The sequence below is a fragment of the Zea mays genome, chromosome 3 (genome assembly GCF_902167145.1).
Source record: "Zea mays cultivar B73 chromosome 3, Zm-B73-REFERENCE-NAM-5.0, whole genome shotgun sequence".
NCBI lineage: Eukaryota > Viridiplantae > Streptophyta > Magnoliopsida > Poales > Poaceae > Zea > Zea mays.
Window position 1 is genome coordinate 199552814 of NC_050098.1, and position 72089 is coordinate 199624902.

The 72089-nt window shown below is 44.0% G+C and overlaps 2 protein-coding genes and 1 pseudogene across 6 annotated transcripts; 1 reads left to right on the plus strand and 2 right to left on the minus strand.

Annotated features, from left to right (window-relative positions):
• Positions 1–18495: 18495 nt before the first annotated feature.
• LOC100217155 (Polynucleotidyl transferase ribonuclease H-like superfamily protein) lies at positions 18496–22255 on the minus strand. 2 transcript variants are annotated; one of them, XR_563438.3, is made up of 6 exons: positions 21915–22255; positions 20596–21155; positions 20177–20248; positions 20003–20095; positions 19645–19737; positions 18496–19495 (listed from the first exon to the last, which is right to left on the minus strand). XR_563438.3 is itself a non-coding variant. In NM_001143520.1 (6 exons), exons 1-6 carry the CDS (start codon positions 22064–22066, stop codon positions 19439–19441), a joined length of 525 nt encoding a protein of 174 aa, NP_001136992.1. In that variant the 5' UTR covers positions 22067–22091; the 3' UTR covers positions 18751–19438. The 2 variants fall into 2 exon arrangements, 1 of the variants encoding a protein (NP_001136992.1); NM_001143520.1 differs by having other exon boundaries at positions 18751–19495; positions 20596–20653; positions 21915–22091.
• A 4171-nt stretch (positions 22256–26426) lies between these two features.
• On the plus strand, positions 26427–56152 carry LOC103652468 (isopentenyl phosphate kinase). Its single transcript, XM_020551008.2, has 10 exons — positions 26427–26499; positions 26617–26862; positions 44392–44489; positions 44634–44676; positions 47168–47229; positions 47337–47393; positions 55459–55494; positions 55603–55684; positions 55908–55970; positions 56103–56152. Exons 1-10 carry the CDS (start codon positions 26427–26429, stop codon positions 56150–56152), a joined length of 810 nt encoding a protein of 269 aa, XP_020406597.2.
• LOC100304144 (Zinc finger BED domain-containing protein pseudogene) lies at positions 29900–33741 on the minus strand (annotated as a pseudogene). 3 transcript variants are annotated; one of them, NR_174133.1, is made up of 6 exons: positions 33538–33741; positions 32036–32889; positions 30976–31008; positions 30839–30908; positions 30349–30425; positions 29900–30134 (listed from the first exon to the last, which is right to left on the minus strand). The product of NR_174133.1 is annotated as a Zinc finger BED domain-containing protein pseudogene, transcript variant 2 (transcript). The 3 variants fall into 3 exon arrangements; NR_174134.1 differs by having other exon boundaries at positions 30976–31485; NR_174132.1 differs by having other exon boundaries at positions 30976–32889.
• Positions 56153–72089: the final 15937 nt, after the last annotated feature.

Genomic DNA, 72089 nt, shown 5'->3' on the forward strand with positions numbered 1-72089 from the left:
GAATTGATCTGACATGCCTCGGATAGAATCTTCCTCCGAAGCCCCTGGTCATCTCAGAAAATCTGAAGGCCTCCTCCCTTCTTTGGCGAAAATCATTGTCAGCTCGAATATATTCATCCATCTTCTGGAGCAGCTTCTCCAGCGTTTGTGGTGGCTTCCTGGCAAAATACTGCGCTGATGGCCCTGGCCGAAGAGAAGAGTACCAGGTCTGAGCAACACTTCTGACGGCCATGACGAAGGATTTTGCCATGACTGCCGTATTGCCACCGTATGAAGATATTGTTGCCTCGTAGCTCATTAGGAATTGCTTCGGGTCTGAGTGACCGTCATATATGGGAAGCTGAGGTGGCTTGTAAGTCTGTGGCCAAGGTGTAGCCTGCAATTCTGTTGAAAGAGGAGAAGCATCATCAAAAGCAAAGTTTCCATGATGGAGATTTTCATACCAGTCGTCCTCATTGCGGAAATCTTCCTGATGAAGCTCTCTGCGTGGAGGCCTTCGGGTTTGATCATCTTGAACGAAATGACGGACCTCTTCCGAAGCTTCATCTATCTGTCTCTGAAGATCAGCTAGACGAGCCATCTTTTCCTTCCTGCGCTGAACTTGTTGCTGAAGGATCTCCAAATTTTGAATTTCCTGATCAAGATCATCATCCGGAGGTGTTGGACTGACAGCCTTCCTTTTCTGGCTTCGGGCTTCTCTAAGAGAAATAACATCCTGATTGGGATCCAGCGACTGCAGTGTGCCAGCTCCTGTTGTTGAAGCCTTCTTCGGCGGCATGACGAAGGTGACGCTCGCCGAAGGTATTCAAAGCTCAAGAAATGGAAGTGAGTTCACCGGAGGTGGGCGCCAATGTTGGGGACTTGTTCTCAAATGCTAAGAGTTAAGAACAAGGCAACATAAAAAGTGTTAAGTGTTAAAGTCCTTCGTCCTTCGAAGCATTATGTCCCTTCGGGAAATAATGAGTTTCGGACGAAGGTCATAAGAGACATACCTTCGTAAACATAACAAGTAATGACGAAGGATTCATATAAAGCATGAAATATAATATAAGCATCATCATAGAATCATTTCTATTTTATTAACATGGAAAAATAGAAATGATTTCAAATTACAAATGTACCTTCGGTCCTGAGAGAAGGTAAAAAGTACAAGCGTGACGCAAAAGCAAATGCCAAGTCAGCGTGAACAGTACGGGGATACTGTTCACCTATTTATAGACACGGGACACAGCCCTTACAAAATTACATTTATGCCCTTTACATCTGACAATAACTCTATAGTAATCCATCGAGGTCCGAATAGCCTTTTCATCTTTAAGTCGGTTTCCTTTCCTGCCACCATGCCGAAGCTTTTCTGCTCACAGCTTCGGTGCTGTATCAACCTTCGTATGCTTTGAGCTTCTCCCTCTGTGATACCGATTCGAGTCCGAAGATACCTGTTTGCACATTATACTCCAGAAACACTATTAAATCATGTTTTTGAGGACCTTCGGACGCCGAAGGTCCCCAACACTAGCGAAGCTGCATGTATCAAGGGCGCAATGCTGCGGAGGAGACGTCACACGCGCTGCGGCCTGAACTGAATGCGTGCACTAGTAGGCGCGACAGCGTCCCAAAACCGCGTGGCATCTTTGCATGCTCTAACCGACCGATCACGGGCGTATCCTTTGGTGCATGAATACTCCTGCGTGCTTGCGCAAGGAAACGACACAGCAATGTACACAATTAAGTCATTAAGACACAAGAGTATGGATGCGGCTGAGATAGCGTATACGTACTCTTTTTTGCAGGAATGCAGGTGTAGGCGCGCAGCCTGTGGCCTCTTGCTCTCTCTGACCTTTTTTTTTGAAAGCAAACTACGGAGAGAGATTCACTGCCTGAAAACATATTGAAGTTTATAGAAGATGTTTGATACTTACAAAGTAGGCTCAGATATCTTCCCAAGGCTAACACGAAATACTACGAACAAAAGAAAGAGCGCACCATTAGCACAATCGCATGATAGTTTGGAAACTCAAATTTACTTCAGGATTATTTTTTTGAAAGGAAGGGACAAAAAAGGCTTCAGCTACTGAAGTGACAAATGGTCATTATTTTTTTTGAAAGGAAGGGACAAAAAGGCTTGCCGCTCCGTTCTATATTAGATGAGGAAGTAAACAAAGAGGAACAACAGACTCGAAGCAACTGAAGTGAAGAAGAAACAAGGAAAATCAAGAGAACAAGAAAGAAATCAAAAAAAGGAAAAAATAGGGCAAAAACAAAACAGCCACTAGAAAAAAACCTAACAAGGCCTCAGCTACTAGCATTGCCCATGATAGTCATAGTAACTTGGTCTACACCCCTATGCTGACCTTGAAAGATTCTGAAATTTGTTTCCAGCCATAGATTCCACCAGAATTGAATTAGCAGACCGTCGAAGTCCCTTATTATCTGTCTGCTGCAAAGACTACGCAGGTCCGTCCACCAATCGTACAAGGAAGTGCCACTAGGGAGCCCAGTCAGGAAAGGAAGGTTGGCCCGAGACAAAACTTTGTTCCACACCTCTCTACTAAAGGGGCAATCCTTGCATAAGTGCAGAATTGTTTCCGGGGCTGAGTTGCAGAGACAGCAGATAAGGGCAAATGATCATTATTTGAAAAAGACAAAAGAGAGGCGCGCGTGCAGTGTACAAGGAAGTGGTTTTGGCTGGTTCTTTTTTCTTATTTTTCTTCTTCTTCCACATACATCATACACCGATACACGCACACTAACAAATTAATGTAAAAGAGAGGCCACTGGAAGAGACATTATAATCTTCTCCCCGTTTATTAGTACGTACGTGTAATCATTTGAAACAAGTAATAGAAAAGAAAAGGGAACAAACATACTAGTTGTTTACTACCTTATACTATATACCCAATACAGAATGATAGCGTTACTCAATGAAATGATTAGGGCCTATACGACATGCTACTAGTTGTTTATGTCGTTGCATTTCTCCAAACTCGGTTACAATTTGAAACCAAGTCAACAGAGATACTTGTTTTTTTTAAAAAAAAAACTTCGTAGCTTGCTAGCTATAGTGGCCTAGTAGAGGATAGACGACCTCTCCTATTATTTAGTTGATTGGTTCACGGCGAAATTAAGCACCAATATATAATTCAGTCATATATATATACATGTACTTTATCCCAAGAAAAGATGAAGACGGTGATATCTATATATATATCTATAGCTTATTAGCAACAACGACGCATACCATGAACCAAATCCAACCATATATGATATATATGTCGTTTCTCCTACTGCCTGCCTGCAGCCCTGAACCAAGTGCAGATTCTCAAATCCCACTGCACCTGAGTCTGCTGGATCGTGCATGATGCAGAGAGTCAACATCTAGAGCATATGCTACACGCCCCTGCTGTCCCTACATCGATCGGCCGGAAGTATCCAGCACCTGGACATACGCGCTGTGCAGATCGATCAGTGTTGGTGGGACTTGTTCTCAAGTGCTATGAATTAAGAACAAGGCAACATAAAAAATGTTAATCGTTAAAGTCCTTCGTCCTCCGAAGCATTATTTCCCTTAGGATGTAATGGCTTGCGGACGAAGGTTATGAAGGACATACCTTCATATATTCATTGAACAGTGGCGAAGGACGAAATATAAAGAATATAAGAGACAACATGAACAATCATATATTATTATCGAGCATAAACAAAAACATTTGTTGAATGACAAGTGTACCTTCAATCGGAAGGAGATGACAATACAAGCGTGACGCAAAAAGCGAATGCTAAGTCAACGTGAACAGTACGGGGATACTGTTCACCTATTTATAGGCACGGGACACAGCCCATACAAAATTACATTCATGCCCTTCACATTTGATAATAATTCTATAGTAGTCTATCGAGGTCTGAATAGCCTTTTCATCTTTAAGTCGGTTCCACTCTTTGCTGTCACGCCGAAGCTTTCCTGCTCGCACCTTCGGCGCTGTATCAACCTTCGTATTATTCTGGTCTACTGCAATGCCGACTCTAGTCCGAGGATACCTGTTCACACATTGTACTCCAGAAATACTGTTAAATCCTGTTTTTGAGGACCTTCGGATGCCGAAGGTCCCCAACAGTAGCCCCTCGCAATATTAATTTGTTCGAAATAATAAATTTAGATTGCGATATGGACGAAGGCTTTACGCCGAAGGTCCGAAAAAACACCTTCCCTTTGCTAGAATAGCAACATTCACTGACAAGTGGGGTCTTTCAATTTTCAACGTATCGAGCGTATAAATACAGTCATACCGCAAACTCATTTGGCACGCTTTCTTGCCATTTGTTTCTGCTCACTCAATTTTTAGCTCTTGCACACTAAGATTTGCTGAGCTTTTAGTTTTGAAGCTTCGGCTTTGAAAACAGTTTTTTAGTGTTTCCGAAGATGTCTGAAGCTGCTAAGAAGGCTGCTGCTGAGATGAAGCTGAGTCTTGATGAAGAGAAGAACTTGGGGTTTCTTATAGCGATGTCGAAGACCAACACAGAAAAAATCACCAATGAGATTCTGGAAGGTTTGTCTGAAGATACTGGTGACAGCGACAGTTATGATGTGGACAGCGGTGGTGAAGACTCCGAAGATCGTCCCTGGCGACCGAGCCACTCAGTTTACGGTAAATCAGCTATCAAAGAGAATCATCTTGTTAACATGAGAGGAAGGTATTTCCGGGATTTGTCCGTTGTGAGGGCCGACGAAGAGGAGAAAACTTGTCCACACCCTGAAGAGAATGAAGTCGTAGTGTTCCGAAGCTTTTTGAAGGCTGGGCTGCGATTTCCCTTGAGCAGCTTCGTCGTGGAGGTGCTGAAAATTTTCGAAGTCTATCTTCACCAACTTACCCCCGAGGCAATCATAAGGTTGAATATCTTCGTATGGGCCGTGCGAAGCCAAGGTCTGAAGCCTGATGCAAAAAGTTTCTGCAATATGCACGAATTATCATACGAGACAATACCTTGGGGTAAGGAACAGTATCACAATAACTTTGGCTGCTACAATTTTGTTTCTCGGTCTGGGTCAAGCTGCCCCGTGCCAACTTTTCGGAAGAGATGGCCCAGCGGCTGGATGACAGAATGGTTCTATGTAAAAAATGATCTGAAAGCACGAGAAGATATCAAAGGTATAATTATGCGCCCTATTTGGCAAAGCTTCGGCCTTCGCAGGCCGAAGGTTGAAATGAATGAAGCTGCCGAAGAATGCCAGAGAGCCTTCGGCGTTGTCTGCTCTTTTATAGGAACAAGGGACTTAGTACAAGAGCATATCGCCTTCAGGGTGTGGCCGCTTGCGGAGAAATGGGAAATGCCACAAGAAACCATAAAAGAGGCCGACGAAGGTGAACTTATCAGGTTTAAGTACACTTTTAAGTTTGGAGATAAATTCGTTGAGCCAGATGATGACTGGTTGAAAAGCATTGAAAATTTAAGTGATGAGCTGCTTGGGACCTATTCGAAGGCCGAAGACACTGCAATGTCAGCAGCCTTCGGAGGCCGAAAAAAGAAGAGGCTGAATCGGGTATTTGATGCAATCGGGTTTGTCTACCCTGACTATTGCTATCCCATCCGAAGGCAGAAGAGAAAAAACACAACCTCTGCAATAGAAGAAACTGCAACTGCTCCTAGCGAGCCAGAACCGAAAAGAAAGAAAATAAAGGTTCTTACGCATCGGCCGCGCTATATTGAACCAGCTTCGGTGCCCGAGTTTACCGGAGAAACTTCTTCGGCCACCGAAGCTGAAAAACCAACCGAGCCAGCCTTGTTGCCAGAAGTCGCAGAAACGGCCGAAGTGCCAACAAAGATAGAATTGGAACAATCAAACATTTTGTTATCAGAAACAAAAGAGAAAGTCGAAGCGCCGTCCACAGAAAAAATGGAAGAGGTAAAAGAAGCAACTGAGGGCTCCAAAACATCAGGAGTTTTGAGTCCTGCAGCAAACGTTGAGACAACAAAAAATCAAAAAGTGCCAGCAATGACTCCGAAAAGAAAGAGGATGGCCAATGTGCTGGATGTACTGGAAACGATCAAATCTTCAAGCACACCTCCGAAGAAGGCTGCTGTCAATCCTGAAACAGCAACTGAAATTTCTGGTCCTAAAGCTCCAGAGCAAGAGATTGAAGCCGAAGCTGGGCCCTCAGAGCCCGCAAAGATAAAACCCTTGGAAAGTGAGGCAGAAAAAATAATAAAGCCAACTTTTGTTGAAGAAACCGGTGTTATTGCCCCCGAAGCATCCCCCAAAGTTCGTGATTATATTTTTCGTCATGCTTCGGGGAAAAAATTATCAGAAAAAGAAGAACAAGAGGCCCAGCATTACGCCCAAAAACTGAAATATCCAAAGGGGGCGTTAATATTCAATGGCAGTGGAGAGGAAGACTTCTTGTATTGTCTTCCCGACAGCAAGGAGATTTCTGTCTGCCGGGAGATGAGCAAGAGCTTCGGATTCCCGACTTTAGAAGACGGGCTCTCGGTGCTGTCGAAGAACGATCTGGCCGACAGCCTGGCTTACAATAGCTTAAAGGTACGACAAATGAAATCCTTGTATTTTTTCGTTCGTTTAAACCTATTGACACACACATACTTCTCTTTGCAGGGCTTGATACTTAGTAATGCCCTCAGAGCACAGAAAGATGCTGAAGACGAAGGGTGTACTATAGCCCTGAGCAACCTTCGTTCCGAAGTAATTGAACTGAGGAACGAAGGTCTCGAAAAAGATAAAATATTATACTCATTGATGAATAAAATAAAGGAAGACGAAGTTGCTTTTAAAAGTCAAGCTGAAACTCAAAAGCGCGAAATTGAAGACCTTCGGAAACAACTGGCCAGAGCCAAGGAAGAACGCATACTTGAAGAAACAAAGCGTGAACTCAGCGATCAATGGGCAGATCACCTAGAAGTGACTGTTGAAGAGCTTCGTTCGTCCAAAAAGAGATGCTATAACAAATCTATAGATTGTGTTAAGAAATTAAAGGCTAGCTTTGCCAAGGTCGGCGCATTCTCAAGTGAGGAAAACTTTTCGAGAGGCAATCCCGAAGGTGTCATCGAATGGATTGACCACGAAGCTGAAGCCTTCGAAGAAATTTTAAATAGCCGAGGAGATATATGCGCCTTCTCTGGCGCCAGAGGGATTGCCACCATCTTAGAGAAGAAGGGCTGCGAACATGTAAAAAATTTAGCTCAATCCGAAGCTGCTTTGCCCTTTGAAGACACAAGAGATCCTTCGGCTGAAGCTAGCATAATTGGTGGAAATTTTTTTACTGATATCTGGGATAATGGTGGCCGAGAAATGGCCGGAGAAATTATTCGAAGAAGTGAAAAGGGTATTCACGATGCTAGAGAAGTAGCTGAGGCTGCTGAAAAGAGCGCAGAGGCCGAAGGTCAATTAGGTACTAACTAATAGTTTTTATCGTGTTGTAATCTTAGGTTTTAAGATTTGTTTGCGATTTGTAATAGCAATGCAGTCGTATCCTGTCTTGCTTCAGATCCGACTAAAGTGTCTTCGGGCCCTCAGCCGAAGGAAGACTACGAAATTAAAAAGATGGCTGAAGATATTATGGACGAAGTCGTTAACCGGCTCCTGAATGAGGCTGCAGAAGTCGTTTTGAGAGAAGATTAAGTATTTTTGTAAAAACTTCTGAAATGTAATATAGTGTAACATGTTGTAACCCAAAATGTAATATACCTATTTTTGTTACTCAATTCTTTACGATGCATGAAACTTTACGTACCGCTTTTGAGTCTTTGACGAAAAAACACCTTCCCTTCTTTTCATGCTTCGTGAAGAAGAACTTTTCTTTGTCACAACAATATCCAATGTTCTGATGAATAATATCCAGGCTTCGTGAAAATATTTTCCGAAGCTACATTTCCGAAGATCAATGATGTATCTTTTTGTGACTATGATTTCTCTCTTTCAAAGCGTTCTTCTGTAGATTAATAATGTATCCACCACTTATGCCATGTGCAAAATGATGTATGATGCTTATGCTATGCGAGATGATGTGATGATGTTATGTTATGTGAGATGATGTTTATTCCGAAGATACATACACATCCCTGCAATAAAACACAATCTTTTATAAGCCTCCCTTAGGAGCTTCTTCGCCTTTTACTTCAGCGGAATCAGCGTTTATTTTTCGCTGTAAGCCTCCCTTAGGAGCTTCTTCGCCTTTTACTTTCAGCGGTATTCGCGTTGACTTTTCGCGCTTCGCCTTTTACTTAGGCGGTATCAGCGTTGACTTTTCGCTGTATGCTCTGCATTCCCTTTGGAACGACTTTGGAGCAGAAAACTTACACTGCGCTCCTTTTGGAACGACTTTTTGTGACTTCGGCAAACTTACTCTGCGTTCCGTAGAACGACTTTTTGTTGCTTCGAAGAATTTTCGATAGTTCGAAGGTCCTTTTATTATCACAAGCCTGTGAAGAAAACATATTTTTCTTGTAGGAATCAACGAAACTAATTACATGAAACCTAAACAATGTCCTTTATTACAGAAAATAAAACTGAATGAAAAAGATTGTTATTAAGGTAGGATATTTGTCAATAGATGTGCTTTGACTCTGGCACAGTGCTATTGACTGTACGAGCTTCGGACTGCTCTCTGAAATCCCTCTGGTGTGGAGCATACTGGCTCCCTTCTGGCTGCTGGCCTTGTTGCAACGGAGGTGGAGGCGGAGGCTGTTGCCAGGAAGCTTGAGGCTGACTCGCCGAAGCAACAGAAACTGCAGGATGGTTGCCCACATATTCTGGGATGTAGGGCGAATGATACGAAGCTGTATGCATGACCTGCTTCGGTTGAGCTTGTTGTGCTGCGGCTTCAGCTATTTCCTTTTGCTTCTGAATGGTAACATGGCACATCCTGGTAGTATGGCCCTTGTTCTCACCGCAGAATAAGCAAAAGATTCTTCTCGGTTGATCTCCAAATCTTCCTCCAAAGCCCCTGGCACCTCTGCCTCTTGGAGCTGGTGGTCGGAAGGAGCTTTGCTGTTGCCCCGAAGCCTGTGAGGAGCATTGTGGCCTTTGCTGTTGGCCTCCTCTGTCATCATTTTGTGTAGAGTTATGAATTGATCTCACGTGCCTCGGGTAGAACCTCCCTCCGAAGCCCCTGGTCATTTCAGAAAACCTGAAAGCCTCCTCCCTTCTTTGGCGAAAATCATTATCGGCCCGAATGTACTCGTCCATCTTCTGGAGAAGCTTCTCCAAAGTTTGAGGAGGCTTCCTGGCGAAGTACTGAGCTGACGGACCTGGCCGAAGCCCCTTGATCATGGCCTCGATGACAATTTCATTGGGCACCGTTGGTGCCTGTGCCCTCAAACGCAAGAACCTTCGGACATACGCCTGAAGGTATTCTTCATGATCCTGAGTGCACTGGAACAGAGCCTGAGCAGTGACCGGCTTCGTCTGAAATCCTTGAAAGCTAGTTAACAACAAGTCCTTCAGCTTCTGCCATGAAGTGATCGTTCCTGGTCGAAGGGAGGAATACCAGGTTTGAGCAACACTTCTGACAGCCATAACGAAAGATTTGGCCATGACTGAAGCATTGCCACCATACGAAGACACTGTTGCTTCGTAGCTCATCAAAAACTGCTTCGGGTCTGAGTGGCCATCGAATACGGGGAGCTGAGGCGGCTTGTAGGACGGAGGCCAAGGTGTAGCCTGCAGCTCAGCGGACAGAGGAGAAGCATCATCAAAAACAAAATTCCCATGATGGAAATTGTCATACCAGTCATCTTCGTTGGGAAAACCCTCCTGATGAAGGTCTTGATGCTGAGGCCTTCGGTGTTGCTCATCCTGAGCAAGATGACGAACTTCTTCAGAGGCTTCGTCTATCTGCCTCTGCAGTTCAGCTAGCCTGGCCATCTTTTCTTTCTTCCTCTGTACTTGTTGATGAAGCATCTTCATATCTCTGATTTCTTGATCTATCTCGTCCTCTGGTGATGTCGGACTGACAGCCTTCCTTTTCTGGCTTCGGGCCTCCCGCAGGGAGACTGTCTCCTGATTGTGGTCCAGTGGTTGCAGAACTGCAGCCCCAGTCGCTGAAGCCTTCTTCGGCGCCATAACGAAGGTTTATGATCGCCGAAGGTGTTCAAAAAACTCAGAGTGGAGGTGAGTTCACCGGAGGTGGGCGCCAATGTTGGGGACTTGTTCTCAAGTGCTATGAATTAAGAACAAGGCAACATAAAAAATGTTAATCGTTAAAGTCCTTCGTCCTCCGAAGCATTATTTCCCTTAGGATGTAATGGCTTGCGGACGAAGGTTATGAAGGACATACCTTCATATATTCATTGAACAGTGGCGAAGGACGAAATATAAAGAATATAAGAGACAACATGAACAATCATATATTATTATCGAGCATAAACAAAAACATTTGTTGAATGACAAGTGTACCTTCAATCGGAAGGAGATGACAATACAAGCGTGACGCAAAAAGCGAATGCTAAGTCAACGTGAACAGTACGGGGATACTGTTCACCTATTTATAGGCACGGGACACAGCCCATACAAAATTACATTCATGCCCTTCACATTTGATAATAATTCTATAGTAGTCTATCGAGGTCTGAATAGCCTTTTCATCTTTAAGTCGGTTCCACTCTTTGCTGTCACGCCGAAGCTTTCCTGCTCGCACCTTCGGCGCTGTATCAACCTTCGTATTATTCTGGTCTACTGCAATGCCGACTCTAGTCCGAGGATACCTGTTCACACATTGTACTCCAGAAATACTGTTAAATCCTGTTTTTGAGGACCTTCGGATGCCGAAGGTCCCCAACAATCAGTCCATGCAGTATGCATGCACCCATCGAGAGACGACCCACCAGCAACAGGAGTTGGTAAAACTAGGTTTGTTATTTAGTCTACGCATATATCATGCATGCATGAGCATGACGCTTACGTGACACCAAAATTGACGACGACCGGCCCACTGCACGGCTAGCTAGCTAGCTTGGTCGCCGGTCCGGCCGGCGCCAAGCATTGATTAATTTACTCGCGGGAGATCTGAGACAAAGATGCTCTCTGTGTACGTTTGCCGGATGCTTGCGATCGATGGCCAAACGACGACGAGGCGCGGTCCGCTGCAATTTGCGCCAAGAATATGCGTGCACTAGCTTATCTAACTAGCTAGGGGGAATCCCCAACCTCCTATAGACCGATTGATTATTGATTAGTTTAACTATGCACATCTCGTCTCGTCCTTAATGCTTGCTCAATCTATCTGGACATGAATTGCCGCTGCTGGCTGGAGGAACATAGAACAATATAAATAAGTATTGCAGCTGATCGAGCAGAGGAGGCGTTCAATTCGTGTGGGGGTTGGGTTGGCCGGCCGGAGACTGATGGAGTTGGACTAGCCAAGCGAGAGCACCTTTGTTACGTCCGGACTGATTGGTGCCGTCTGTCCCGTCACGTACGAAAGCAACCGCGGATCTGATCGGCTGTCAACTCTGGCGGAAGAGAGAGAGAGAGAGAGAGAGAGAGAGAGAGTGAGAGAGAGAGAGAGAGAACAGGGTCCCGTACGTACGTCCCGCCGAGTCCAACGGCGCGTCAAATAAGTGCAGTTTGTTTGCGGGACGAGTGCTCGGTCGGCAAGCAAGGAGCAAATGCGGGAACGAAAGGGACGGACAGATGGATAGATGCATGAATGGATGCTAGTCTCCTCGTCGATGTGCCTTTCTGGTGGTGCTGGCTTTCAATCAGCTCATGTCTTGTGCACGCGCCCGATCGATCCACCAAAGCAGTAGCAGCAGCGCGCGGCAGCCGGCAGTGGGGTATGTATGCGCAGCATCAGCTCATGTCTGCACGAATTTCGAGATGCTTTTTAGTTTGTTTTTTCTTATATCTTCTAAATAAAAGATTTAATCATCGAATTGATTTTATATCTATGTTTCTGATATTTTTGCGAATAAAATTAGACCACACGTGATGTATAAATTTGAAGATTTATTTATACAATTTTGTCTAGTACATTGTACACGTCCTGACACAGACAACCAAACAGTAGATGTATTTGACTTGAATGTACCAATACAAACAATCAAACAAAAGCCTATCACGCACGGATCTAGCATGTGCTGAAGGAGCCAAACTGCTCACCATACATCAGTAACCAATCACATGGTATGTGTCCGCGCTCTAACATGTCAACATAGATGGATTGCATATTTATGTACTACTTCCTCTGTTTCTTTTTATTAGTCGCTGGATAGTACAAAATTGCACTATCCAACGACTAATAAAAAGAAACGGAGGGAGTATATATATACTACGTACGTGCAGTGGTATTTTATTAGCTGGACACCTGCTGATTCAACGGCGGCGTGCTTAGTAGATGAGTAGATGGCTACCATTGATTAGGTTATCCCGTCTGATCAGACCCTAATGCACGCGTAGCTTGACTTGGTGGGGAGGGCTGTCGGCGACATTCATTCTTCCCTTGTGGGGCGCGCGGATCGGTCGAGTACGTCTGGTTTTGACCCTGATCGAGCATTATTTTCAGCGACATGCAGTGAGAGTTGATTTCGGGGCAGTTGAGCGAGACGGGCGCTGCAAATAGTAAATAAATAAATAAATGCTCATGCATGCATGTGTGTGTGAGTGATTTCGATGAGCTCGAAGCCCGGGAACGAAGTCGCCGTAGAATCGTAGTAGTACGTACGTACTGTAGTTGACAGGGTGTATTACTATCTTGTTTTTGGTAGCAGATCCAAGGGCTTGCTTCATCTCTTTCTCTACGACGACGACGACGACGACGACTGATCAGCTAGCTGGCGTTGCTTCTATTAAGCTGTACTCAATTAACCAGGTCGATTACCATGCATTATACTATATATGTATGATGCTAGCTGCCTAGTTTTTCACCACAAAGGTCATGGCTGGGTCCGACACAGCCCTAGTGGGATTAGTTATTGGAGCCAGTGTTACATGAAACAGCGACATGCATGATGGTAATGTTGTCAGGCGTGACTCTGCATATGTTATGTATATGTACGCTTTTGTTTGCACAGACAAGGAAAGACCCCATAGTATGTATGTTTTACTTGTCGACAGGGGAGGATCAATTCAAAACGCGTATATAATCGTCTCTTTTGGAACTTAGTGGTGGGTTGTTTCTAAGAGGTAGCAGACAGATCGAGCTAGCTCTGCTTGGTTAGTTGCTGGACTTTCAGTAAACTGGAGCAGCGCACGGCTAGCTCCATTTGATTATATTTGTAGCATAGCACGCACCATCTCAGCTTATAGAGAGAGATGCCGGTGGACTATTATGCCCCCCGGTCGACACTACTCCTGATTCTCGAGCGGGAGAGCGCATGCATGCATGTGTAGCCTAGCCTCCTCTCTAGTAAAGTAGATGAAGTCCGCGCGACGCGACGCAACCCGACCCGTAGACGGGCATAGCTACTTGCTACTTGTGTAGGCCATGTTGGGGCTGCATGCGGACCGAACCCAACAGGCCCACGAGAAAGGAGGCCGACCGAACGACCGAACCCGCGTCGCTCACTCCATCCCATGCATGCCCGGCCGGCCTCTGCTCCGCCGAGCTGTATATGTAGGTAGGTAGCCACGCGCGACGCGACGATGCCCGGCCGCGCGCTACACTACACGGCTACGCTAGCTAGCTCGTCGATCCAGCACACCGACCGACCGGTTCATCGATCACGGCGTCACCCGTTGTTGTTCATATCCACCCGTGCATCCCCCCACCCCCCCCCCCCCCCCCGGCCGTGCGCAACGTACCGACGGATCGATGGCCGCGCGTGGACGCATGGCGTGGGTCGCCGGCATCCCCGGCCTGGAGAGCGACGCCGACGCGGTCGACCAGCCGCTTCCTTGGGCACACGCTTTTCGGCGCGCGGCCGGCGAGATCTCGACACGCACGCGAGGCTCCAACGGAACACGGTCGTGTACGTGTTAGGTGTAACAGTGGGTTGGTGACCGTGATCCTTCCTTCCTGCTGCCCGATTGACCGCGCACTCGAGATCTCATCTAATGCGCCGTCAAATCCTGAGACTTTTCGAGCTCCGGCTGATGAAGCTACGGCGGCCTACTACGAGCCGAAAAGCCTGAGACGGAGCGTGGAGCGGGAGGGGACAGCACGGCTCTGTGTCCATCCGACCCGATCGACCGAGGGACACCAGCTGCCAGCGGGATGGCACGCGAACGACCATCTCGTCCTGTACCAGTACCACTCCGCTTCTAGTTGTATGCCTACTTATTGGCTCTGTGCTCCGCGTGTCATCTGACGACAAGATTGGTCCAACACGAGTCAATGGACTGTTCCCAGGAGTCGAAGCTGTCCTGGTGTGGGTGGTGACAATGACTTGGCCCTGACTCCCGAGCGAGCGAGCGAGTGATCGGCCACACGACACCGCCGGCTGCATCGGTCGGTGTCATCTCGGTTGTTTTCGCCATCACACGAGAGACACATGCTCCGGTAGAGAAACCTAATCAAAAGTTATATCCACCAGGAAATCGCACACGACGACGTACATGCATATCTTTCTTTCGTCTGCTATTCATAAAACCTTTTTTTCTTCCTTTTTTTTTAACGACAGGACTTCACGAGGTCGTCTCACATGCCCTGAGACGCGACGGTCTCCAGCTTCATTCAGGTCAGGTCCGGGCCATCGTTTCTGTTCGCACAAACTCCGTTCTCGTACTGCCAGCCGATCAGGGAACCGTGCCTTGACCATCCGGGATTGACTCGAAACTCTGCTCCAATTTGCGCCCTGGACACGCGACATCGAAGCCCGGAAACACCAATCAGCACGAACGATCTGTCGACGACTCGGAGATGGACGGCCTATCTGTTCGCCGGAACAAAATATATACTAGTAGTAAACAGACGGCTCTTTCATTTGGTCCAAAACCGCCGGCTGCTCTTCGATTCCGTGAGCCGGCGGCCGGCTTCTTCGTGTGGGAAGGCAAAGCTGCGTTTCTTGCCTTCCGTTCATTGATTCATTCCATGCTGAATCCTGATTGTCTGCGAGCTCTGCTGCATCGGCCGACTTCTTCGGCTTCAAGCTGTACCTCCAGCGCAGCGTGGCGTGGCCTACCTCCAATCTACTGATGGGACGTCATCATGTGCTCCTGACCTGCCCTTCCTTGGTCGCCAATTCTCTTCCGCTCAAAGCCACGGCGAGGCGTGCCCGTCAGCTGTGTTGACTTCGCACGGAGGAGGAACGGCAGCCAGTTGGCATTGGCATCTTTTATCGCTACCCGGCGAGGCGATGCCGTGCTGCGCTCACCACTGTTTCTGGCCTCACAACCAAGAGTTGCGTGCTGTGTGCTCTGCTCACCACTGTTTCTGCGCTGCTGGTTGCTGTGATTGTGTTTTGCCATCACAAACTTCCCCTCCTCTTCCTCTCAAACGGGAAGCCTGGCAACTGCAGTTAGCTATCTTCACAGGATTCTCTCCGTCACGTAATTTCCTCACGCGCTACCTCTCGTGGAACACAGGTACCAGAACGGGCGCCAGAACAGCAATGCGCATCCGTTACGGTGCATGGCCCAGAGAGATGAGTCCTAACACGGAGCAACCGTTCCGAACTGACCAAGCCACCTCAGGTCAGCTGTTAACAACACGACGAGCATACCAGGACATGCATACGCGACCACAAAGGGCGAGCCCGGTCTTGCCGAGAGAGGAGCTACATAATACTAGGCTCTGTTCGTTTAGTCCAGATTGGAGGCCGGAACCATTCCAACTCATCAAGCTAATACAAATTTGTGAACTATTCCAATCCGGAACCAATCCAGTAAAGCATTCTGGAAGAACCGAACGGGCACTAAAGGAAACACTCGAGCATGCGGCAGTGTTTGCCTATGGGCATTATAGTACAGAACGGGACTGGACAAAGCGACGAAACTGTCAGGCAGCATTATGGTAGGTCTCAACACTTTTAGCATGGCACAGTATGCTCTCGGCGTTTCAACATAATCAATGACGACTCCGCCCAGCTCAGCGGGCGAAAGGCCCAGAGAACAAAAGCTGTTCGCTGAAGTTGGGTCTCTCAACAGCCAGTTCCGTGACTACACAAAGCTCATGCTCATGTCGTGCCAAGATAAGCATTAGCTAGGAGTTACATTCGCATCTTGATGAATTGCGTGTGGGCAGACCTGCACGTTCTTTTTTTCACAAGGCATGGGAACATGGGAACCTAGTTCAAAAGCAAGCCCCCCCAACCCAACCCCCAAAAGTCCGTACAAATCTGACATACCTGGTCGAACAGGCAAAGGGAGCCTCTCCTTTAGAGACTTGACTGGTTTTTCATCTCGCAAGAATGGTCGGTTTTTTACCCTGACACCCACGCAACGACACTGCCCAGGGATTTCTCGGATCATGTTCCTTGTCTGATTTCTTTCAAGTATAAAGTCCCCAGGCCTAAAATCTTTAGGTTCGAGAACTTCTGGCTTCATTTTGAGGAATTTATGACTGTCTTTTAACATTCTTGGACTGCCCAGCCAACTCTTGCAGACAAAGCGAAAAACTTAACAGCAAAATTCAAGTACACCAGAAAGATTCTCAAGGATTGACAGCGGTCTCTGCCAAATATTGATAAAACAGTGAGACAAATTAAGTTGCTTATAGAGTTCATTGACATTATTGAGGAACATCGCGATCTTTCGATTGAAGAATGGAATTTCCGAGAGCTTCTACAATCCAAAAATGTTGACCTGCTCCAAATTCAGAAAACCTATTGGAAACAACGAGCTTCCATCAATTGGGTCACCAAGGGGGATATTTGCTCTAGATTTTTTCATGCTCATGCAACGGTAAAGCATATGCGTAATTCAATTGCGCTGCTCTCTGATGACAGTGGGTCATTCTTTTCAGATCATGACATGAAAGCTAGCCTTCTGTGGAATGTCTTCAAATGTCGCTTGGGTTCTTCTGACTTTTCGAAAAATGTTTTTGACCTCTCTGGCCTGATTATGTTGCAAGAGGGCTTACATTGGTTAGAGGAGCCTTTCACAAAGCAAAAAATCGACAGCATTGTTGCAGCTCTCCCCTCCGACAAATCGCCGGGGCTCGACGGGTTTAACACCAATTTCTCAAAAAGTGTTGGCCGGTCATTTCTCATGATTTCTACGACTTATGTGAGCAATTTTATCAGGGGATGTCTGTCTTCGAAGTATTAATGGTTCTTTTATTGTTCTGATTCCGAAGAAGGAGAATGCTCAATTGATGGGAGATTTTAGGCCAATTTCGCTTCTAAATAATAGCATGAAAATCATCACTAAGTTGCTGACCAATCGTCTTCAGACAGTGATGACCTTCTTTGTTCACAAAAATCAATATGGCTTCATCAAAGGTAGAACCATCCAGGACTGCCTGGCTTGGGCTTATGAATACATCCATTTGTCATGTTTCCAAAAAAGAAATCATCGTGCTCAAGCTAGACTTTGAAAAGGCCTTTGACACAGTAGAGCATGATCTGATCCTTCAGGTGCTGTCCTTCAGATGATTTGGGCCCAAATGGCTGGGCTGGATTAGGGATATCCTCCATTCTGGCACGTCCTCGGTCCTCCTTAATGATGTGCCAGGCAAATCTTTTCATTGCAAGCGTGGGGTAAGACAAGGAGACCCCCTTTCGCCTCTTTTATTCGTTCTAGCGGCAGATCTGCTTCAAAGTATAATCAATAAGGTGAGACAGCATGGCCTTCTCCAGCTGCCCCTCACTGAGAACTGTGGTCAAGATTTCCCGATTGTTCAATATGCTGACGACACTCTCTTGATTTTGGAAGCTTGCCCCAGACAATTATTTTTCCTCAGAGAAGTTCTAAACTCTTTTGCTACCTCGACGGGTCTCAAAGTGAATTATCGTAAATCAAGTATGTACCCAATCAATGTTTGCCCAGCGCGGTTGGAGATTCTAGCCAGAACTTTAAACTGTCAGACAGGATCTATGCCTTTCACTTACCTTGGTGTCCCTCTAGGCCTATCAAAACCCAGAATCTGCCACCTTTTACCACTTATTCAAAGGATTGAAGGGAGACTGTCATTTACTTCTGCTCTCCTCTCCCAGGTCGGAAGATTGGAGGTAGTTAACTATGTTTTCTCTGCTCTCCCGACTTTCCTGATGAGCACGCTGAAAATTCCTGCCTCCACTGTCAAAAGGATTGATGCCTTCCGGAGGCATTGTCTCTGGAGAGGAAATGATGTGAACTCAAACAGATCAGCTCTTGCTGTTTGGAGCATAATTACTCAGCCAAAGCACAATGGGGGCCTTGGGGTGGTCAGGTTGGAGACGCAAAACAAGGCCTTGCTTTTGAAATTTGTGCATAAGTTCTTCAACAAACATGACTTACCTTGGGTTAACCTGGTCTAGAACAACTACTACAGGACAGACAGACTTCCTAGTTGTTCAAATATTGGTTCCTTTTGGTGGAAAAGCCTGCTTAGTCTAGTCCAAGATTTCAAGGGCTTGGCAGCCCCAACCATTGGCAATGGGAGAACTATTCTTTTCTGGGAAGATCTGTGGAACAAGGGCATCCCGGCTCAGCAATACCCGGAATTATTTTCATTTGCTTGCAACACCAAACTCTATCAAAGAAGCTAAGCAAAAAGAGCATCTCCTTGAGATTTTTCAGCTCCCTCTGTCTATGCAAGCCTACGAGCAGTATCTTGAACTAAACGAGACCTAGGGACAAATCACAGTGACCAACGCTAAGGACACTTGGAAGCTCATTTGGGGATCTGAAATCTTCTCTACGAAGCAGACTTACAAGCATTTGATGGGTCAGTCTCAAGTTCATCAGATTTACAGATCGCTCTGGAAGAACAAATGTCAACCTAAGCATAAAGTCTTTTATTGGCTATGGCTAAAAAATAGGCTCAACACAAGGAATATGCTTAGGAGGAAGAACATGACTCTTGAGTTTTACACCTGCGAGAACTGCATCTGCCAGAAGGAAGAAACTTTTTATCATCTATTCCTCAGGTGCAACTTCGCGAAGGCCTGCTGGCACTCAATCGGTCTGATTCCACCTAGAATTGTTAATCCAGAGGAGGCTGCGGCAAACCTAAAACAGCAACTCAATGTCCCATTCTCTATGGAGGTTATTATTCTCATGACTTTGAGCATTTGGAAGTGCCGCAATGCTTGGCTTTTTCAAAACAAAGATCCAACGGTGCAACATTGCAAGCAGGAGTTTGCAAATGAATTGCTCCTTGTCATTCACAGAGCTTTGGGTAGATTTGATTCTGCCATCCCGACTTGGCTTCAACAATGGCAGTAGAAAACAATGGCAGTACAAACTCTCCCTAACCCCCTGTAATTTGTCTTCTTGTTTGTTCTAAACTTTGTTTTCTTTTCAAATTTTAAATAAAATTTTCAGTAGGGGCCCTCCCCTCCTGTTCTATCAAAAAAAAGGTTCCCTTGCTCTTTGGTTTAGTTCAAACTGGAATCTTAGGTGCCACCTTTATGCTTCAGACTTATCTGTGGATCTCAGTTTTCTGTTCATGTTGTCAAGATAACCCTGTTCAGTAATGGATCGTCGTCAGTGTCACTAAAGCAGCTTCAGATGACTTTAACTGAATAAACTATGTACCATCTGTCACGAAGAGTTGAAAAACATGAAATCTGCAGCAGTAACGCAAAGTCACCCTGGTACTTAGGAGTACGCACCTGGAGTATACAGACTGCAGCAAATTTGTCTGTCATTGTTTTGGCATCGTCCAAGTCTTTTAGATTCAGGGGATGCAAGAGGGCTTCTACACACTGCGGAAAACCACAAGGAGATCAAATGATCAATCAAAGAGCTCCACTAATGAAATGAAGAACTTCAAAGAGAGATGGGAGGAGAGTAAAAACGTGTGCATAGAAGGAGCAGCACTATTAACGAATCTGATACCATGCCTATAGCATGTTACAACAATGTAATGTAACGTAGCATCCACATTCAGCAGAAAAAATGCACTTTCCACCTATTAATCCTGTTTCTCATGTATCAGCAAGAAATTTCCGAGAAGAAAACAGAGTTCACCTTTGAGGTGAAATTTTCATCCCAATATGCGTAGGGCAGATCATCAAGTTTCCCTGTTTTACAAAGTTCCCCAGCAAGACTTACTTGGATTGCCTGATTTACAGACAAAAGAGAACATTAAAAAAAAGATTAAGTAGAACAAACGGGAATTGTACATGAGCATGGGCACTTTACACTTGCACAAGGTTGACCATAGATTTTGAATGGATAGCCCACAACGAACCCAGCTATGGAATACATCGAAACCTATCCCAATAAACAAAGTTGGCATTGGTGATTACATCTTTCATTCCAATTAAACATAAACTAAAGCAACAACTATAGAGCTGCAACCAATCAGTTAAAAATGCTGATCTACGTATAGAACTTAGCATTACTACAAATAAATTGCAGTGCCAACTGCCAAACCTAAATATTTCGGGGCAATAAATGAAACCAAAATGAATTTAATAAAAGAGAATGATGGTGTGATGCACAACCATTCGTTATGAAAAGATGCTGTATAGCATATTGAGTACTCAATCTAAGGACCGACTTTTGATATATCCAAAATTTATATGATACCAGAAACTGAACAGGTATTTTCAACATACCAATGTTTTGAAATCATCTGCCATCAAGTTGATGTTTGTTTTTGTCCGACACAAAACACTGCAAGATTCATTCAATAAGGATCTTAGCCACAGATAATGATACATGTCCTTTTCTAACAAGTACATGAATGTAAACTATCGTCTGAATTGCAGTTGTTACATTTTTTTCACAAGATATAGATTTGGCTATAAAGAAACTAAGTAGATTTTAGGAATATAGCCAATATCCATAAAACAACAAATTATCTTGTTGAGCTTGTAATCTGAATCTTCTCAGACTTAACTTTGTGACAGCAACAGAGGCAATTATTGCAAAACTCCAGGCAAGTACACAAGGGACAAGGAAAGGAAGATATTCGAATCTTCTCAGACTTAACTGTGTGACAGCAACAGAGGAAATTGTTACAAAACTCCAGAGAAGTACACAAGGGATAAGAGAAAAAAGGTTTAGACTAAAACACCCTATCAGATATATAGTCTGACCTGCTTGACCCAGCCTGATTGAGCAAAGGGAAAACGGATGAAGGTCGGGTGTAACAGACTCGCACAGTTTACCAAATCTATGTTATACATGAGAAAAAACAAATACACAGATGGATCAGTAGCCATGTTTATCTTGTACTGTTAAATGTCTAGCAGTGTTTTCTGAGTACCTGCATCTCTATTTCTAATCTACTACACATAGGGATGAGTACACTTGTGGTCCTTGAATCAAATATATATGTAAAGAAATCAAATTCCACAGAATATTGGAGTCTTCCATTTACCCAACCAATATGATAATTTATACTTTTCATTTTTATTATTCATGCAGTTTTAAACAATTGATGCAAATAAAGTGGTTGAGTAGACCAAATGCATTCCATAGGATGTTGTTGCATATCCTTTCCCCACCAATTCAGAGGTGCATACACAATATCCAAAAGAAGATCATAATAGGATAGCACCACATCTACCACCCGACAATTCACACCATTTCTGTCGCTTTAATATGCAGAATACAAATAAAACACCTCGATCCAATCATTGAATACTATCTTGACTAAGTTTACATATGAATTGGTACCACTGCAATTTAAGCGGGCCAAAAAAAATTTGGACTGAAATAATTTAAGGAGGCCAATTGGCCAAAAAACGTTTTTGCACACACATTCATATTTCAACCTGCATCTGCATCTTGAGATGGCACATATGAGCTTATGTTGGATTACCACAGTGAGTACACAAGTTAACATAGGAAGAAAATCAAATCCTCTAAACATAGCACTTATCGCAGCGAGCACAGTGTGCCGCGGGCAGCAGTTGTTGGAGGTGCTTACCTCAGAGGCATAGCGACCCTGTTCTTCTCATCGGAGATGGCCACCCCGACGTACTTGCTGCCGACGTCGAGCCCCAGCAGCCGAGCCGCCTTATTCTTCGACCCGACCTCCAGAACCTTCCGAAATAGCTCCTCCGCTTGCAGCAGCCTCATCGCATACCTCCGCCGGAAAAATGCAGTGGGCGATAGGTTCGGGGCGACGGCGAGCGCGGACGGCAGTGGCGGCGGAGTTAGGGGAAGGGGGATGCAGACAAGTGAAGGAACTGAAACTACCGATTTGGACGGCCTAGATTAGTAGGATAAACGATCTGATGGCAGATGGACAACGGCAAGTACGAACTGGATGCCCAACCGGCCACCGCATTAGACAACGAGAAATTTGTATTTTTGACACTCTAAACAAGTGACTTTGCATAATTGACACTTCAAAGATTGACACCGTAAATTTAACCCCACAAGATTGACATATTGATTTACTTGACATTTTATCCTTTTAATAATTTTCTTTTTCTTTTTTTCTACATCCTAGATTTTTAAAGGACCAATCTACCCTTATTCTACATTTCGTATAGATAGACGCAAGCTCTCTCCCACACAACAACAAAAGGGAATCACACAAATATAGTTGTCGCCGGCAGAGAGGTGGTCGACCTCGCCGAGGATGTCACCCTAGTCGTCGCCTCCCTCCTTCAAGTTGGTGCCCTCCCTCTCACTCGCTCCCTGAAATATCCTTCTCGCTCACTCCACTAGCTATCAAACGCAGCACAAGTATGTGTGTGCTCGGCTGCTGCTCGAGCCCATGTTGCTTCCATAGCTGCTCATGGAGGAAAAGGTGGCTCAGCGTCATGGCTCACTGTTTTTCTTTTTCTTTAGATGTCGTATTTGGCTCTAGTGCACAGACCAAGAAGAAAATTATGAATCCTTCTAGTTTTATGTTTCATCCAGTTCATATTTTAGTTAGCTTTATGTTTTAATAAAATCATAGCTTGAATCATTGATGTATGCAACTTCATTTGTAGAAACACTCAGATGGATTGTTCTGGTGATTGTAGTAGCAGCAGCAGCTATAGTTGGGATTCAGACTATGTACTATCGGACTAAAGGTTTAGAAAAGGAGAAATGAACAACTTGAGGTGAGTTACTAATAGCACTAAAATAACTCTCTTGTTCTAGATAGTTAAATGAACTATGGGTTACATTCGAACTGCATAAGGTAACAATAACATGCATGTCCTGTTATCCTCATGCATAACAGCCATGGCAATTAAACTTGTGGCATTAAAGACACAACTATTCCAATTTGTAGTTTTCTCTTGGGAATCATCTTTTTTGGTGGAGCTGCAATAGGCATCTTTTGTGGAGTAGTGGTGCTAGCATGTGAAGAGCTGCCATCACTCAGCAAGAATGCAAGACGATTGCATACATACGTGCTTTACAATTAATTAAATATTTCTTATTCTCGTTTGTCCATTGATGAACACAGATATATGTGTGATTGGAAATTACCTTCTAGTCACAATGCCTAGACTGTCTTGTAGTATTTGTTCTCTAGTTGGCTTTTGTGGCGTGCTAGATTCATCAGACTAATTTTTGTATTGTTCATTCTAGGCTTCCTCTTCCTGCACCTAAATAAAATAAGAACTCATAGTTCGAGGACATCGTTTAAGCTTTTATGACAAAATAACACTTGCCTTTTTTGGTTCCATTAAGTGGACACTTGTAACTAGCTTGCCTGTGACCCTTTAAACCACATTTAAGTCAAGTCATTGACCCTCTTATCATTTTCTTCCCCTTACCACCGATGGGAGCGTGTTGTCATCATTGGAACCTTTCTTCTTATGGCCACCCTCGAGACATCCCTTGATCCTTAATTTTCTTTGCCTTCCAACATTTCTCGTACAAAGTGGTGCACCCACAACAAATGGGAGTTGTACTTGTGGCCACTGTGTTTTGTCTGTTAATGGCTCAATCTCTCTCCCATAAGCTGACTTGAATTTGTCCAGTGAGTAACACTCATGCACAAATTGTTCAAGATCTACTCTTTTTTTGATGTTACAAAGGTCAAAACATGCTCACATGGCTTACCGGTGTGCTGCCACTCAAGACAAGTACATGTCTTTTGATTAAGCTTCACAATATGCCTTCCACAATTTTTGCTATTATCCCAAACTTGTGCACTCCAATTAGCGGATTCCACAACTTTCAAGTATCCCAAACCTCTAGTATTTGTCCTCAGCTGAACCATATGCAAGTTAGAATGATACTCAATATTATTTCACCTTTATCGTTTTTCCATCAGCTTGCCTTCTACCAACAATCCTCCAAGGGCATTCTTTACTAGACTTGCAGAATCTTCTAAACCTTTCCTTGGATGACTTCTCTGTGCCTAGCTCAAACTCCTCATTAATAGCAAATTGCCTGACAACCAACCTAAATTCATCCATTGATGGGTACAATGTTCCAAGATCCATTTTTGGTGATCCTTATCATATGTAATCACTACCTCATCTGGTATGGCATCATTAATAGGAATGGCAACATCTTTAGTATTTTCATCTCCCTCCTCACGCATTGTACAACCATTCGGTTCAGCTACCTTTCTCCTCTCATCCTCATCCCTCAAGCCCAAGATCACATATAGCTGATCCTCACTCAATGGTTCAATTCCTCCTTCCTCGTCATGAGTCTCTACTATTTTAAGTTATCCCAATCAACTTATGGGATAGGTGAAGAAGCCTCAAACAACAACAATGGAACATCATTATTGCTCCCCATGGCAACCTCTGAATCTACCCTGCTTGCAACAATTAGGAAAACGTGAAGACATGATTGATTGAATCATAAATGTTCCAATCATAATTTATGAGCAAAGTTGTCCATGTTAATATTGAAACATGATCTTGTTGGTGGTTAACCACGATTCATCACTGTAAATAATACTGCTGAAGGCTGATACTGAAAATATGATTACTAATACCGTCTAGATGACTCAATTGAATCAGGTTCCGTTACACCGCCTACTTGTGGTGGTGACGAAGAATGACGTTTGTGGAGTGGAACTGGGACTGCGAGGGAGAGATCTCGTGCAACTGACAATTCGACGATGGAGATGAATAGTCGTCGATCCAACTTAGCAGCAATGGCATGAAACAACAATCGAGAATAAACCAGCCACCGCGGGGCTTTGACGAGCGCCGCCAGCCAGGCCCCTCTTCCCTCGTGTGCAGTTGTTCGTTGGCGGCGCAAGGCAACGAGACCTTTTTAGCGAGATTGACGGTGGCTGCATATACATGCGATTGTATTGTATTGTACCATACGTTCCTAGGAATGTGGATAGAAGTAGGGATGAAAACGATTTCGGAATTTTTTGGAATTTCGGAAACCGAATTCGAATTTTTTCGATCGGATTCACTGGTAACGGTATTTTTTGAAAACGGGACTGATTTTCGTAATTTTCTATCGGAATCGGCGTGGTGTTTTACCGACCGTTTCCTTCGGTTACCGTTTTTTGTCGGAAATTACCGGATTTGTGTCTCGGAATTTTCCGGAATTGTGTCTCGGATTTTTTCGAAATTGTGTCTCGAAATTTTTCGGAATTTTCCAGCAAGTGATTTTTCGCATCGCCTGTATGTCTCTTGATAAGGATTACTTATTTTTGTATTTTTTGGACGCCTTAAGATTTTTTGGGATAGATGGTGTTGGAAGGCAGTTGATATTAACGATTTGGTCTTTTCCACACACTAGGTTTTATGATTTTTCTGTGAGGTTGTGAAAAACTCTTTATGTGAGAAAAAATATTTCATAAGTAAGCATGTCATGTCAGTTAGATCGGGTGGATATTATGAATTGTGAATATCGAGTATGTGAACTTGTAATCTTTATGAACTTGTTATACTGTGAACTTGTAATATTGTGAACTTGTGATCTTTGTAAACTTTTTATATTATAAATTTGTGATCCTTGTGAACTTGTTATATTATGAATTGTGAACTTGTGGTTTTTGTGATCTTTTATCAACTTTGTTGTATTGTGAAGTTTGATATGTTTACTGATCGTATTTTAGATTTCGGCCGTTACCGGTGTATTTTCCGCACCAAACTTTCGTTTCCGATGTTTCCGAAATACCGATATTGTTTCTGTTTCCGGAGTTACCGTTTTCGATTTTGTTTCCGATAAAATATGAAAACGGTAATGATTTTAGTGTTTACCGACCGTTTTCATCACTAGATAGAAGGGTAAATTAGTCCTTAAAAATCCAGAAAATGGAAAAAAGAGAAATACAACTATTAAAAGAATAAAATGTCAAGTAAATCAATGTGTCAATGTTATTGGGGTTAAATTTGTGGTGTCAATCTTTGGAGTGTAAATTATGCAAAGTCACTTGTTTAGAGTGTGAAAAATACAAATTTCTCTCCTAGACAACAGCGCCCCGCTCAGATTCCCGTCCCTCTCCCTCTCCCTTCCCCGACACCCCTGCGCATCGGTCGTTGCGGACCGCAGGAGTGAAGATCCCATGGCGAAGGAGGTTGCGCAGGAGCAACCGAGACCCACGGCGCCACGCACGGTTCGCTGTATTGTCAAGCTAGGTGCTCTCTCGCGCCCTGCGTAATGATTCCTTAGCTCTTTGTTGTCCGTGCCTTCGTAGCACCGTGTACTCCTCCTTGGCATTGGTTGAATTGAGAAGCTATGGTGGGGTGACGCAGGTGGAGCGGCGATTACCAACAAGGGCGAGCTGGAGAGCATCAACGAGGAGAACCTACGGTTGGCATGTGCGCAGCTGCGGCATGCCATGTCCGAAGCTAACGGCGATGGCGCTATGGAGAAGGTTCTGAGAATGGACTGGAGTAGGAAGCCCGGAGATCCGTCCGACCCGGCCGTGGACACGGAGTGGATTGCGGGGATGACTGGGCTGGGTCTCGATACTAACTTCATCGTCGTGCACGGCGCCGGTATCGTTCGCACCCACTGAAGCCTTGTTTGGTTATTTTTAATCCATATGGATTGGAGCGGATTGATACGAATTGAAGGAGATTTTGACTTACTAGGGATTAAAATCCCCTCAATCCATATGGATTGGGGTAGAACCGAACAAGCCCTGAATTGATTCTGACAGTCTTACTGAATTGACTTTGTCTGTCTGTCTGTCTTACTCCTGTTATAAAGTTACATGCTGAACTGGTTGATTTTGTTATGGGGTAGACGGCACATTGTTGGGGACTTGTTATCAAATGCTATGAGTTAAGAACAAGGCAACACAGAGAATGTTAAACGATAAAGTCCTTCGTCCTTTGAGGCATTATTTCCCTTAGGATATAACGATCTCCGGACGAAGGTTATGAAGGACGAACCTTCATCATTACAGTATATATTAATGAAAAGACGAAGCATATGAAACATGAAAGATAGCATGAATAATCATATAACATCATTCATTTAACTTTATTATATCATCATAGAGAAATAGAGATAATATCGAATTATAAATGTACCTTCGGCTTGGAAGGAGATGAAAATACAAGTGTGACGCAAAAGCAAATGCCAAATTAACGTGAACAGTACGGGGGTACTGTTCACCTATTTATAGGCACGGGGTACAACCCATACAAAATTACATACATGCCCTTTACATTTGGTGATAATTCTATAGCACTCTATCGGGGTCTAAATGACCTTTTCATCTTTAAGTCGGTTCCCTTTTCTGCGAACATGCCGAAGCTTTCCTGCTTCACAGCTTCGGCGCTGTGTCAACCTTTGTAGCTTTTCCCTTTCTGATACGAGTCCGAAGATACCTGCTCACACATTTTAAGCCGCTTCTCCCTTGAAGACCTTCGGCGACGAAGCATAGACCCAACAGTAGCCCCTTTCGCGGTGCTAGATCGTTTTTCGTAACGAGCTTGATCCGTGAAAAAAGTCTCTTAAGCTTCGGGGAGCCGAAGGTCCAAAAAACACCTTCCCTGAGCTCGTTGCCGAGAAACGATTTAATTTCCCAGCACGCAGCGGTCCCACCTTGCAGAGTTTACTGTTTGTCCCTGCGGTCCACCGCGCAGCGAGCGCAAGCGGGTGTGCGCCTGGTGTAAAAACTCTGGCGCTTCGCCTTCTTACCTGCAGCACTATATAAACAGACGAGTAGGTGTGAAGTTACCACAGCATTCATTGCTATTTGCACTGTTTTCCTGCCAAAATTTTTAACCATCGTCGAAGCTTGTCTGTTAGAAACGAACGAAGCTCCAGTTTGAAACCTGCTTCGGAGGAAGAAAATTTTAAAGTTTCACAAGTTCATAATTGAATGGCCAGAGTCCGCTCTACCGCCAGGGTTGAGCGCGAGGGGGAGGAAACTGAAGCTTCAGAGACTCTTCTCATCTCCGAAGCCATGCAACGATCGGGTCTAGTGACCTCAGAAAAGATCCCTCATGATGATGCAAAACAAGCAGAACAAGCAATCGCTGAAGCAGAGGAAGAAGATATTGAGGAAACTGATTCCGAAGATGATTACCGCATTGCCATGCCAAGCAAGCCGAGCCACTTGGACTTCGGGAAATCTACTGTTTCGAAGGCTGATTTGTCCAAGATGGTAAAAGCGGGCTTTTTTACTGAAAATCAGAAGAAGTTGTTGCGCTTCGGTGGAGAAGAGACTACCCCGAAGCCAGAGAAGGATGAGATTGTTATTTTTAAAAGTTTTCTAAAGGCTGGATTAAGGTTCCCCCTACATGGGATTATTGGAGAGGTACTGAAGAGGTTCGATATCTATTTTCATCAGCTGCCCCCTAACGCTATCGTTAGGCTTATTGTTTATATCTGGGCACTCCGAAGCCAAGCAGTGGAACCATTTGCAGACAGCTTCTGCCGGGTTCACGAGCTACATTATCAAACAAAGGCTAGAAAAGATGGATTACACGATAATTTTGGTTGCTATAACTTTGCCTATCGGAAAACTACAAAGTTCCCTGTAATTAGCTACCGAAGCAAGTGGGCAGCAGGCTGGAAATCAGAGTGGTTCTATGTCAAGGTTGATGACGACAAGGAAAAGCTTGTACAAAGCCCGCTGGAATTAATCTTCGGAGAAACCCGTCCTCGCTGCAATATGACACCCGAAGGTCCAACACAGCAAGCAATGAGTGAATTCAGAATTATTGCAGAGCATATCAGCACGAGGGACCTGGTTCAAGAGTTTTTAGCATTCAAAGTTTTTCCCAGTTTGAGAGAATGGGAAATGCCGAAGCTACAGGGGGAAAAGAAAGAAGGTGAACTCGTACGTTTGCCTTACTATTTCAAGTTTAAAAAGTACTTTAAAGCACCTTGCCAAGAATGGCTAGATACGATTGAAGCAATGTGTAATGAAATACTTGGCAATTATTCCAAAAAAGAAGATCAATTGATGACCGCAGCCTTCGGCACTCGTCCGAAACGAAGGCTAAATCGAGTGTTGGACGCCTTGGGTTTCGAATACCCAGACTACGAAAATCTGAACAAAGGTGCCGGAGGCCAAAAAAGGAAAAGGGTAACTGAAGCCTTAGATGAAGGTGAAAAAGAGCCAGTAACAAAGAAAATTCCGAAGAAAAGGAAAGCTTCTTCTCCGAAGCAACAAATATCCGAAGCAGAAGAAACTCCCGCATCACCTTCTGCTGCTGTTGTTGAGGAAATTCTGAAGGTAATGACTGAATCCTTACCTGCGAAGCTAAGTCCACTGGATCCTCAACTGACAAAGTTTTTTCAGAAGGACAAGGAGCCCGAGAAAGTGAAGCCTGATAATGGGTCACAATCCGGCCCCAACCCCACTCCAATCCTATAAGTTTAAAAAGTGAACCCAGCCCTACTTAAATCCAAATTGATTTGATACAACTCAATTCAATCCGTTTTTTAATGCCCCGACATCCTAATCCGCCTCGATCCTTTTAAAAATCCACGGGCCAATCCAAGGGCCTTCATATACAAGCAAGCACCACCACAAGCTAATAAATTAGTAAAATCCATGGGCTCACAAACAAATGATAGAAAACAACCACAAAGTGCAACTGTGTAGAGAAATAGAACTTGACAGCCATGATCGATGAGAAACTGCTCCATGCTAAAATGTTTACAAAGACGCTCCATGCTAAAATTCAGTATTTCTACACAGTTGGTGACATTGATGCTTGATGAGAATTAGTTCATCAAATGATCATCTGATGATCTTGTGGTCACCGAGTGTCCTCTTTCCATTCAATAAAATGTTGTGTGTAACCTGCATGCAAACTATATAGACTGTTAAACTATATAGACTGTTATACAGAGTTGTTCCGAGCACAAAATGATCAACTTTAGTTCATCTAAGTATATGAGAGCAGTAAAACTTCACTAGGATAAAATATAACTGGGGCATAAAATTGGGAGACTAAAAATTAATCCTTGTAGATAAAGTTGGTTCTGACATGGATATTTATATTCAGGCAATTTACCTTGCAGCAGAACCACTGATTCAGAGTTAATTGACTTCCTTTCGCTTGTCACCGGAAGCACCAAGGAACTCCTTAGCCTGGACAAATGCATAGTTAATTGATTCAGAGTTAGTACTAGACAGCAACATATCATCACACACTTGAGTTGATGCGAAGGCAAGAAACATATTATGCTTGCTGAAGCATAGAACACATGTACGTAGGTCATCTATATTGGTCATATACTGTTGTATCCATCGATATTAGAATGAGAGATATACTGTTGTACGTAGGCAAGAAACATATACTGTTGTACGTAGGTTATAAAATGTAACTTAAATGCTAATGATAATTATTCACGCTTAAATACTAATAGTAATAAGTTTAAATACTAATAGTAACAAGAGAATGAGAGATACTATTAGGGCTTATTTAGATGCATGGATATTAGAGAAGAACAGACAAAAGATAAAACTTTGGTGATTAAGAAAATGAATTTTTTTTGTTTTACCTGCTTCAAATTTCCCAATCATATTCCTCATCATCTGAATCAAACATTCGCTTTCCAGTCATTGGTTCACCTAGTGAAATGACGTAGACAATTTAACTCATTATCATATAAAAGTCTACTTTTATATGATAATTTACCTTCTTCTTCGTCATTGAATCCAATCAACCAGTCTTTAGCACAGACTAAAGCTTCAAGTGTTTCAGGAGATAGTGATGTCCTATTTTTTCCAAGGACTCTACCAGCTGCACTAAAGGCAGATTCTGAGGACACCGTACTCACAGGAATAGCCATGAAATCCCTAGCCATTAAAGACAATATTGGATAAGCATCTGAATTTTTCTTCCACCATCCTAAAACATTGAAGCATTCATCTGGCTTGATAAGGATCCTAGGGTCCTCCAAGTATGTATCCATTTCTGTTCGCTCTGGACGGGCATTCGCATTTTGAGATGCAAATTGAGCAAATGCATGTTCCACCCTTCTTTTACCACAAAGAGGTGAAGAGGTAGAAGGCTCACTTCTCATCTGATCATCGGGAGTAATAAAGACATGCAAACTATGACTCCTCATGATTTTCTCGTACTCTAGGTAATATTTCTTCAAGTACCTTTTGAGCTCCCTCATCTTCATATCAACATTGTCACCAACTGTGTAGAAATAGAACTTGACAAATTCAGTTTTCATTGATGGATCTAGAACAGCAGCTATGAGCAACACAATATTAGGATTTATCCAATATTTTTGGAACTTGGTATACATAACATTTGCCATCTCATTAAGGAGTTCATTTGAGTTATAATTCTCATCAAGCAGCACACCTCGGATAACGAGCAACATCTTGAGAAAAAGATGAGCTGTGGGATGCCTATCCGCTGAGAATGCTTTGGTTGCATCACTAAACTCTTGTAGAAAACCATGAAGAGCTTCTGCCTTCGACCAATCTTCTTCAGTGGGACATTCATGGTGTTGCTCTACTGCATATCTGTTCAGAGCAGCCTTATATTTTAGGGCTTCATTTAGCATATCATAGGTTGCATTCCAACGATGTGGAACATCAAGAATCAGCCCCGATTTACTTCTAAGACCCAACGTTTGAACAATAGAATTGAAGATCTGTAAACGAGATGGTGTAGATATTACGACCTTGATAATGTCCCTCACCTTCCCGACTGCATTTGGAACGACCTTTAGTCCAGCTTGAACCATGATGTTGAGCACATGAGAAGAACACCTCACATGGAGGTGTTCACCACTGAAAAACATCTGGCTGCCCAAAGCATCTCGCATATCTTTCATTGCTCTATTGTTTACACTAGCATTATCCAAAGTCAGGGTAAACAAATCACCAACCAATCCCCACTCTAGCAAACAAGAGGTAATACCATCTTGCACAGCATAAGATGTATGTGGGAAGGAAATCTTCTTGAATGCAATAATCTTTTTGTGCAACTCAAAATCTTCACTAATGAAATGTGCTGTTACACCAAGATATCCAAGGTTTTGGTTAGAGGACCAAAGATCAGCAGTCAAACTAACATGAGATTTCAACTTTGTAAACTGCTCAATTAACTGCAACTTCTCCTCTTCATACAACAACATACAATCTGAACGGACAGTCTGTCGACCGACTAATCGAAAAGATGGTTGACAATAATTTATCATTTCTTTCCAGGATGGATCTTCACACTTTCGAAATGAAATCTCTGCGCTAAGGAAGTACTTGGCTATTAGACCACGAAAGACTACTGGGTCGAAAACATGAGCAACATCAGGCTTTGTTTTTTGGGTCGCTAAGAACCTTTGTCTCTCTTCTGGTGGAATTGCATGGCAATACACAGAAATATGCCTATTTAGATGAGTTGTACCTTTACCCGCAGCAGAAGATAAGTGGGCCTTACAGTATTTGCAAACCGCCTTCTCTTTCCCATCTATTAGCTCTGAATCAACATGATCCCACACTTTAGCCCTTCTTTTTGTTGATCTGCTTGATTGGTCAGTTGAGATAGCCTCGTCCATTTCTGGAGCTGATGATACCCCCTCCATGGCCTAGGCTGCAAAATCACCAATTGAAACCATTCAATTGATTAATTTACGCGATGAAATGCATAGTACTAGCACTGTACTATTTTTAAAAATAAAACTGAAAATAGGTATTTCTGAAAATAAAACCCAAAAAAGACTAAATTGTAAAAAAGACTGCAACTCGTCGCCGGCTGTCACATGCTATGAGCTCTTCTCAGCTAACGCCATAGAAAACTTGCAAGAAACACACAGGAGCAGCTGTGAGTGGGATGAACAACAAACAAAGCAAAAGGCTAAAGCTGTATCTAGTCTGCTTCCTTCTCTGCTGCTGTTAGCAGTTCACAGGCACTGCATTGTGTGAGACGGCAGCAGTCCGCTGACCTCCCCCTCCCCGTTGGACTGCGCGTGCCCCGGGACCCTTTTGCGCGATTTCCTGGGGGTGGGTGGGGAAATTGCCCCACGAAACGGCCGTCCGTTTCTGCTGACGTCGCTCGGTCACTGCGACGCAAACGCAGAGCAGCAACGCAAAGAAGAAGAGGCGGCAAGCCGACCAAGTAGTAGCTACCGAAACCCCAGAACCAGATTCAGGCGACATCATTCATGGCGAGGGCGAGCGGGAGCGGGAGGGGAACGAATCGAAGCGACAAGGAGAGGAGACGAGCGCGAGGCGGTGTGACCTTGAGAGGCACGAATACGATGGGGCGCTCCCCGGCGCCGCGCGCCACCCAGATCAGCCTGACGCCGCCCGCGGCCTCGGAGGCGGGACGCGGAGGAGCCGCCACGACGCGCCGGCGGATCTTAGAGTAGGCCAGCACGCCGCCGTGGATCTTGGAGTAGATAGGTTGTGTCTAGTGTCTGAGAGATTGAAATGTAGCCCTTTCACATGATCCACGGGCTTATGCCCTTTAGTTCAATCCAGTAGCATATTTGGGCTTTGTTTGATGATTGATTCGTGCCGGCCCTTTAGTGGAGTGTCCTGATCCAACTCTGCCCTAATCAGTGGAAAGCCCAAAAAAAACTCAAATTTGTTAGCCCACAAGTTTGGAGCCCCTTTCTGCCCATGAGTTTATATGGCCCATTCCCAGGCCTACGTGTACTCCTCCTTGGCATTGGTTGAATTGAGAAGCTATGGTGGGGTGACGCAGGTGGAGCGGCGATTACCAACAAGGGCGAGCTGGAGAGCATCAACGAGGAGAACCTACGGTTGGCATGTGCGCAGCTGCGGCATGCCATGTCCGAAGCTAACGGCGATGGCGCTATGGAGAAGGTTCTGAGAATGGACTGGAGTAGGAAGCCCGGAGATCCGTCCGACCCGGCCGTGGACACGGAGTGGATTGCGGGGATGACTGGGCTGGGTCTCGATACTAACTTCATCGTCGTGCACGGCGCCGGTATCGTTCGCACCCACTGAAGCCTTGTTTGGTTATTTTTAATCCATATGGATTGGAGCGGATTGATACGAATTGAAGGAGATTTTGACTTACTAGGGATTAAAATCCCCTCAATCCATATGGATTGGGGTAGAACCGAACAAGCCCTGAATTGATTCTGACAGTCTTACTGAATTGACTTTGTCTGTCTGTCTGTCTTACTCCTGTTATAAAGTTACATGCTGAACTGGTTGATTTTGTTATGGGGTAGACGGCACATTGTTGGGGACTTGTTATCAAATGCTATGAGTTAAGAACAAGGCAACACAGAGAATGTTAAACGATAAAGTCCTTCGTCCTTTGAGGCATTATTTCCCTTAGGATATAACGATCTCCGGACGAAGGTTATGAAGGACGAACCTTCATCATTACAGTATATATTAATGAAAAGACGAAGCATATGAAACATGAAAGATAGCATGAATAATCATATAACATCATTCATTTAACTTTATTATATCATCATAGAGAAATAGAGATAATATCGAATTATAAATGTACCTTCGGCTTGGAAGGAGATGAAAATACAAGTGTGACGCAAAAGCAAATGCCAAATTAACGTGAACAGTACGGGGGTACTGTTCACCTATTTATAGGCACGGGGTACAACCCATACAAAATTACATACATGCCCTTTACATTTGGTGATAATTCTATAGCACTCTATCGGGGTCTAAATGACCTTTTCATCTTTAAGTCGGTTCCCTTTTCTGCGAACATGCCGAAGCTTTCCTGCTTCACAGCTTCGGCGCTGTGTCAACCTTTGTAGCTTTTCCCTTTCTGATACGAGTCCGAAGATACCTGCTCACACATTTTAAGCCGCTTCTCCCTTGAAGACCTTCGGCGACGAAGCATAGACCCAACAGTAGCCCCTTTCGCGGTGCTAGATCGTTTTTCGTAACGAGCTTGATCCGTGAAAAAAGTCTCTTAAGCTTCGGGGAGCCGAAGGTCCAAAAAACACCTTCCCTGAGCTCGTTGCCGAGAAACGATTTAATTTCCCAGCACGCAGCGGTCCCACCTTGCAGAGTTTACTGTTTGTCCCTGCGGTCCACCGCGCAGCGAGCGCAAGCGGGTGTGCGCCTGGTGTAAAAACTCTGGCGCTTCGCCTTCTTACCTGCAGCACTATATAAACAGACGAGTAGGTGTGAAGTTACCACAGCATTCATTGCTATTTGCACTGTTTTCCTGCCAAAATTTTTAACCATCGTCGAAGCTTGTCTGTTAGAAACGAACGAAGCTCCAGTTTGAAACCTGCTTCGGAGGAAGAAAATTTTAAAGTTTCACAAGTTCATAATTGAATGGCCAGAGTCCGCTCTACCGCCAGGGTTGAGCGCGAGGGGGAGGAAACTGAAGCTTCAGAGACTCTTCTCATCTCCGAAGCCATGCAACGATCGGGTCTAGTGACCTCAGAAAAGATCCCTCATGATGATGCAAAACAAGCAGAACAAGCAATCGCTGAAGCAGAGGAAGAAGATATTGAGGAAACTGATTCCGAAGATGATTACCGCATTGCCATGCCAAGCAAGCCGAGCCACTTGGACTTCGGGAAATCTACTGTTTCGAAGGCTGATTTGTCCAAGATGGTAAAAGCGGGCTTTTTTACTGAAAATCAGAAGAAGTTGTTGCGCTTCGGTGGAGAAGAGACTACCCCGAAGCCAGAGAAGGATGAGATTGTTATTTTTAAAAGTTTTCTAAAGGCTGGATTAAGGTTCCCCCTACATGGGATTATTGGAGAGGTACTGAAGAGGTTCGATATCTATTTTCATCAGCTGCCCCCTAACGCTATCGTTAGGCTTATTGTTTATATCTGGGCACTCCGAAGCCAAGCAGTGGAACCATTTGCAGACAGCTTCTGCCGGGTTCACGAGCTACATTATCAAACAAAGGCTAGAAAAGATGGATTACACGATAATTTTGGTTGCTATAACTTTGCCTATCGGAAAACTACAAAGTTCCCTGTAATTAGCTACCGAAGCAAGTGGGCAGCAGGCTGGAAATCAGAGTGGTTCTATGTCAAGGTTGATGACGACAAGGAAAAGCTTGTACAAAGCCCGCTGGAATTAATCTTCGGAGAAACCCGTCCTCGCTGCAATATGACACCCGAAGGTCCAACACAGCAAGCAATGAGTGAATTCAGAATTATTGCAGAGCATATCAGCACGAGGGACCTGGTTCAAGAGTTTTTAGCATTCAAAGTTTTTCCCAGTTTGAGAGAATGGGAAATGCCGAAGCTACAGGGGGAAAAGAAAGAAGGTGAACTCGTACGTTTGCCTTACTATTTCAAGTTTAAAAAGTACTTTAAAGCACCTTGCCAAGAATGGCTAGATACGATTGAAGCAATGTGTAATGAAATACTTGGCAATTATTCCAAAAAAGAAGATCAATTGATGACCGCAGCCTTCGGCACTCGTCCGAAACGAAGGCTAAATCGAGTGTTGGACGCCTTGGGTTTCGAATACCCAGACTACGAAAATCTGAACAAAGGTGCCGGAGGCCAAAAAAGGAAAAGGGTAACTGAAGCCTTAGATGAAGGTGAAAAAGAGCCAGTAACAAAGAAAATTCCGAAGAAAAGGAAAGCTTCTTCTCCGAAGCAACAAATATCCGAAGCAGAAGAAACTCCCGCATCACCTTCTGCTGCTGTTGTTGAGGAAATTCTGAAGGTAATGACTGAATCCTTACCTGCGAAGCTAAGTCCACTGGATCCTCAACTGACAAAGTTTTTTCAGAAGGACAAGGAGCCCGAGAAATCGAAGAAAACAATCAAGGCAAGGAAACAAAGAATCATTACCGTGACAGAGGTAATTGACAAAACGCCGCCAAGAGCTTCGGCCCAAAAAACACGAGCAGCTTTAGAGGGGGCAGATATTGAAATTGCACCTTCGGAAGCCGCAGCCGCCGAAGTTACCTCAGCTGAAGATTTGAATTTAGAGAGCACAATTGAACATATTGACCAAATGCTGCTAGACATGGCTGCAGAAGAAGCTGCCACTGCTGCCGAAGAGACTGTGACCGCAGCGTCACAGAAAGGAAAAGAAATTGCTGATGAAGCTTCAGAAAACGAAGCCTTCGCGTTCCAAAACTTAGTTGGAGAACATCTAACAAAAGCTGAAATAGAAGAGCTTAAAGAATATGCCCAATCCTGTGGATACAAACCTGGGGCACTCCTCTTCGGAGGCGTTGATGACGAGAAATTAGAGTGTATTCGGGACCAAACAGGGGCCAAAGTTATCAGTACTCTGTCCAAGAGTATTGGATTCCCGAAGCTAGAAACAGACATCAGCCGCTACCGACGACAACATGTCGTTGGTAGTTTATTTTACTCCAACTTCAAGGTGAATGACTTGTCCCTTAACCTTTATTGCTTCTAATAAAAACATGTCTGACGAAGGTTGTGTTTGTGTAGAGTATGTTATTGAGCAAAGCCTTGCAAATGCAGCAAGATCTTGAAGATAAAAAGCATGAAATTATAATCGGAAATTTGGAAAACAAAATAAAGGAGCAATCAGATGCTTTTGAGAAAAAGAACTTTGAGCTCCAGGCAGCCGAAGGCTTACTGGCGGAAGCTGAAGCAAAAATATCAGAACTGAATTCGAAGCTTCTCCGCCAGTCTGAGCAGTTCGAACGAGAAAAACAAGATCTCAATGCAAAACTTGAAGCCGAAGCTCAGCAAAATTCGGATTTGAGAAAACTACTGACAAATCTTCAAGAAAAATGCCTGGAATTTAGCAACAAGTGCATTCAACGACTAAGAAAGATTTTTTACTCGGTTGGAGCTAGCAGCGAAAAATTTACCCCCTCAGCTGAAGATCTACCAAAAACCTTCGAACACATTGAGGGGGAGATTGACGAGCTCGACGAAGTCATAGCTGGGCATGGTGACTTCTGTGCCTGGGTGGCTTCTCGAGGGACTGCTGCAGCCTTCATGAAGGCTGGCTGTGATCATGGGAAAATTGTCAATAGGCCAAATTTTACTTTGTCACCATCAATCCTGGATGACATCCCTGATCTCGCCCGAAGCATCTCGAATCGATTTGTAAAAATGATATGGACAAAAGGTGGTCGAGAGAAAGCTGAGACGAAGCTCGTAGCCACCTTGATCCAGTAAGAAATCATACCTTGTGCTTACCTTTTCCTGTAAACTTGATTCTGACTTCCAACGACCTTATTCATGTAGGATGACGAAGCCGAAGCTGATGATCAAAAATAACGCCGAAGCCGAAGCTGATGATCAAAAATAACGCCGAAGCCGAAGCTCCTTGGAGATTTAGATAGTAGACTGCAGACAGTACTTGAAAAACTTTTGAGATAACTTTTGTAAATGTAAACAAAAACTTGTTTTTAATGTATGCTGTTCATACCTTGTAATATATCCTTAACCTTTCACTGATGTATGAGAAATGCTTTGATGTGGACGAAATTTCCTTTTTTGAGCCGAAGGCGAAAAAACACCTTCCCTTCTTTTCGTACGCAACGAAGCATAGAAAACAACATTTTCCTTTTCTCCGAAGCTCTCCTTCATAGAAATTTTCCCTTTCTTTTTTCTCTTCTTGCCGAAGCAACCATTTTATGCGATGAAGATGATTATCCTACATATGCCTAGATGAATGTTTATGAATGCAAATGCTATGATGTAATGTGATGTGCAAATGAATGGCCAAACACGTATCCGAAGCCATATTCATAGCCATTATTTTCTTAAAAACAATACACCTCAGCTCTGCATTCCCTTAGGAACGACTTTGGAGCTTCTTCGCCTTTACTTTTGGCGGAATCAGCGTTGACTTTTCGCTGTAAGCTCTGCATTCCCTTAGGAACGTCTTTGGAGCTTCTTCGCCTTTACTTTTGGCGGGATCAGCGTTGACTTTTCGCTGTAAGCTCTGCATTCCCTTAGGAACGTCTTTGGAGCTTCTTCGCCTTTACTTTTTGGCACTCGATGGTGCATTCTCAGCTTTTACATTTACATTCTTTGGGGGATTTTGCTCTTATAGAACTAAAAAAGAAAATTACACGTGATGGCCCCATTAAAAACCTTTCTCCCCCTTCGGAAAGGAAAAGGGTGCCATGAAAGAAGAACTAAAAAATAAAAAATATGAAAAATTACATCGAATTATACATAATATCGCCGAAGCTCATCCGCATTCCAAGATCTAGGAATGTCATTGCCGTCCATATCTTTCAATCTGTATGAACCGGGTCTTGACGAAGATGCTACTAAGAAAGGCCCGTCCCATTTCAACTGCAATTTGCCCACTGTTTCCGAGTTGGCCACCCTCCGAAGCACCAAGTGCCCTGGCCCAATATTTTTTAGCCGAACCTTTCTATCCCGCCATTTAACTGTTTCAGCTTGATATTTATTGATATTCTCCACGGCTTGCAGTCTGATCCCTTCTAAAGCATCTTTTTCTATAGAATAAGCAGCTTCGGAATCCGATTCTGCCGAAGCTACTATCCTTATTGATCCGGTTTTAGCTTCCTCTGGAGTTATTGCTTCGTCACCGAATAACAACTTGAATGGGGTGAAGCCTGTAGACCTTGATGTTGTCGTGTTGTGGCTCCACACCACTTTGATTAACTGATCTGGCCATTTTCCTCTGGGTTGATTGAAGATTAACTTCATTATTCCTGTCATTATAATGCCGTTGGCTCTTTCAACGAGTCCATTTGACTCCGGGTGCCTAACTGATGCAAAATGGATCTTCGTACCAATTTGGTCACAGAAATCCCTGAAAGCTTCGGAGTCAAACTGTGTTCCATTGTCCACAGTGATAGCCTTTGGCACCCCGAAACGACAAACAATATTTTGCCAGAAAAACTTTTGGACGGTAGCCGAAGTTATTGTGGCTAAAGGCTTCGCCTCAATCCATTTAGAAAAATATTCCACAGCTACTACAACATACCTCAGGTTCCCTTGGGCCGGTGGTAACGGACCTAACAAGTCAAGGCCCCACCTTTGCAATGGCCAAGTGGGTTGTATGAGCTGTGTTAAGGACGAAGGTTGTTTTTGATCTCTTGCACATTTCTGACAACCTTCGCACTTCTGAACCAATTCTGCTGCATCCGAAGCTGCCTTCGGCCAGTAAAACCCTTGACGGAAAACTTTTCCAAGTAACGGCCTAGATCCGATGTGAGATCCACACAGGCCTGCATGTATTTCTTTCATTAACTCTATACCTTCGGTTCTGGATAAACATTTGAGCAGCGGAGCACAAACTCCATGTTTGTACAACTCCCCTTCTATTATGACATACGGACGAGCTCTTGCCTCCATCCTCTTGTTATAAGCTTCGTCATCTGAAAGAAATTTACCCTGAAGGTAAGAGATGATCTCGGTTCTCCAATCTTCGCTAAAAACAGGAGATATATTAAGAACTGCTCTTTCAAGAAGTTCCACCGAAGGTGCTTTTATTGTTTCGAAGAACACATCCGAAGGTAAAGGCAGCCCCTGTGCTGCTGACTTAGCTAGCAGATCAGCATGCTCATTTTGCCCTCGAGGGATATTCTTGACAGAAAACCCTTCGAAGGAAGCTTCGACTCTTCGAACCATATCCAGATATTTTTCAAGCTTCGGATCCTTAGCCTTACAACTTTTGTCAATATGACCCGAAACAACCTGGGAATCAGTTTTAAGTATGGCCCTTCTGATTCCCATTGCTTTTAACTTCCGAAGACCTAGAACCAATGCTTCGTACTCAGCAATGTTATTTGTGCAATTAAAATCAAGCTTTGCCGCATAACAAATTTTGACTTTGGAAGGTGAAACCAACACAGCAGCCGCTCCTGCTCCGAAGGTTCCCCAAGATCCATCACAAAACACTGTCCAGGCTTCGTTGTCTTTATTCGTTTCCTCCTCCTGAGTCCCTGGCGTCCAATCAGCAATAAAGTCTGCCAGCGCCTGTGACTGAATCGAAGATCTATGAACATATTCAATACAAAATTCATTGAGCTCTGCAGCCCATTTTCCAATCCTTCCAGTAGCTTCTCGATTCCTCATAATATCCTTCAGAGGTTGTGATGAAGGAACAATTATGTTGTAAGCTTGGAAATAGTGCCGAAGCTTCCTGGAGGCCATCAAGACAGCATACAATACCTTCTCCAGCTCTGTATAATTTTTCTTTGACAAATTAAGAACCTCGGATACGAAATATATTGGGGCCTGCCTCTTGACTTGACCATCAAGCTTCTCCTGGACAAGTGCTGCACTTACCGCTGAGTGCGAAGCTGCCACATATAATAACAAAGGAGCCCCTGGCATTGGTGGAGTCAATGTTGTTAGATCTATTAAATACTGTTTTAGCTCTTCAAAGGCCTTCTGTTGGATTGGTCCCCATTGAAAGACTTCGGCTGACTTCAGTACCTCGAAGAATGGTAAGTTTCTCTCTGCTGATCTGGATATGAATCTATTGAGAGATGCCAATCTTCCTGTCAATCTTTGAGCCCCCTTCTTTGTAGTTGGTGGCTCCATCCGAAGTATAGCTTCAATTTTACTTGGATTAGCTTCAATCCCCTTTGTTGAAACCAAGCATCCAAGAAATTTCCCCTTCTTCACTCCGAAGACGCATTTTTCTGGATTTAACTTTAAGCCAGCTTGCCTGAAACTGGCGAAGGTCTCCTGCAGATCAGCAATATGATTCTCCTGCTTCGTGCTTTTGACAATGATGTCATCAACATAAGTTAGCACGTTTCTGCCTATTTGAGATTGGAGAACCTTCGCAGTCATTCGGCTGAAACTTCCTCCAGCGTTTTTGAGCCCCTCAGGCATCCGAAGATAGCAATATGTGCCACTTGGAGTTATGAAGCTAGTCTTCGGCTCATCTTCCTGCTTCATCCAAATTTGGTGATAGCCTGAATAACAGTCTAACAGACTCATGAGCTCTGAAGAAGCTGCTGCATCAACTAAAGAATCTATCCTTGGTAGTGGGAATTCATCCTTCGGGCAAGCTTTGTTAAGATCTGTAAAATCGATGCACATTCGCCACTTGCCATTGGCCTTTTTTACCATAACAGTGTTAGCCAGCCATTCTGGGTACTTCACTTCTCTGATAACTCCTGCACTGAGGAGTCTTTTGACTTCGTTGCGAGCACCTTCGGCCTTATCATCTGACATTTTCCGAAGCCTTTGCTTTCTGGGTCTGAAGGATGGATCGACATTGAGTGAGTGCTCGATAACATCTCTATTAACTCCGCAGAGATCATTGGCTGACCATGCAAAAACATCCTTGTTATTGAACAAAAACCTTATCAAGGTTTTCTCCTGCTCTTCGGATAACTGAGAGCCTAACAGCACCTTCTGCTCTGCTATGTCCTCACATAACAGCATAGGCTTCGGCTGGTCTGCTGAAGCTGCTTTCTCCCTTCTGAATTTGTACTGTTCACAAGCTTCAGCTCCATCGATGTTATGGATTGCTTTTGAGTCAGTCCAATTACCTTCGGCCCTTCTTGCAGCTTCCTGACTTCCATGGATAGCGATGGGTCCCTGATCCGAAGGTATCTTCATGCAAAGATAGGCAGGATGAAGGATTGCTTCGAAGGCATTGAGAGTACCACGACCAATAATTGCATTGTAAGGGTATTCCATGTCGACAATGTCAAACACAACTTGCTCAGTTCTAGTGTTGTTGATGAACCCGAAGGTCACTGACATGGTGATCTTGCCCAATGCTACAATCTGTCTTCCTCCGAAGCCACAGAGAGGATGTGTAGCATCATGAATCTTATCTTCTGGCTCTTGCATTTGTCTGAAGGCCTTAGCAAATATGATGTCAGCTGCACTGCCTGTGTCAACCAAGACATTGTGGACCAGAAATCCTTTGATAACACAAGAGATAACCATGGCATCGTTGTGTGGGTAATCTTTGAGCTGAAGGTCCTCTTGGGAGAAGGTAATAGGAATGTGAGACCATCTTGACTTGATGAAGGGTCCTTGCACCCCAACATGCTGTACCCTTCTCTGTGCTTCCTTCTTCTGTTTCTTGTTAGCTGGCTCTGAGGACGAGCCACCTGTGATCGGGAGCACCAGCTTCGGGTCCGAAGCAGCTCCAGGTTGGTCGTTGAACGAAGCCATCAACTCAAAAAGTGGAAGTGAGTTCACCGGAGGTGGGCGCCAATGTTGGGGACTTGTTCTCAAATGCTATGAGTTAAGAACAAGGCAACACAGAGAATGTTAAACGATAAAGTCCTTCGTCCTTTGAGGCATTATTTCCCTTAGGATATAACGATCTCCGGACGAAGGTTATGAAGGACGAACCTTCATCATTACAGTATATATTAATGAAAAGACGAAGCATATGAAACATGAAAGATAGCATGAATAATCATATAACATCATTCATTTAACTTTATTATATCATCATAGAGAAATAGAGATAATATCGAATTATAAATGTACCTTCGGCTTGGAAGGAGATGAAAATACAAGTGTGACGCAAAAGCAAATGCCAAATTAACGTGAACAGTACGGGGGTACTGTTCACCTATTTATAGGCACGGGGTACAACCCATACAAAATTACATACATGCCCTTTACATTTGGTGATAATTCTATAGCACTCTATCGGGGTCTAAATGACCTTTTCATCTTTAAGTCGGTTCCCTTTTCTGCGAACATGCCGAAGCTTTCCTGCTTCACAGCTTCGGCGCTGTGTCAACCTTTGTAGCTTTTCCCTTTCTGATACGAGTCCGAAGATACCTGCTCACACATTTTAAGCCGCTTCTCCCTTGAAGACCTTCGGCGACGAAGCATAGACTCAACACACATGACAGTTCGTATTTTTTTTAGAACTTGGAAAGTTGGAATGCTATTGCAATTCGTGCATTATTTAGCAGGTAACATTGCACAAATGCCTCTCGGTGGAAGAGCAACAGTGCACATTGGACCGCTCGGCTCGGTTAGAAACTGCCCAACTGTAGTTTCAACTTTGATTTTATGGGTTCTAGGGTCTTCCTGGGAGATCTTTCTAGGAAACTGGAGTTGTTTATTTATTTATTTACTACTTTTAAACTTTTACTAGACTGGTACATTTTTATGAAGGTAGAGCCTAAAACAATAATTGATAAATATAGTTTTAGGTCTTAGGATACTGACGTCGTGATATTCTGCTTCAGGGTCTTTTGGCCACTTTCAAGCAAGTAGATCTGGAGTTCATAAAGGAGGGTTACATTCTACACTGGTTAAGGCTGGCTTTGTCGCTACAAGAATTTCAGTGAGGCCAATTCTTGAATTCTATTTGACAGGGCTATCTTGAATTTTGATGTCTAATATTCTTGTCCATTATCTTGTCAAAATGTTTGTGCCTCTCTAATAAATATTCTAAAAGCATATTCTAATGCTTTTTTTTGTAATTTAGGTGACATCTCTCAATCAGGAAATTGTTAGAGCCCTGGCAAGAGGTATGCAGTTTTTGAGGCTACTTGTTCATGTCTTTATTTCCATGTGGTGTTATGCCACACATTAGTCATGGCTACTTATTATGCTCTGTATTTTGTTATTTGTTATATCAATTTTGCTTAGGCACTCAGAATTCATGATTATGTTTCCCCATGTCTGCAGTAGGCTATGCTATGTCTCCTTGTATTTAGTTTGAACATATAATTAAGTTCTTATTTTGACTCATGGGCCAATGCAAGGATGTATCATCATTTGTCATGAATGCTTTCTGCCTATATCTGCAATTCTTAATGAACTTTCAACTGTCGATCTGTGGAACCCTAGGATCTCACTGACTTCCCTTTTGATCATTCAGTTACTTAGTAATAGATGTATTTACGTTCAATCTAGTACCACAGTGAGAGAGAGAAGGCGAAAAGTAGGGGTCATACTGTCAGTGTTTCGAACCTAGTCCCGACAAGTAAATTTGTTTGTGCGCGTTCTGGGTTCAGGATAGGGCTGGGCATTTGTTTTTTTTTGAAACTTCGGCTTGGTTTTTCGGTTTTTAAAAACCTCGGGTTTTCAAATATTAGGGATCGATCGGTTTTATAGAAAATGAAAAACGACAAGTTTGGTTTCGGTTTTTTACTTTGGTTTTTCGGTAAAAACCAAAAACCAAACTTATACTCAAGAAGGCTATAAGACAACACATTACACACAATTTTAAAAAGTAAAAATTATATAGGTACAAATATTTAAAGATACATCATACATCACATACAAATAAGTGAATAACAATTTAATTACGTCTCACATTTAGTTCACATAATCAAAGAGTCAAATTTTGAGTTAATAAAGATTGGTATTCGGTTTTTTGGTATTTCGGTTCTGTATACGGTGAAAACCGATTACAATACCGAATACCAAAATTCTCAGATGTAAAAACCGAAACTGAATAGAACTACCAAAAAATCGAAATTTCGGAACGGTTCGGTATGGTTCGGTTTACGGTAAAAAGTGCCCGCCTCTAGTCCGGGATGGTGTGCTCCATGGGCGCGAGGTTTATACTGGTTCAGGCAGAATGTCCCTACATCTAGACTTCACTGGCTCGCGCTACCGACATCGTTATTGCTCAATGCTCATAGTAGGGGTTAGAAGCAGGCGAGAGAGGGAAGAAGAGCTCCCAAGTCTCTTATGCATGGCTGAATCTAAGGACTACGGGGCTAGAGCTCTCTGCTAAGCCTTGGACGTCGCGGTGGTTCGCTCCTCGGCTCCGGCCTCCGTGGTCCTCCGAGTCCTCTAGTCCGTCTTTGTCTCTCGTGTGTCCACCTTTTCGTGTCTGTCTCCAACCCTCCCCTTTTATAGACCATGGCGGGGGTTGGTTACTGACTCCTCTTAGAAGGAGCTACCGAGCCCTGGTAAAACAAGACGTTCTACCTAGATAAATCGTGCTTGTCACCTTGCGTCCTGGTCGTCTAGGCTTCCCTGGTTGCGTCCTTTATGGCAGTCGGTACAGGCAGCATGGAGCCCCAATGCCATCATTACTGCCTTTGCACCACGCCGACCCTTGGCCTCCGTAGCCTAGGTCTTGGTGTGACTCGTCGTATTGCGGGTCCTGTAGATGACCAACGTACTTAGGCCTAGGCTTAATACGTCATGAGTGTGTCGCAAGCCGAGGTGTTCGTAAGTCATTAGTGGGAGGCTCTCCTACTGTGGCTCGGTGCCAAGCGTAGTTGATGCGACCGATCATTTATGGCAGATCAGTCTTGGGCCGGGCGAGGAATCCACTCGAGTGGCTTCCTCTCGGTTTGTCCGCCCCCCTCTCTGGCTCTGCCTCGCCCGTCCCCGGGCTCGGTGCCTCAGGGTTTATCCGGGGGCGAATGCTTCCAGGGTAGACAACTCCTTTACCCTCCTACTGACCAATGGGCTCTGGTAGTCCGAAGACCTTTTCCCCAATACTCTCTCTGACTGATAGGCCTCAGGGCCCCCGGGGGTCTTTTCCCTGACACATATCTTTAGGGCTGAGCTGGAGGGTGGGCATCGTCATCACATCGGGTGTGGAAGCATCAACGTCCTGGAGTCCTCCTCCCTGTTAGGAGCTTGGGATGGCACATCGGTGACCAGTGCAGTAGGGGCACTGGGCTTTACTAGTGCCATGGATTGGGCGGTTTCAGTCACTTGGGCGCTAGGAAGGTGATCAGAACCTTGGACTGTGGTGGTTAGGGTTAGACGGAAGCATGACCAGCATTGGCTTTCGTGTTGGCCCTGCCATCGTTAATATAGCATTGTGACCGGGGGCCACAACCAGGGATAGGGTTGCCCCCGATCAGGGCACAGGTAGTTAGAGTTTGAGTCAGGCTCAGTCTCCTTGACCGAGCCAAAGAACACACCTAACACCAACAATTCAATTGGTGTATTTGCTTGCCCCTAAATAAACCTTGAATTGATTTTACTAGATTGTCAGTTAGAACCAGTAGGGATACAAAACTTATAGAACCACATATGCTTTTGCAGAAGGAATACCATCTGTTGGGATGTCATCATTTGCTTGTGGGTGGTCTACCCATCAAAGAAAAGTGAGCAAACTTGAAAATTGTTGCTTTCTTGCATATCATTCTGTGTCTTCTTGAAATTAGACAGTTGTTTTACATCCATACCTAATCCTGTTAATATGCCTTTGCAGCTTGCATCAACAAATGCTTCTCAAATAATTCAGCCATTCCATGCAGGCTTTGTTCTAGTAAGTTGTTGTACCAAAGGTTTTGAACTACTATTCCATCAGAATTTCATATTTATTAAAGAGAGGGCATGATGCAGTGGTAGAGTCTCTGAACTTGCTGCCTGGAGATCCTTGCAAAGGTTTGGAACCAGTACAATAAAGGACCCATTTATGCTTTTTAAACAAACATCCTCTTGGTAAAACTTCTCACTTAAGTCATAGAAATCCTGAGAAATGATATGCCATCATTTTTGACAAAATTGGTGTTCAAGCCATCCGGACCAGGGGATTTGTCCGAGGGAAGTGCTTTAATAATGCTATCAATCTCTTGTTTGGTGAATGGGGAGTCCATCCATTGTAAACCATCATGGCTATTTAAAAGATTTGGCAGATCAAAGTCAATTCCCATGAAATCAGTAGTTCCGAGACGACTTTTGAAAGCATTCCACAGAAGGTTTGCTTTTTGATCATGCTCCGAGAAGTTTATCCCATTATCATCAGTCAGCGATGCAATTGAGTTTCGCCTATGTTTTACTGTTGCATGTGCATGAAAAAATCTTGAACAAATATCCCCCTCAGTAATCCATTTGATAGATGCCCTTTGTTTCCAATAATTTTTTTTGAATATGGAGCAGTTCAGCAACTTTGGTCTGCATAAGATCTCGGAAGTTCCATTCTTCAATTGACAGGTCCCTGTGCTCTTCAATAATGTCAATAAATTCAATTAATAACTTAGTGTGTTGTACTGTTTTATCAATCTTTGGCAGCGATCTCTGCCAATCCTTGAGCACCTTCCTAGAGTTCTTGAACTTGGCTGTGAGGTTCTTAGCTTTATCAGAAAGGTTTGGTTGACTGAGCCAAGTATTTTGGAAAACGGTCATAAAGCCTTCAAACTAAAGCCAAAAGTTTTCAAACCTAAAAATCTTAGGTTTTGGAACCTTCGACTTGAATGAAACGAGGCAAGGTACATGATTAGAAATATCTCGTGGCAACGTTCTTGCGTGGGTTTAGGATAAACCACCGACCATTCCTGCGATATGAAGAACCAATCGAGTCTTTGAAGAAGGGGCTCCCTCTGCCTATTCGACCAGGTGAAAGAAATACCATGCAGGGGAATTTCAACCAGATCTAGGTTACTAATTGCCTCATTGAACTTCAACATTAGATTAATATTACCCCCAGCTAAATTTCTATCTTCCGGCCTACGAATTAGATTAAAATCTCCAACAATTAACCAAAACTTATCCGTGGGCATATTGATATTAGAAAACCAGTTGAGGAAATCAATTTTCCCCTGCGGAGTACATGGCGCATAAATGTTTGTGATAATCCAGGAACCATTCGATAACTTAGAGTTAAATTCCACCGATTGGGCATATTGATTCTGAAAAATAACATTGCCCACTAATTTTGTACTTTTCCAGACAATAATGGAGCCATCCGAATTCCCCACCGAAGGAATAAAAGCATATGAATCAAAGTCATTGGGGCAGAAATTTTTTAGGTAAGCTGCATCAAAGAATGCCTTTATGGTTTTCTATAGGCAGATAACATCGCAGCTAGACTCCCGAATTGTACAACGAATACCATTCCATTTAACACTGGAATTAATCCCACGAACATTATGGCTTAAGACAGACCACTCAGAGCAAATAACAGAATTAGGGTTATTCATTAAGGAAACTTCCAGGTTCATTGTCAAAAGTAAACCCACACCCAATTACTGGGCGGGTTAGCATGGACCAGTCATTAAGCGACAAAGTATCATGACCAATAAACAGACAATTTGAAATCTCGACAGTTAAACATAACCACCGGAGAATAAACAGCCAAAATGTCCAACAGTTCCAATGGAAGCAAAATCTCCCAGACCAGTGATACACCATCTCCCTACTTGTCTTCATCATCATTGTTTTTTCCTTGTCATTTTTGTCTTTCTTGCTTGGCTTGTTGGGGCCGACACATCCTGAGGATTTCTTCTTCTTCTGCAGCTTTTTGTCAGACAAATCTTCTTCTGGCATACTGCAAAATTTTTCCCCAAGATTTCGGATGACCTTGGCAGACAAGGAGGGTGGGCCCTCGAATTTATGATGGCACATCAAGCAATTCTTTTTTTGACATGATCCCTGCCTGAATCCAGCCCTAGCTTCTCTCAGTCTTTTGCTTCGCCTGAGGTCAGAATCCACAATAGATGGGCGTGAGGGAGAAGAGCCTACATCTTCCATTTCAGGGATCTTGTCCTGAGAGCCCTCCGAGAGGACAGTATCCATAAACTTGTTATTCGGGTAGCTCTTGGGAATAGCAAATGAAAGAGCCTCCATCTCAGGCTCCAGCAGAGTAGGCGGTATCTCGGAGGAAAGGAAGGACTTGGACCAGTTAAATGAATCCTCCTGAAGCAAATTGGACATAAAGAAAGGCGACCACTTTTTTGGAATCTTCACTGAAATCTCTGGTTTGCCCACAGGAGCAAAGTAATTTGCCCATAGCCTGTAAAATTGCGCCATCCTTTTTCTCTCCATGTGCAATTGGAAGACCGGGTCTGGTTGCCAATCCTGAGCAAACATAAAATTCATCTCCACATTGTTATAAACATGGTTAATTTGCCCCTCCTGTTGAGCATCTGGGAGCGGGACATCCTCCAGTTCTTGGTGGTTCCCCTGAATAAGTGGGCCATCAACCTCTTGAAGCCCATTTGGAGGCACAACACCCAGAGCGATGACTGCAGGAACATTATCAGGCACTACCGGCCCAACCAAGCCCAGGCCATCCAAAATCTGACCATTCTGGACTGGAGCACCCGGGTTTAGGCCAATAGAGCTGTCCGAAGACAGGCCAGAGTGATGGTTGCTGATCTGCTGCTCCTCAGGTTGAATGTCCTGCTGAATCTGCTGAGAAGGCTGAGCATTAACAATCCACTAATCCCATTCTCCCTAAATATTGTCTTCAGGCTGAGCCTGAATATTCTCCTCTGGCGGGAAGTTAAGGTCCAAACCCACAGCAGACATAGGTTGACCCAGGCCAAAAAAAGCAAGAGGAAGCTGTTGACCATCTTCAAGGACCACCGGGACTGGATCTTCATCTTGGGGTTGACCACCAAGCAGATTTTGCTGGATGATCTCGCATTGCACAGTCCAAGAATCCCCAAAAAAACCTTCAGCTTCAGAAAAGACAATGAACTGAGGGACTTCTTCAAGCGACGTGACACAGACCCTAAGCAGAGTCCTGGTCACATTGTGCCTGTCCTACTCCCACAAAATCAATCTGCCGAATGAACCAATGGCAGCTTGCAAGTACTCTGAGGAGCGATAGTCCAGGGGAAAACCCAACAACATCAACCAACATTCACGGTTAAAAAGGAGGGCCCTGTGATTCCAGGCATCATTATGCCTTAGCGCAGTAAAAGTAGCATCTAGGTATTGCTGAGGCCCAAGAAGAACCAGGTTATCTCTTTCCAGCACACTATAAAACTGCACCAAAACCTGACCCAAATGAGAGCGCTGGATGTCTCTCACCCCAAGCCTTCGATGCTCAACTAGATATTCTCTAACCACATCTCTAACCGCAGGAAAAAGAACCGCATGATCCGGTAATGGTTGAATATTTAAGATTGCCCAGTCTTCGTGCATTGGTGGGAGTCTCCTAGAGACTGACCTGGACATGATTTCGCGGTGTTGCACCACCATGGTGCTGAAGCCCGGTGGCAGGAAGGGCTCCGGATCGACCCGCCGGTACGCCATTGTGGGAGGGGCCGAGGATCGCCAGCAAACGGGGGAACTAGCAGCAGTTTGGGGTTTTGGTGAAGTGACACCCAGAGAAAGCTCCAGGGACGCGAGAGGTGTCTATTCATATATTTTTAATAAAACCGCCCAGGAGAACTCTTCGATTTTGGCTGTTTATTCTCCGGTGGTTATGTTTAACTGTCGAGATTTCAAACTGTCTGTTTATTGGTCATGATACTTTGTCGCTTAATGACTGGTCCATGCTGACCCGCCCAGTAATTGGGCGTGGGTTTACTTTTGACAATGAACCTGGAAGTTTCCTTAATGAATAACCCTAATTCTGTTATTTGCTCTGAGTGGTCTGTCTTAAGCCATAATGTTCGTGGGATTAATTCTAGTGTTAAATGGAATGGTATTCGTTGTACAATTCGGGAGTCTCGCTGCGATGTTATCTGCCTACAGGAAACCAAAAATGAATTCTTTGATGTAGCTTACCTAAAAAATTTCTGCCCCAATGACTTTGATTCATATGCTTTTGTTCCTTCAGTGGGGAATTCGGGTGGCTCCATTATTGTCTGGAAAAGTACAAAATTAGTGGGCAATGTTATTTTTCAGAATCAATATGCCCAATCGGTGGAATTTAACTCTAAGTTATCGAATGGTTCCTGGATTATCACGAACATTTATGCGCCATGTACTCCGCAGGGGAAAATTGATTTCCTCAACTAGTTTTCTAATATCAATATGCCCACGGATAAGCTTTGGCTAATTGTTGGAGATTTTAATCTAATTCTTAGGCCGGAAGATAGAAATTTAGCTGGGGGTGATATTAATCTAATGTTGAAGTTCAATGAGGCAATTAGTAACCTAGATCTGGTTGAAATTCCCCTGCATGGTCTTTCTTTCACCTAGTCGAATAGGCAGAGGGAGCCCCTTCTTTAAAGACTCGATTGGTTCTTCATATAGCAGGAATGGTCGGTGGTTTATCCTGAAACCCGCGCAAGAACGTTACCACAAGATATTTCTGATCATGTACCTTGCCTCGTTTCATTCAAGTCGAAGGTTCCAAAACCTAAGATTTTTAGGTTTGAAAACTTTTGGCTTCAGTTTGAAGGCTTTATGACCGTTTTCCAAAATACTTGGCTCAGCCAACCAAACCTTTCTGATAAAGCTAAGAACCTCACAACCAAGTTCAAGAACTCTAGGAAGGTGCTCAAGGATTGACATAGATCGCTGCCAAAGATTGATAAAACAATACGACACACTAAGTTATTAATTGAGTTTATTGACATTATTGAAGAGCACAGAGACCTGCCAATTGAAGAATGGAACTTCCGAGATCTTATGCAGACCAAAGTTGCTGAACTGCTCCATATTCAAAAATTTTATTGGAAACAAAGGGCATCTATCAAATGGATTACTGAGGGGGATATTTGTTCAAGATTTTTTCATGCACATGCAACAGTAAAACATAGGCGAAACTCAATTGCATCGCTGACTGATGATAATGGGACAAACTTCTCGGAGCATGATCAAAAAGCAAACCTTCTGTGGAATGCTTTCAAAAGTCGTCTGGGAACTACTGATTTCATGGGAATTGACTTTGATCTGCCAAATCTTTTAAATAGACATGATGGTTTACAATGGATGGACTCCCCCTTCACCAAACAAGAGATTGATAGCATAATTAAAGCACTTTCCTCGGACAAATCCCCTGGTCCGGATGGCTTCAACACCGATTTTGTCAAAAAATGTTGACATATCATTTCTCAGGATTTCTATGACTTATGTGAGAAGTTTTACCAAGAGGATGTTTGTTTAAAAAGCATAAATGGGTCCTTTATTGTACTGGTTCCAAAAAAGGATAATCCACAAAAGGTGGGAGACTTCAGGCCAATTTGGCTCCTAAATAATAGTATGAAAATTATCACAACGCTCCTGGCAAATCGCCTGCAGACAGTAATGACCGTGTTAGTTCACAAGAATCAATATGGCTTCATAAAAGGGAGAACCATCCAAGATTGCTTGGCCTAGGCCTATGAATACATTCATTTATGCCATTCTTCCAAAAAAGAAATCATTGTGCTCAAGCTTGATTTTGAAAAAGCCTTTGACACATTAGAACATGAGCTAATCATTCAAGTTCTATCTCATAAAGGATTCGGACCCAAATGGCTTAACTGGACTCGAAGTATTCTTCAATCTGGCACTTCAGCGGTTTTGCTCAACGGAGTACCAGGGAAAACCTTTCATTGCAAAAGAGGGGTCAGACAGGGAGACCATCTCTCTCCATTGTTGTTTGTTTTGGCGGTAGATCTACTTTAGAGTATTATCAATAAAGATAGACAACTGAATCTGCTTCAGTTACCTTTGCCCGAAAGATGTGGCCAAGATTTTCCTATTATTCAATATGCTGATGACACTCTTTTGATAATGGAAGCCTGTCCAAAACAATTATTCTTCCTAAAAGCAATACTCAATTCCTTTGCAACTTCAACGGGGCTCAGGGTGAATTACAACAAATCAAGTATGTATCCGATCAATATTAAGCCGGAGAAAATGGAGATTCTTTCAAGAACGTTTAACTGTCAGACAGGATCGATGTCTTTCACTTACCTTAGTCTGCCACTGGGAATAACGAAACCTAGGCTTCAACACTTTTTCCCCTTATCCAAAGAATTGAAAAGAGATTGTCCTGTACCTCTAATTTTCTTTCTCAAGCTAGGAGATTGGAGTTGGTAAACTCGGTTTTCTCAGCTTTACCAACCTTTTTTATGTGCACACTTAAAATCCCTGTTACTACAATTAAGCAGATAGACATATACATGAAACATTACCTTTAGAGAGGAAATGACATGAACTCCGAAAAACCTTCGCTAGTTGCATGGAACATGATTACTAAGCCAAAAAGCAGTGGAGGCCTCGGAGTGATGAGGTTGGAGACTCAGAATGAAGCGTTACTCCTGAAATACTTGCACAAGTTCTACAACAATCATGACTTACCATGGGTGAATTTAATTTGGAATAATTACTATACGATGGACAGACTCCCTGGTCATAGAAGAATTGGGTCTTTTTGGTGAAAAAGTTTATTAAACCTCCTACAACAATTCAAGGGTCTAGCTTCTTTAACCATTGGCAATGGAAGAACCATCCTTTTCTGGAAGACCTGTGGGATAGGGGCATTCCAGCACAGCAATATCCAGAATTATTCTCTTTTGCATGCAACATAAAACTTTCTTTCAAAGAAGCTAAAAAACAAGAGCATTTATTTCAAAATTTTCAGCTACCCCTATCTGAGCAAGCTTATGAACAGTACCTGGAGTTAAATGAAGCATGTGATCAAATTACAATAAATAATTCAAAGGACAAATGGAGATATATTTGGGGTTCAGAGATTTTTTCAACAAAAAAGACCTACAGGCACCTAATGGGCCATACATAGGTACATTGTATCTATAAATTGCTGTGAAAAAACAAATGCCAGCCAAATCATAAAGTTTTTTTACTGGTTATGGCTTAAAAACAGATTGAACACAAGGAATATGCTGAGAAGGAAAAACATGACACTGGAGTCATACTCGTGTGAAAATTGTATCTGGCAAAAGGAAGAAACACTCTATCACCTATTTCTCAGATGTAATTTTGCAAAGGCCTGCTGGAATTCCATTGGTATGACACCACCCAAAATTGCTAATCCAGAGGAGGCATCGGCTAATCTCAAGCAGCAAATCAATGTTCCTTTCTTTATGGAGATAATTATCCTCATGACTTGGTGCATATGGAAATGCCGAAATACATGGTTATTTGAGAACATAGACCCAACGGTTCAGCAATGCAAGAATGAATTCACAAACGAATTACTTCTGGTCATCCACAGAGCGAGAGGAAGATATGATACCTCCATTCCGAACTGGCTTGATCAATGGCAGCATTAATTAGAACTTCCCAGAGTATTTTACACCGTGTACATTCGATGTGTTGTAATTTACCATTGATAATAAAAAAATTACAGTAGGGGTTCCCCCTCCTGATCTTTCAAAAAAAAAGTTAGAGTCAGTCCCCATATTTGACAGCATATGGTGCTACTGGAATATGTTCTATATTATTAATTATTTCTTATACATGAGCTATTTTATGCATCACTTAATCCAGATTGTACTGACAGTCTGGTGCTCTTGATAGTCCTGTTATGTACTGCACATCAAACGATAAAACTCGTCTCATATGAATTATTTAGTATTAATTATAAGCATAGGGGAAGCATTGGGCAAGTTCCAAGTGCTTTCTCTGATCTGCAGCTGGAACCTAAACATGATCAGAAATTAATATATTTGTCTATAGCATAACACCCTTGTTTCTTGCAGGTTTTGCATGGTGATGCAGTTCTTGATGAATTACTGGTGAGTTCTCAAATCAAAGCATGTCTACATTCTCGATTAGATTTAATGGACTATGAAGTCAATTTATTTTTATTCAAATTAAAGTTGATTTTATCATTGAATTACTAGGACTGTACCATACTGAGTGGAGATGTCATCATAACAAATCTTGCACAGCTTTTAAGTCCAAAATATGTTGTATTCTGGTATTGTTACCTTTCCTCCTTTACAGCTTTAAAAGTTTTCTGTTATCAATGGAAGATGGTTTTGTACACTATCACTGTATTCTTTAATTGCTTGTACCGTCTTCCTTGGGATACTGAAAGTTTGTTGTGTTCTCCTTTTCTCCCATCCATATACTTTGGATATTCAGTTCATTTCTTTCTATAAAGCATTATTTTTTTATCATTTTCTGAAAACTGAGATGTAGACAGATGTCCATGGAGTATATGATCGCCCTCCAACTGACTCAAATGCAGTACTCCTGAGAGGAATAGGTTAGTATTCACCTAGTTGGTTTTCATCTATCCATAGTCTATCCTTCACTATTTGATATGTATTACTCATTCCATTCCAAATTATTAGATATTTTGGCTTTCTTGGATACGTTGTTTTTGCTATGTTTCTAGATGCCGTAGGCTTCCCGCACTGTGCGGGATCTGGGGAAGGGTATCTTTAAGCGTCAAGTCTTACCCGCATAATATGTAGAGGATGGGGCTCGAATCCGGGACCTTCCGGTTATCGACGGTAGGCTCTACCGCTGCACCAGGCCTGCCCTTCACGTATCTAGAAATGCTAAAACATCTTATAATTTAGAACGGAGGGAGAAGTCATTATGAGAGGAAACATGACAAGGAAGGTAATGCAATTGACATCATTTCAAGTCTTGGGGAAAACATGAAAAAAATGCTTCTTCAACAAATTCTAGCTGACTTGTGCTAGTTAACAGAGGGCCTTAAAGGGGATGTGAGCACCGACTCGGAAGATTGGCTTGGAACTATTATACGCTCTTCCAAATAGATCTCTTGTTGGATAACATTCGGACTGGTTACTATGAGCAGTGATGGCCTTTGCTTTGTACTATGATAATTCAGCACGGGGCTATTCCCAACTGTGGTCGTAGCGTCAGCCTGATGTTACGAATAGAGCAGTAACTTTGTTTTGTTCTATAGAAAAGGAATGGATGCATGGGTCGCAAGATGCGTGACCTCATTTGATACATTTTTAGCTGTTTCGTTTTCTAGAGACGATCTGCGACAAAGGGCGAGAGACGTGCTCCGTGCGAGTGCAAGGCTGATATATGTTGTATGTACCTTTATGATCCGATTTGTGAGCAGTGATTATCAATGGTGTAGTTTTCAAAGGAGAAAAAAATTGTCAATGGTGTATTGCCTTGGGTTGATTCCAGTAGAGTAACTAGGACGTGCGTGTGTAGCATGTCCCTCAACTTGTGGTGTGTAGGTGTGAAACCAGTCATACGGTGGTTGACATCTAGGGACTTGACCGAGAGAGCGATGAAAGATGAGCACTAGTATTCAACAGAGGGATGTGAGAAGTTGATGTCTTAGGGACATCAATAGGCGTGAGGACATGTTGAAGCATATCGTATTGCCGCCCGCGGTTAAGGACCAATGGGAGACGTGTATAGGATATAGGGGATGCAAATGTGTATAGAGTACGCTACTTGCGACAGTTTGTGGTTGAGCCTCAAAACTATCTAGCGATGATTTCACGGATTTAGTATCAAAACCAATAAGATGAGTGCAGAGGGAATCAGAGATGACACGTGAAACTAGGGTTGGACAAAGAACCCGTAACACCATACCCGAAATACTTAAAACTCGAATTTTATTTAGGACTCCAGGTGGCAACTTGTAAAACCTGAATTTTATTTCGATTAATTCAGGTACCACCCTCCGGTACCTGTTGGGACTATGCTTCGTCGCCGAAGGTCTTGTAGGAAGAAGCAGTTTTCGGCTGAAGCTGTTCGTATGAGATGATCGAAGGTTCCTCTTCGTGAAGCTTCGGAATTTATAAACCGACATAAAAGTAGAATGACCTTTTTAGTCCACAAATGTTTGAGTCACCGTTGTAATCCCTTATGAGGGGCATAATTGTAATTCCTCACAGGCTACGCTTTGTGCCTATAAATAGGTGAACAGTACCCCTGTACTGTTCACGCAATCTTGTAATCACTGGCACATTACGCTGGAATTATTGCTTTCTGCTGAAACAAAGGTACAAATATGCCTAAATATTATGTTTCAATATTTAGATTCACGTAATAAAATATATGTCAATATTGTTATTCATTTTCGGCATGTCTCTCTATAATGCCTTATATTTTACATTTTACTTTGAAAGGGAATTAGGCTTACACCTAGTCCCAAATTAATTTTGGTGGTTGAATTGACCAACACAAATAATTGGACTAACTAGTTTGCCCAAGTGTATAGATTATACAGGTGTAAAAGGTTCACACTCAGCCAATAAAAAGACAAAGTTTTGGATTCAACAAAGGAGCAAAGGGGCAACCGAAGGCACCCCTGGTCTGGCGCACCGGACTGTCCGGTGTGCCACCGGACATGTCCGATGCACCAGGGGGACTCAGACTCAAACTCGCCACCTTCGGGAATTTCCAGAGGCGACTCGGCTATAATTCACCGGACTGTCCGGTGTACACCGGACATGTCCGGTGCTCCAAGGAAGGTCGGCCTCAGGAACTCGCCAGCCTCGGGTTTTCTCCCTCGCCGCTTCGCTATAATTCACCGGACTGTCCGGTGTGCACCGGACTGTCCGGTGCAACCTCGGAGCAACGGCTACTTCGCGCCAACGGCTACCTGCAACGGCATTTAATGCGCGCGCAGCGCGCGCAGGAGTCAGAATCGCCCATGCTGGCACACCGGACATCAAACAGTACATGTCCGGTGTGCACCGGACACCCAGGTGGGCCCACAAGTCAGAAGCTCCAACGGTCAGAATCCAACAGCAGTGATGACGTGGCAGGGGGCACCGGACTGTCCGGTGCGCCATCGAACAAACAGCCTCCCAACGACCACTTTTGTTGGTTGGGGCTATAAATACCCCAACCACCCCACCATTCATTGCATCCAAGTTTTCCCACTTCTCAACCACTTAGAAGAGCTAGGCATTCAATTCTAGACACATACAAAGAGATCAAATCCTCTCCAATTCCACACAAGGCTTTAGTGATTAGCGAGAGAGATTTGCCGTGTTCTTTTGAGCTCTTGCGCTTGGATTGCTTCTTTTCTTTCTCACTTGTTCTTGTGATCAAAACTCCATTGTAATCAAGGCAAGAGGCACCAATTGTGTGGTGGCCCTTGCGGGGAAGTTTTGTTCCCGGCTTTGATTTGAGAAGAGAAGCTCACTCGGTCCGAGGGACCGTTTGAGAGAGGGAAGGGTTGAAAGAGACCCGGCCTTTGTGGCCTCCTCAACGGGGAGTAGGTTTGCGAGAACCGAACCTCGGTAAAACAAATCTGTGTGTCTCACTTCATTATTTGCTTGCGATTTGTTTTGCGCCCTCTCTCGCGGACTCGTTTATATTTCTAACGCTAACCCGGCTTGTAGTTGTGTTTATATTTGTAAATTTCAGTTTCGCCCTATTCACCCCCCCTCTAGGCGACTATCAATTGGTATCAGAACCCGGTGCTTCATTAGAGCCTAACCGCTCAAAGTGATGTCGGGAGATCACGCCAAGAAGGAGATGGAGACCGGCGAAAAGCCCACTACAAGCCACGGGAGCACTTCATCGGAAGAGTCCCGCACCAAGAGGAAGGAGAAGAAGAAAGACTCCTCCAAACGGAAGGAGAAAAAGTCTTCCTCTTCTCACCACAAAGAGAAGAAGGAAAAATCTTCTTCCCACAAGCCGCATCGGAAAGGCGACAAGCACAAAAGGATGAGGAAAGTGGTCTACTACGAGACCGACACTTCATCAACATCGACCTCCGACTCCGATGCGCCCTCCGTCACTTCTAAGCGCCAAGAGCGCAAGAAGTATAGTAAGATCCCCCTACGCTACCCTCGCATTTTCAAACATACACCTTTACTTTCCGTCCCATTAGGCAAACCACCAACTTTTGATGGTGAAGATTACGCTAGGTGGAGCGATTTAATGCGATTTCATCTAACCTCGCTCCACAAAAGTATATGGGATGTTGTTGAGTTTGGTGCACAGGTACCGTCGGTAGGGGATGAGAACTATGATGAGGATGAGGTGGCCCAAATCGAGCACTTCAACTCTCAAGCAACAACAATACTCCTCGCCTCTCTAAGTAGAGAGGAGTATAACAAAGTACAAGGGTTGAAGAGCGCCAAGGAGATTTGGGATGTGCTCAAAACCGTGCACGAGGGAGACGAGCTCACCAAGATCACCAAGCGGGAAACGATCGAGGGGGAGCTCGGTCGGTTCCGGCTTCGCAAAGGGGAGGAGCCACAACACATGTACAACCGGCTCAAGACCTTGGTGAATCAAGTGCGCAACCTCGGGAGCGTAAAGTGGGATGACCACGAAATGGTTAAGGTTATTCTAAGATCTCTTATTTTCCTTAACCCTACTCAAGTTCAATTAATCCGTGGTAATCCTAGATATACTAAAATGACCCCCGAGGAAGTTATCGGGAATTTTGTGAGTTTTGAGTGCATGATCGAAGGCTCGAGGAAGATCAACGAGCTTGATGATGCCACCACATCCTAAGCTCAACCCGTTGCATTCAAGGCAACGGAGGAAAAGAAGGAGGAGTCTACACCAAGTCGACAACCAATAGACGCCTCCAAGCTCGACAATGAGGAAATGGCGCTCGTCATCAAGAGCTTCCGCCAAATCCTCAAGCAAAGGAGGGGGAAGGATTACAAGTCCCGCTCCAAGAAGGTGTGCTACAAGTGTGGTAAGCCCGGTCATTTTATTGCTAAATGTCCTATATCTAGTGACAGTGACCGAGGTGACGACAAGAAGGGGAGGCGAAAGGAGAAGAAGAGGTACTACAAGAAGAAGGGCGGTGATGCCCATGTTTGTCGGGAGTGGGACTCCGACGAAAGCTCAAGCGACTCCTTCGACGACGAGGACGCCGCCAACATCGCCGTCACCAAGGGACTCCTCTTCCCCAACGTCGGCCACAAGTGCCTCATGGCAAAGGACGGCAAAAAGAAGAAGGTTAAATCCAACTCCTCCACTAAATATGAGTCTTCCAGTGATGATAATGCTAGTGGTGAGGAAGATAATTTGCGTACTCTTTTTGCCAACCTTAACATGGAACAAAAGGAGAAATTAAATGAACTAATTAGTGCCATCCATGAGAAGGATGATCTCTTGGACTCCCAAGAGGACTTCCTAATCAAGGAAAATAAAAAACATGTTAAGGTTAAAAATGCTTACGCTCTACAAGTTGAAAAATGTGAAAAATTGTCTAGTGAGCTAAGCACTTGCCGTGAGATGATTGACAACCTTAGAAATGAAAATGCTAGTTTAAATGCTAAGGTTGATTCTCATGTTTGTAATGTTTCAATTCCCAATCCTAGAGATAATAATGATGATTTGCTTGCTAGGATTGAAGAATTAAACATTTCTCTTGCTAGCCTTAGATTAGAGAATGAAAATTTGATTGCTAAGGCTAAAGATTTTGATGTTTGCAAAGTTACAATTGCCGATCTTAGAGATAAGAATGATATACTTCGTGCTAAGATTGTTGAACTTAATTCTTGCAAACCATCTACATCTACCATTGAGCATGTCACTATTTGTACTAGATGTAGAAATGTTGATATTGATGCTATTCATGATCATATGGATTTAATTAAACAACAAAATGATCATATAGCAAAACTAGATGCTAAAATTGCCGAGCACAACTTAGAAAATGAGAAATTTAAATTTGCTCGTAGCATGCTTTATAATGGGAGACGCCCTGGCATTAAGGATGGCATTGGCTACCTAAGGGGAGACAATGTCAAACTTAGTGCCCCTCCTAAAAGATTGTCAAATTTTGTTAAGGGCAAGGCTCCCATGCCTCAGGATAACGAGGGTTACATTTTATACCCTGCCGGTTATCCCGAGGACAAAATTAGGAAAATTCATTCTAGGAAGTCTCACTCTGGCCCTAATCATGCTTTTATGTATAAGGGTGAGACATCTAGTTCTAGGCAACCAACCCATGCTAAGTTGCCTAAGAAGAAAATTCCTAATGCATCAAATGAACATAGCATTTCATTTAAAACTCTTGATGCATCCTATGTTTTGACTAACAAATCCGGCAAGGTCGTTGCCAAGTTTGTTGGGGGCAAACACAAGGGGTCAAAGACTTGTGTTTGGGTACCCAAAGTTCTTGTTTCTAATGCCAAAGGACCCAAAACAGTTTGGGTACCTAAAGTCAAGAACTAAATTTGTTTTGTAGGTTTATGCATCCGGGGGCTCAAGTTGGATACTCGACAGCGGGTGCACAAACCACATGACAGGGGAGAAGAAGATGTTCTCCTCATATGAGAAAAACCAAGATCCCCAAAGAGCAATCACATTCGGGGATGGAAATCAAGGTTTGGTCAAAGGACTGGGTAAAATTGCTATATCACCTGACCATTCCATTTCCAATGTTTTTCTTGTTGATTCATTAGATTACAATTTGCTTTCCGTTTCTCAATTATGTCAAATGGGCTACAACTGTCTATTTACTGATGTAGGTGTTACTGTCTTTAGAAGAAGTGATGATTCAATAGCATTCAAGGGAGTGTTAGAGGGTCAGCTATACTTGGTGAATTTTGATAGAGCTGAACTCGACACTTGCTTGATTGCTAAGACTAACATGGGTTGGCTCTGGCACCGCCGACTAGCCCATGTTGGGATGAAGAATCTTCATAAGCTTCTAAAGGGAGAGCACATTTTAGGATTAACAAATGTTCATTTTGAGAAAGACAGGATTTGTAGCGCATGCCAAGCAGGGAAGCAAGTTGGTACCCATCATCCACACAAGAACATCATGACGACCGACAGGCCGCTTGAGCTACTCCACATGGATCTATTCGGCCCGATTGCTTACATAAGCATCGGCGGGAGTAAGTATTGCCTTGTAATAGTGGATGATTATTCTCGCTTCACTTGGGTATTCTTTTTACAGGAAAAATCTCAAACCCAAGAGACCTTAAAGGGATTCTTAAGACGGGCTCAAAATGAGTTCGGCTTAAGGATCAAGAAAATAAGAAGCGACAACGGGACGGAGTTCAAGAACTCTCAAATTGAAGGCTTTCTTGAGGAAGAGGGCATCAAGCATGAGTTCTCTTCTCCCTACACCCCTCAACAAAATGGTGTAGTGGAGAGGAAGAATCGAACTCTATTGGACATGGCAAGGACCATGCTTGATGAGTACAAGACTTCGGATCGGTTTTGGGCCGAGGCGGTCAACACCGCTTGCTACGCCATCAACCGGTTGTATCTTCACCGAATCCTCAAGAAGACATCATATGAACTCCTAACCGGTAAAAAGCCCAATATTTCTTATTTCAGAGTCTTTGGTAGCAAATGTTTTATTCTTGTTAAAAGAGGTAGAAAATCTAAATTTGCTCCTAAGACTGTAGAAGGCTTTTTACTCGGTTATGACTCAAACACAAGGGCATATAGAGTCTTTAACAAGACCTCAGGACTTGTTGAAGTATCTTGTGACGTTGTGTTTGATGAGACTAACGGCTCTCAAGTAGAGCAAGTTGATCTTGATGAGATAGGTGAAGAACAGGCTCCATGCATAGCACTAAGGAACATGTCCATTGGGGATGTGTGTCCTAAGGAATCCAAAGAGCCTCCACATGCACAAGATCAACCATCCTCCTCCACGCAAGCATCTCCACCAACACAAGTTGAGGATGAGACTCAAGATGTTGAACAAGAAGACCAAGAAGATGAGCCACCTCAAAATGACGGCAACGATCAAGGGGGAGATGCAAATGATAAAGACAAGGAGGATGAAGAGCAAAGGCCGCCACACCCAAGAGTACACCAAGCAATACAACGAGATCACCCCGTCGACACTATCCTCGGCGACATTCATAAGGGGGTAACTACTAGATCTCGTGTTGCACATTTTTGTGAGCATTACTCGTTTGTTTCCTCTATTGAACCACACAGGGTAGAGGAAGCACTACAAGATTCGGATTGGGTGGTGGCGATGCAAGAGGAGCTCAACAATTTCACAAGGAACGAAGTATGGCACTTAGTTCCACGTCCTAACCAAAATGTTGTAGGAACCAAATGGGTCTTCTGCAACAAGCAAGATGAGCATGGTGTGGTGACAAGGAACAAAGCTCGACTTGTGGCCAAAGGATACTCCCAAGTCGAAGGTTTGGATTTCGGTGAAACCTATGCACCCGTAGCTAGGCTTGAGTCAATTCGCATATTATTAGCCTATGCTACTTACCATGGCTTTAAGCTTTATCAAATGGACGTGAAAAGTGCCTTCCTCAACAGACCAATCAAGGAAGAGGTCTATGTTGAGCAACCTCCTGGCTTTGAAGACAGTGAGTATCCTAACCATGTCTATAAGCTCTCTAAGGCGCTTTATGGGCTCAAGCAAGCCCCAAGAGCATGGTATGAATGCCTTAGAGATTTCCTTATCGCTAATGGCTTCAAAGTCGGCAAGGCCGATCCTACTCTATTCACTAAAACTCTTGACAATGATTTGTTTGTATGCCAAATTTATGTTGATGATATCATATTTGGGTCTACTAACGAATCTACTTGTGAGGAATTTAGTAGGATCATGACACAGAAATTCGAGATGTCTATGATGGGGGAGTTGAAGTACTTCTTAGGATTTCAAGTGAAGCAACTCCAAGAGGGCACCTTCCTTAGCCAAACCAAGTATACTCAAGACATCCTAAGCAAGTTTGGAATGAAGGATGCCAAGCCCATCAAGACACCCATGGGAACTAATGGGCATCTCGACCTCGACACGGGAGGTAAGTCCGTGGATCAAAAGGTATACCGGTCGATGATTGGTTCATTGCTTTATTTGTGTGCATCTCGACCGGACATTATGCTTTCCGTTTGCATGTGTGCAAGATTCCAATCCGACCCTAAGGAATCCCACCTTACGGCCGTAAAACGAATCTTGAGATATTTGGCTTATACTCCTAAGTTTGGGCTTTGGTACCCTCGGGATCCACATTTGATTTAATTGGTTATTCGGATGCCGATTGGGCGGGGTGTAAGATTAACAGGAAGAGCACATCGGGGACTTGCCAGTTCTTGGGAAGATCCTTGGTGTCATGGGCTTCAAAGAAGCAAAATTCGGTCGCTCTTTCTACCGCCGAAGCCGAGTACATTGCCGCAGGCCATTGTTGCGCGCAATTACTTTGGATGAGGCAAACCCTGCGGGACTACGGTTACAAATTAACCAAAGTTCCTTTGCTATGTGATAATGAGAGTGCAATCAAAATGGCCGACAATCCCGCCGAGCATAGCCGCACTAAGCACATAGCCATTCGGTATCATTTTCTTAGGGATCACCAACAAAAGGGAGATATCGAGATTTCTTACATTAATACTAAAGATCAATTAGCCGATATCTTTACCAAGCCACTTGATGAACAATCTTTTACCAGACTTAGGCATGAGCTCAATATTCTTGATTCTAGAAATTTCTTTTGCTAGCTTGCACACATAGCTCATAAATGTACCTTTGATCATGTCTCTTTCGTATGCTATGACTAATGTGTTTTCAAGTCTATTTCAAACCAAGTCATAGGTGTATTGAAAGGGAATTGGAGTCTTCGACGAAGACAAAAGGCTTCCACTCCGTAACTCATCCTTCGCCGTCGCTCCAAGCCACTCTCCATCTTTGGGGGAGCGAGCAAAAGGACTTCATCTTTGGTATAATCTTAACTCATTTGTTTATGACCAAAGGGGAAGAAATTATTTCGAGGGCTCTAATAATTCCGTTTTTGGCGATTCATGCCAAAGGGGGAGAGAGTATGAGCCCAAAGCAAAAGGACCGCACCACCACCAATTTCAAAAACTTAGTGTTTTCCAAGAGTATTTATCAATTGGTATCCTATTGTGTTCAAAAGAGGGAGAAAGTAGTATTTCAAAAATGATATATCAAAACCCTCTTGAACACTAAGAGGAGGATCTCCTCTAGGGGGAGTTTTGTTTAGTCAAAGGAAAAGCATTTGAAACAGGGGGAGAAAATTTCAAATCTTGAAAATGCTTTGCAAAATCCTATTCATTGACCTTTGACCATTTGCAAAAGAACTTTGAAAAGGATTTACAAAAGAGTTTGCAAAAACAAAACATGTGGTGCAAGCGTGGTCCAAAATGTTATATAAGAAAGAAACAATCCATGCATATCTTGTAAGTATTTATATTGGCTCAATTCCAAGCAACCTTTACACTTACATTATGCAAACTAGTTCAATTATGCACTTCTATATTTGCTTTGGTTTGTGTTGGCATCAATCACCAAAAAGGGGGAGATTGAAAGGGAATTAGGCTTACACCTAGTCCCAAATTAATTTTGGTGGTTGAATTGACCAACACAAATGTCACACCCGGTTTTAGAAGGCAAACCGAATGCGAACCATGTACGTGCCAGGATCAGTTATTCACGTACACAGCAGTTACATAATATGGACATCATCACACAGTGCTCAAAATAGTATTAATAAGGGAAATAGTCGATTACATCATACGTCTGAGACGTCCATATAGTTCTTACAATAAATCAAAGTGCGGAAAAGAAACGTAGATAACGCGGCCTTCACAGGCAGCCGACTGGGGGTTGCCGCTAACCCACACCTAGAACTCGTCGTAATCTTGGAACTCCTGGAAGTCTCCTTCCACAGCTTCATCTTCGCCTGAGCAGTGGTTGCAATGCTGACAACCTGGGGGGGGGTTTGGTGTGTAGAGCAAGGGTGAGTACACATCAACATACTCAGCAAGTATCCTGTTTGGCTGTAGTGGACTAGCTTTATGTGGGGATAAGTCAAGCAGTTGCTTTTAGTTGGTCAGGTTATTATTTACTAGTAGAAAGCCAAGTTTTAGCATTAACCCAAGTTATTAACCCGATGTACCCTTTCCAAACGGAAAGAATACCACTTACCAGCACCATAGTCATAACCAAAACCATCAATCTCATAACCACCTGTACCACAATGTCTCTGATCAAGTACCACTAATCACTGGAGCTCCCTTGGCCGCTCATAACCGCGAGCACGGCTGATATATCAGTTTTCAAACACTCTGCAGAGGTTGTGCACTTTACCCACAAGCCGTGATTCCCTCTTGCCTCGGGCCGATCAAACCCTTAAACACTACCAAGGTGAATAGGCAGGGTTTCACTACGTAGCCTTTACAAAGATTCCCCGGGGCTGTAGCCACCCGTTAGGTTTCCTAAATGCACCGCACTCCTCCCCAAGGGGCGAACCCAAACTTGGCAGAGCGAGCCGCATACACCGAGCCCCATTGACGGCACGACGGCTAAGTGAACTACACCCCGGATCCTCTAATTATTCAGCTAAGGGCACCCCATTCCACCCTCATGGTTGCACTGTTTTCCCGGGCGGTCATCCATAGAACAGGTCCTTACGGAGAGGCACTCGAGAAACCGCTCGAGCCCCCTTGAATACCACAAGTACAACATCATAATAAGAGAAGGGAAAACAGCGTATCATAGATAATCTCATCATGTTCATTGATTAGAGTTGAGCAATAGCATAAAGCTAAACAGTAATAATCCAACCCAAATAGGTAAACAAGGACATGGATAACAAAAGCTAGTCAATCCTTAGGTATAAAGGTGTAATGCGGGAGGTGAATTAAATAATGAATAGGACAGAGATAGGTCAAAGGACACTTGCCTCCACCAAACGACTGCTGCTCAGGGGCTTCTCCTGCGGGTTCCTCGGGCTCTTCGACCGAATCGTTCTCTATGCGATTGCAAACATACATACATCCACATATTTAATACAAAAGAACAGTACACCATACAAGGAAACAAATAAAGCGAATATGCATCAAGTATGACATTCGATATCGCATTTGTTATGGTTAGAAAGAAACGGGAAAGGGTCTCGCAGGGGGTTAAATCTTATGCGCTAACGATCAATTACAATTGGTTCTTAACAAAAGAATTCTGTTATATGCACTAGTGGGAACCTAATCGTTTTAAGTTGATCAACATCGCACGAGATAAACAATTAACTACATGAATCAATTAGCATAACGGAATTTTAAATTAAACTTCCTATTTCAATGGCATATGAACAACGATTAGCCTACTTAAAATAAAATAGCTATGATCACAGAAAGTAAATAAAATAAAATAAAACGAAATAAAAAAAAGGGGGGGCGGTTGAACCGGCCCTAGGGGCGGTTGAACCGGCCGGCTGGGCGGCGAGCTGGGCGGCGGGGCGGCTGAGCCGGCCCGGTTGAACCGGCGGCCAGGCGAGCGCGCGGGGGGGGGGGGGGTCGGGCTGGCCAGGCGGCCGAGCCGGCCAAACGGCCAGGCGAGCGCGCAGCCAAGGCGGCCAGGGGGCGCGCCGGCCAGGGCGGCCAGGCGGCCAAGGGGCCGGGCGGGCGGACGGCTGGGCGGCCAGGGGGCGCGCCGGCGGGGGGCACGGCCGGGGGCTGGCCGAGCCGGCCAGGGCGCGGCCGGGCGGGGCGGGCCGAGCCGGCCATGGCGGCGGCCAAGGCGCCGAGCGGCAAGGGGAAAGGGGAGGGGGGGAATGGGGAAGGGAGGAGAGGGGGAGGGGGCTCACCGGCGACGGGGACGGGGCGGGGCGGGGCGGCCGAGCGGGGCGGCCGATCGGCGACGGGGAGGGGCGGCGCTAGGGCAGGGGGTAGGGGCGGCGGCGGCTTAGGGTGAGGGAGAGAAAATGAGAGAAAATGAGAGGGAGGGAGAAAGAATTTGGGGAAAAAGGGGAGGTGGGGGGGCGGTTGGGCCTTTTGGGCCCAAGGGGGGGGGGCGCCAGGGGCGGCTGGGCCGGCCGGGGTCGGCCCACGGCGCGGGAGAGAGAGAAAAAGAGGAGAGAGAAAGAGAGAGAGAAAAAAGAAAGAAAAGATCTTCTCCTCATTTTCGAAATCCGATCTTTCTACATGAATGCATTTGCACTTTCAAAGCAATCAAAAGAAATGCAAGGTTCGGCATGGTGCATCAAACAACATAAAGTATTTAGGATTTTTCTTACACGGGAAATCCAAACCGAATCCCGCTAGAACTTTGGAAAAGGTCAAGGTTTAGCGAGGGGAAAAAGAAAAAGAAAAGGTAACGCCCGAATTTTGGCGAGTAAAGAAAAGAAAAAAATTCAACTGCAAAATTCGGGGCGTTACAAACCTATCCCCCTTAAAAGAATCTCGCCCTCGAGATTCAGGGCTGGCTAGCAAAGAGCTCTGGGTACTTAGCCATCAGATCATCTTCACGCTCCCAGGTTGCTTCTTCCTCAGAGTGGTGATTCCATCTGACTTTGCACATTCTGATGGTCTTCCTTCGGGTGACTCTATCTGCAATCTCAAGGATCTGAGCTGGCTTCTCAACATAGGTCAAGTCCTCCTGGACCTCAAGACCTTCCACTGGCAACTGCTCTTCTGGCACACGCAAGCACTTCTTCAACTGGGACACATGAAAGACATTATGCACAGCAGACAAATTCTCTGGCAAACTGAGCTGATAGGCCACTTCTCCTCGTCTTGCAAGAATCTGATACGGACCGATGTAGCGGGGTGCTAGCTTGCCTTTCACTCCAAATCTTCTGACTCCTCTGATCGGTGACACTTTCAGATAGACAAAGTCCCCGACTTCAAAACTCAGCTCTCTTCTTCTTGTGTCTGCATAGCTTCGCTGCCTCGATTGCGCTATCTTCAGATTCTCTCGAACCATCTTGATGTTCTCTTCGGCTTCAAGCAAAATGTCTGGCCCAAACACTTGCTTTTCTCCAGGCTGATCCCATTGCAACGGAGTTCTGCAACTCCTTCCATAGAGCGCCTGAAATGGTGACATCTTCAAACTGGCCTGATAACTGTTGTTATAGGAAAACTCTGCATAAGGCAATCGCTTGTCCCATCCGGACTGATCTTGCAACGCACAGGCTCTCAACATATCTTCGAGAATTTGATTGGTTCTTTCGGTCTGGCCATCTGTCTGCGGGTGATAAGCTAAACTGAAATTCAGATGCGTGCCCAAGGCTTCATGCAACTGCTGCCAGAAATGAGAGGTGAACTGCGTTCCTCTGTCTGACACTATCTTCTTTGGCACACCATGAAGACAAACGATCCGAGACATATACAATTCTGCCAATACGGCACTGTTGTAGCTGGTCTTGACAGGTATGAAGTGGGCTGACTTGGTCAAACGGTCCACTACTACCCAAATGGAATCGTAGCCGGCTCGAGTGCGAGGCAATCCGACTATGAAATCCATACCGATTTCATCCCATTTCCACTGAGGGATCTGCAACGGTTGCAACAATCCAGCAGGTCTCTGGTGTTCTGCCTTAATTCTTCGGCAACAATCGCACATAGCCACATGCTCTGCGATTTCCCTCTTCATTCCGTACCACCAAAATTTCTTCTTCAGATCCTGATACATCTTCTCACTACCAGGGTGAATCGAATAAGCTGTCTCATGAGCTTCCTTAAGAATCAACTCCCGAATGGACTGGACATTGGGAACACATAAGCGGTCTTTGAACCATATCACGCCTTCTGCATCCTCTCGAAAATCTTTGCTTTTGCCTTCTAGAATCAGTCGCCGAATCTCACTGATTTTCTCATCATTCTTCTGCACTTCTTTGATTTCGCGCTCCAAGGTAGGTTCCAACTCAACTGTGACTCCTCGCGAATTGTTCAGAAATCCGAGACTCAACCTGTCAAACTCTTTGGCCAACTTATAAGGCATCGGACGAGCGACCATCAGATTGACTTGACTCTTTCTGCTCAAAGCATCTGCCACTACGTTTGCTTTGCCTGGATGGTAATGAATCTCCAACTCATAGTCTTTGATCAACTCTAACCATCTTCGCTGCCGCATATTCAACTCTGACTGAGTGAATATGTACTTCAGACTCTTGTGGTCTGTGTAAACATCGCACTTCTGTCCATACAAATAGTGCCTCCATGTCTTCAGTGCATGAACCACTGCTGCCAACTCTAGATCATGGATTGGGTAATTCTTCTCATGAACCTTCAGCTGTCGGGACGAGTAAGCCACAACTCTTCCCTCTTGCATCAACACACATCCCAAACCTGTGTAACAAGCATCACAATATACCGAAAAGGGCTTGTGCACATCAGGCAAGACTAGGACAGGCGCTGTAGTCAACTTCTCTTTCAGCGCTTCGAAGGCCTCTTGGCATTTCTGGGTCCATTTGAACTCAACCTTGTTGCCTAGCAACGCTGTCATTGGCTTCGCAATCTTCGAAAACCCTTCAATGAATCGCCGATAATATCCGGCCATTCCAATGAAACTCTTGATTCCTCTAGCATCTGTTGGCGCTTTCCAGTTCAGAATGTCTGCCACTTTCTTCGGATCCACAGCCAATCCTTCCTTGTTGATTATGTGACCCAAGAACAGGACTTCACTGATCCAGAACTCACACTTGCTCAACTTTGCATACAACTGGTGCTCTCGCAATCTCTGCAACACCATCCTCAAATGATCTGCATGCTCTTCTTCGCTATGAGAGTAAACTAGAATATCATCAATGAATACCACCACAAACTTATCAAGGTAATCCATGAATACACTGTTCATCAAGTTCATGAAAAATGCTGGCGCATTGGTCAAACCAAAAGACATCACTGTGAACTCATACAAACCATACTTGGTAATGAATGCCGTCTTCGGAATGTCCGAAGGTCGGATCCTGAGCTGATGATAACCTGATCTCAGATCAATCTTGGAGAACACACTGGCTCCTCTCAACTGGTCAAACAGATCTTCTATTCTGGGCAAGGGATACTTGTTCTTGATCGTGACCTCATTCAAAGCTCGATAATCAATACACATCCTCTTGGTACCATCTTTCTTCTCCACAAATAGGACAGGGGCGGCCCAAGGCGAGGTGCTTGGCCGGATGTAACCTTTCTCTGACAGCTCATCAATTTGCTTCTTAAGTTCATCCAACTCTGGTCCAGATATTCTGTAAGCTCTCTTAAAGATAGGGGCGGTTCCAGGAAGAAGCTCTATGGCAAACTCAACTTTCCGCTCTGGTGGCATACCTGGTAAATCCTTTGGAAACACATCTGGGAATTCAGACACAACCTTGATACTCTCAACTGGGTCTGCTTCACTGCTATCGACAGCCATCTGATAACAACTTCCTTTCTTCGGCTCAGATGGGACTAACTCGGTCACCACTTCCTCTCCTAGTGGGGACACCAACTTGATTGTCCTTTTATCACAACTGATAGCTGCCTGATACTTATCTAGCCAATTCATCCCTAGGATGACATCTATTCCCTGAGTACCCATTACTATAAGGTTGGCGGGAAACACTATCCCCCTTATTTTCACACTTATATTCAAACAAATGCTATCGGCTCGAATTCTACCACCGACTGAGTCAATTTGAATGGGGGTTGACATGGTAGTAGTTGGAAGATTATGTGCTTCTACCCATGATGC

What these genes read in the sequence shown, in the direction of transcription:
- LOC103652468 (XM_020551008.2), top strand. Translation starts at nt 26,427, where the DNA reads ATGGCGAAGGAGGTTGCGCAGGAGCAACCGAGACCCACGGCGCCACGC. An exon ending in GGTCTACCCATCAAAGAAAA is followed by an intron (nt 47,230 to 47,336) that starts GTGAGCAAACTT and finishes ATGCCTTTGCAG; the next exon opens with CTTGCATCAACAAATGCTTC. An exon ending in CAGTTCTTGATGAATTACTG is followed by an intron (nt 55,495 to 55,602) that starts GTGAGTTCTCAA and finishes TTGAATTACTAG; the next exon opens with GACTGTACCATACTGAGTGG.
- LOC100217155 (NM_001143520.1), bottom strand. Translation starts at nt 22,066, where the DNA reads ATGAGGCTGCTGCAAGCGGAGGAGCTATTTCGGAAGGTTCTGGAGGTC. An exon ending in AGGGTCGCTATGCCTCTGAG is followed by an intron (nt 20,654 to 21,914) that starts GTAAGCACCTCC and finishes TGAATCTTGCAG; the next exon opens with TGTTTTGTGTCGGACAAAAA. An exon ending in CTGCAGTCTGTATACTCCAG is followed by an intron (nt 19,496 to 19,644) that starts GTGCGTACTCCT and finishes ATTACTGAACAG; the next exon opens with GGTTATCTTGACAACATGAA.